The sequence below is a fragment of the Helianthus annuus genome, chromosome 12, assembly GCF_002127325.2.
Source record: "Helianthus annuus cultivar XRQ/B chromosome 12, HanXRQr2.0-SUNRISE, whole genome shotgun sequence".
NCBI lineage: Eukaryota > Viridiplantae > Streptophyta > Magnoliopsida > Asterales > Asteraceae > Helianthus > Helianthus annuus.
The window spans coordinates 102286292-102358380 of record NC_035444.2 but is presented as its reverse complement, the minus strand read 5'-3'; the positions used below and the strand labels follow the sequence as shown (position 1 = coordinate 102358380).

The window sequence follows — 72089 nt, the reverse complement described above, 5'->3', positions numbered from 1 at the left end:
GGAATTGAGTGTATGGCCAAAAGGAGGTAGCAGACCTCGAAAAGGTTGTTTTGTTATTAATATGTTTTGTTTTTTTTTTTTTTTTTACATAACCAACTAAAATAAATTATATATTACTTATTTGTTCGAACACGATACGATGTAATAACTAGAACGTTCAAGAAGCGTAAATAAAGTAACCGAAGAGAATGAATGGTTATTACCTTAAAGTTCGGGTTGTCACATCATCCCCAACTTGAAAGAAATTTCGTCCCGAAATTTAACAAGCGCCAAGTGTGAGAGAAACGAAGTGAGAAATCAGGATTGTTGCGGGTTCTGCTCAGTTGTGGCATCATCCCCAACTTGAAGAGGAATCTCGCCCCGAAATTTAGCAAACAGTCACTGAGGAAGCTAGTTTTGTTAAGCGTTTTCGCGGGGTGTCACATCATCCCCAACTTGAAAGAAATTTTCGTCCCGAAAATTGATCTAAAACAATGGTTTGAAGTGAGTTCCGACGAACTCGATCTATAGATACTTTACAACGCCTGGGGGGGCTAATCTTGTGATCAGTGGAAATCATGGTATGGTGGTTAGCGTGTTGTTATATCAGTTGCCGATCAAAGAAACAGGGGATTAATGAGGTTCGTACAAAGAATCGAGCGAAACAGGGGTCCATTAAACATCCGAAGGATTTGGCCAGTAAATTTGTTGTCTAGAAGTAATTTCCAGTAGTGGTGCATGGCGGCATGGCACAACAGGGAGGTTCGTCACATTGCGGTCGCGCGAGTGTATCATTTGTCCAAAACAGAGTTTGGTGGGTAAAGGTTAGTGTTGCAAAACGACATATGCATGTAACTGTGACTGCTTCACTTTTAGCGGCGATGACAAGTGAAAGTGATAAGGTTCGTCTACAGGGATGCGTGGGTATAGTTCTCCTAATCCCGTGTTCGTTCGGAAGTTCCATTCTAGCGATGCCTTCACATGGTTAGCTCTATTGAAACAAGGGTGCACTGAAGGCCCTTGTGATCGGTCTAATTGGTGCCTTCGGTACCGTCCAAGTAATGCCTCCCACTTAAATCCAATGACCACGGTTTCCACCGGAGGTTGTAGGTTGTGCAGTTCCTCTCCGTAACACCATCACGGTATATCGCTGGATCATCGGTACCCTCGGATAGAAGCGATGCTCCGCGTATTGTAGGGTTGGGTTTCAAAAGCTGAAAAGACGTCTCCCTGATTTTATTTCTCAGGAATTCACAGCTCCCCGCTATGCTAAGGAGGTTGAAGTTGCGAAACCTTCGAAAATCCTATGATTAAGCTGTGATAGTATCCAGCGAACCTAAGGGATTTCTGTTTCCCATAAGGAAATCAGGATTTGCATAAGTTCAATCTGGAATTCCACCTAACGATGTGGAAGTAAACCAGGTAACTCTTCAGAAGTTATGTCAGAAAATTCACAAATAACTGGAAGATACTCGATCTTCCTTTCTTAAAGTGGCGAATCGGTGACAAGAGCTAGTATAACAGAGTAGCCCTTCCGTAGACACTTCTGGGCTTTCACGACTGAGACGATGCCAACAATGGCACCACAACGATGATCTTGAACTGATAAGGATTCCCCACTGGGGAGAGGGAACGCACGATTTTTCTTTACAGAGAATTTCCGCTTGATGCATAGATACCCAAATTCGTGTCAACGACCACGTCAAAACTTACAAGAGTATCGGGTGGTAGGTCATTGTCGAACACTTGACCCATGATATCAACTTTACAACCAAAAAGAACATGAGAAGCTTCTACCGATTTACTAGCAGCTAACTCTACTACATGCTTATTTTACAAGAGAGGTGGGAGTCAGTCCTAACTGACGACTGAACCCTAAGGCACATAACTCCAATCGAAACAAGAGTCAAATAAAACAGAAGCGGAAAAAGATCATTCAAAGAGGTGGAGCAGGTGGACTGTTTTGATTCGCGGGTTGACCTAAAACGTAAAAGCGTGCAACGCACAGGTAAGTTTCGAGTACACGACACAAGGATAGAAAGTAATTGGCACATATCGTACCAGCCTGGTAAGCCGCTAGGGCTTCAGCTACACGAGTGTTGATCAAGTCGGTTAATTCGGCCTGGGTCATAGCAATGTGACCACGTCCACCACCTCGGCCTCCTCCACGTCCACCCATGGTTCTAAATAAGAGAAGGGAACTATCTTAAGGGTCGAAACGAGGTAAAAGTCAAGTTTCACGTTGAAATCTACAAACTACCAAGTTTACACGCAATAGGGCAGAACCCTTCCCACGCTCGATAAGCCTCACTGGGACTTGCATGCACCCCGCGTTATTATTAAGTGTGCACCCATAATAATAAGGCAATTTGCATGCTTATCTCAGTGCCTCTTAGCTTGCGCTCGAAGTTTCCCCCGTTCAAACAACACAACAGATGATATCACAGTTCTATGGTTTACATGAGTCGAAGAGTAGTGTCACACTATCAAGTCACTTATGGTGTTAAACGTTTCAGTTCATGTATGCTGTGAGTGTGTGACTACTAAGCAAGCAATGCATAAAGTGAGAGAGAGACGAACCTTGCAATCTGGAGCTGAGTGTCATGATCGATTTTCGAAGTTGTTCGGTTATAGTCTGGTTTTACAAAACGTTTTAAAACCTAGTTCACTATAACCAGTGGCTCTGATACCAACTGTAACACCCCCAAAATTCCACCTGCGGAAACCTCGCGAGGCGTGTTACGCATCAGAGTTCGAGCCACCAATCACATTGAACCAATGATAGATATTAAATAAGTCATGACTTTAACTACTATTATAAAATGTCAACATGTTATCAATTCTCAAAAGTTGTGTAGCGGAAGCATGTATTAATTCGTTTAGTAATAGTTTCATGATAACATTCAAAATCAATGTAACGTTTATAAATCACCCAAGAGTCTCGATCCATGACCACTCCAGCACTCCCAGATAGCAAGTCCATGTTCCAAACGATAATGACCTACAAGCATGCAAACAAGTGTGTCAGACTACGCTGGTGAGTTCAAAGTGTTGCTTACGTGTTGTGTTACCAGTTATATGTTAATGCGATTCAATGATGCGTTACGATGTTGCTCAAGTTAGTTACCCTAGGGACTACGCCCTTACGTAACCGAGGAGTGTGCCTCTTAGCAACCCACTATGTTGTCCAGTTAGTTACCCTAGGGGAACCGCCCTTACGTAACCGAGGAGTGTGCCTCTAAACAACCATAGTGAAACCCAGATAATTAGTACCTAATAGCGCTATCAACTAATCACCCCCATTGCCCTCCAGGCAATAACCAAAACCGATTAAGTTGTTTACCCAATGTTTTCCCTTCCAAATGTTTACCAGTTGTCCCAAACCACCGGGACGCATGCTTGAGAAAAGTGCAGTGAACTCACCTTAGGTTTGCTCGGTTAGACAAGTTACTCGTTAAATAAGTTCAATACTCACAACCTAGAAGAGTGTTTGGTAATGATCAGTTTTACATGCATATGTAACACACCTTTCACGTACAGCTAATTCACGTATTTGAGGTTCATATCAAGTATAAGCATTGCTCATGCAACACACATATGCACTACAACTCATGACAGCCTATCCGTCCATTTAAAGTATCGAACACTGCTTAACATGTTATCACGCAAACACACCATTTACATTCCTACAAAGTCGACTAGCATGTGTATGACCCAAAGTTAAAACATATGACCCATTTACTACAGATTTTCGCATCTTCAGTGTTTGTTTGTAAATAATTCGTTAAACATATCAAGCGGTGTCGAAAAATTATGATTCCAGTGCCATATGATTCGTATTTCAAAATAGCACGTTATAGACTCAAGAAACTCCAATTTCTGTTATATTATGACCCAGTTCCCGAAGTTGGCTGTAAACGCTTGACAGCTTACCGTTTTCGTTTCCCGGAACCCGTAAACACACTATCAGCAAACCCGTTCAGTTACAACATTAATCACAGCAGGTTTTAGGCTATTTATGTCTAGTTTATAACTATAATTGCTAATATTATCAAGAATACCAACCTTAAACTATCATGCAGCAACCATAACCATAATCAAGTTACAACACATAACGTCTCTTGTTACCCTTGCCCCAATACCCAATCATAACACAGCCAATACTCATAATAAAACGTACACAATCATTAAACATATCATCATAAATCAGTAAGTTTCCATACGCAACAACCCTAGTTAATATTCACCAAACACATATGGTCTAAGTGCCATTAAAGCATAGTTTCTAGCACAACCCTAACTCTCATGCATTCATTTAAACATCAAAGATCATACTCAGGATAAAACGCAGCCATGGAATCAAAGAAACTAACAGCCAAGACAATGAAAAAAAAAATACTAACCGTAAGAAGAGAGCAATTCGAGAGAGAGAGAGAGAGTCGCGAGAGAGGGAGTTGCGACCGGGTGGGGGTTTTTCCTTGTTGTCGTCGACATTCAAGTGAGGCAGTAGGGTTTGAGATTTTTTTTTTTTTTTTGAAAGCGATAAACATGTTTCATACGTAATATGAACACAAGATGGACTTGGGCGGTCATGAGGTTGGGTCACATGGGCCGATAGTTCAAAGAATGTGGGCTGCCTATAATTCTATAGCATGCAATTAGTGAATACAAAATTAAATAGGGGTGTTGGGCGGTTGTATAGTGGCTGAACAAGATTACATAAAATGATTTGAAATCATGCAATTCATATTCATAATAATATGAATAACAAAACTAAATGTCAAACTAATTGGAATTGAGTGTATGGCCAAAAGGAGGTAGCAGACCTCGAAAAGGTTGTTTTGTTATTAATATGTTTTGTTTTTTTTTTACATAACCAACTAAAATAAATTATATATTACTTATTTGTTCGAACACGATACGATGTAATAACTAGAACGTTCAAGAAGCGTAAATAAAGTAACCGAAGAGAATGAATGGTTATTACCTTATAGTTCGGGTTGTCACACAACTTGTGTCTAACACATCTCACACCAATGTCCTAATGCTTACAACCTCTCTTATGGTTGGGTAAGCTTAAAAACATGGTTGGGACACTTAAAATCAGAGGATTAAACCTCATAAACTTGGTGTTTTTATTAGGGTTTTAACCCACAAGTCATGTCAAACTTAGACTTTGATACATGAGTGATTATGGAACAACTTGGGTTGTCCAAACATATAATCTTCACATGATTTGATGATTTCTATTAGTTAGCTTATCTTACATACTCGCATAAACCTTAGTTCGTGACCCTCCTTGGTTGTCTTTACATCAAGAGAAGTGGTGAACTTCAAAGGGGTGCCTAAATGGAAGCTTAGTCTTCCTACCCCATACATGACATCCTTGTAACTAAGAGGTGCCTAAATGGAGATTTAATCTTCTACCTCCTACTTGAAATATTGGACCTAAATAATATGTAATATTTAGCCTAAGTATAAGCATATACTCATTCGAACCTTTGATGTTAAACTTGTGTTTACATGTTAAAGAAGTAGAATATCATCCAAGACCTAAACCTTAATATGATTCTAATGGGTTCACTACCCATGAAAAACATTAAATAACCATATTGGTTACCTAGTGTCATATGATGGTTATAAAGTCTAAAAGATGATTATTTTTACATACACATATACTTTCGTTATACTAAGTTATTTCCGTATTCTTAATCTTCCGTAAACGCCAAACTCACACACCTACGTCTCCTCGTGTAGAAGGACTAGGTGCTCCAAGCTAAATCATCCACCAAACTTACTCTCGGATCTTCCAAGTCAAGACTTGTAAACCGTCAGTATACTCGAACCCATTTTTACTTTTAAACACTTTGGGTGCAACATGTATTCTATATTAAACGCACGTGACACTTGAAACTTATTTGAAACATACTCTATCTATTTAAACATGAAACTTGTGATACTTGAGACTATTTTGTGCTATGTGAACGTTTAATCTTTGTGTGTAGTTCCGCCTTAACAATGGTAGCGCTATAGGGGTAATGCACCTCCCCGTTAGTCTTTGGGGTATTGTTAGGAGGAGACATATTAACCTCCCGTGAAACTTTGGGTTAGGTACTTTAACGCATTGGAAACTTGGGCTATCACTTGGACTACGTAAACTAGCATGGTTGAAACTATTTTAATATGTTCATGTTGGATACGAGTTTTTTATTCTATATGCTATGTAAACAAACTTGTATACTCGCTCTTTGCTTTTGCATTGAAACTCTATTTTAATACATGTTGCAGGTTGATTATTGAAGTATGGATGATTGATGAAACAAGTTTAGGGTGGACTAGATACACACCTAAATTTATCTATCTTTGGTTGTTATGTTATTTGTTGAAACAATGTTGTTATTTCCTTTTGAATATTCTATGACATTTAGTTTTGAAATGAAATTTGAATTTAATTAAATATTGTCACATAGTGTTATGACGTCTCTAGCAATCTTTACACACTTCGTCTCATCCCGATGTTTCCGCCATCGGTTGGGGTGTGACAGATTGGTATCAGAGCCATAACTATAGGGAATTAGGAAAAAGTGCCATGCTTTTGCCCTAATCTATAGTTCTAGGAATTTTGCCTCTTATTTGTTGTTTAAAACTTTTGTGCTCTACCATGCATGCTTCCTAGCTATACTTTCTATTAAAATTATGTGCCCTTCCTAAGGCTAACACTAATACACTTATGCTATTTTTATGCTCTTGTAACACCAACGAGAAGAATTTACCAAAATAGGCGTGAAACCCACAATTTGGTAAACGACTCTCATTCTACCTTTAATCTATTTTGCACGAAATTTCACCATTAAGCTAGGAGTGACATCCACAACTTAATGGTAATTTCCATTTCAACTCTAGTGGACCCTCGTCAAAGTGTCAAAATTTTATTTTGATCGACAAGTACCAACCAAATTTAGGGTACGAAATCGTCAAGTTAGTGGTGAAACCCGCATCTTGTCGATTAAGTCCCATTCCTTGATTTTTATTCTCGCCAAAGTCCCGAATGTTTCAATCACTTAGAGATATGTAGTAACCGGAAGGGTAAGATACCGTTAATCGCTTCTCGACGAGAGTATCTTACTTATAGGCCAAAGCACAATATCTCTAATTCGAAAGAACTTTCGACCCACTTTGGAATAGTCGACGTTTCTCTACCCGAAACAATCCAATGTTTTATTGAGCCTCTCTTTTATGTATCTCAATTTATATGTGATTCTTATACTTGAACGTTCATTCATTTCCAAATGTCGTTTTAATCATTTCGCACGTTATCGCAATCACAAACAATAATAATCCCTCGTGAACAAACTAAATTTACAATGCTTTCGTTTATTCATGTTATGCTATGTGGAATTCATGACTATGCTATATAAGACGTTTAAACTTTTATGCTATGCAAATCAACTTGAATCTTTATGCTATGTGACCCTTTATGCTATGTGATCAATTTCATCTTCTTAAGCAAACATTATGATCAAGTCTCACCTATTCCCTCTTTTCGAATTCGAATTATTTTTAAAATTTCACTTTTACACATATATCGTACAAATACTTTATCATACATTTATACATTATTCACATACATGATTTCACATAATTTTATTTATACCCCTTGTAACAATAAATGGAGACATATCATCAAGGTGGGAATGATTTCCTTACCTTGATGACTAACTCTGTTTCTTTTCTCATCTTACAACGACCTCGCCAACGAATTAGGGGTGATTCCCTTACCTAGGTGATCGTTACCAATATTTTCCTTAATAGACTATATTACGTAAACTTGATCACGTTTATACCTAAATCGTTTATCATTAGACAAATCCCTATTTATTTCAACATGCATTGTTTATATGAACGAATTCCTTACTCTACAACCTATTTTTTTATATAGCTCACACACACAAAATTCTTAACCTATACCATAAACGCTCATTCCTCGATTTTCAAAATTTACGAAATGCTACTTATCAACCTAGTTGGTTTAATAAATCCATTGCCCACGAAATTTTGTATTCAACGTAACTATTGAAAAAGGCTCATCTTATGTCCTTAAACTAGAGATTTCTATTTTCAATAAGGAACCAAACCAAAATTTTTTCACGCACACCTATGAAATACTACCAATTTTGTTCGATCATTTACTAAAATCTCTTTCAAAATCAGTAAAATGTTTTATTAAAAACGCTTTTTCAACAATCACTAAGATCGTATACTAAAAAAAAAAAATCCTTTTTCATAAGAATCAACGTTGTCACAAAAAAAAATCTCTAAACTTCGAATTTCTTCTTTAATGCAAGATCATTTTAAAACGATGCAAACTTATTTACTTCTATGACCTTTTCAACCATTATTCAATACGTCAATTTAATTTAAAATGTGTGGGCACGGAAACTTCATAAGAACCAACCATCTTCAACGTATGTAAGTTTTTTAAAAAAAAAAAAGAGTAGCATTCCTTTCTTTCACAAAGTATAACACCCATAACCAATAGATATTTTATACTCTCTTTACATTTATGAACTAGATTCTATATTTCATGTCAACTCAATCTATTTTGATTTTAAATAAACGTCACGCTTTACTCAAACAACTATAATTGTATATCATTTTACGTGCTTTAGTTTATATCTCACGACAATTTCACCTATACACTCATTTTACCTTCATACTCAAAAAACTTCTTGGCTTTTTTTTTCACATGTTTAAATTCATATATTACGGTTCATACCATAAAAAAAATCATTACGTATTACACTCATATCCATATTCGTATTTCTACATCTTATGTCTACACTTATATTTATATTTACACATTTATGTTAATTTTCATAATCATATCCATATTCATACGTTTTATATTATACTCATGTTCCCAAATTATACATTTACGCTACACTTATATCCAAGTTTATACTCATAATAATACGATTATACTTACACTCACAATTACGTTTACGCTAATATTCATATTCGTGTTTATACTCATATATCCTACTTGTACTTATATTCACATCCATATATTTTCCTCATACCAATACAATTACGTTTACCTATACAACTATGTTTGAACTTATATTCACATCCATATATTTTCCTCATACCAATACAATTATGTTTATACTTAAATTCATAGTTATATTCGCATTTATACAATTTACGTTAGACTCGTACTTATATATATACTCTCATTTATACGATTTACGTTTATGCTCACGCTCATTCGTTTATGCTCAAATTTGTACTCACATATATGCTCATTTTTTTTCATACACGCCATATACTTTACTCATACTCTCGTCATACGTTTTGGTGTTTATGCTCACGTCCGTACTCATATTTAAACTTATATTATGCTCGTGATTTATTCATACTTAAAATTTATACTTTCGCACCTATACGTGAGCGAAACCAAATGGATTCGCTTACGTTGGTCTTATACTATTTGGAACACAAACATACTTATATGCTATATTTTTATACACTCGCAATCTTATTTTCAAAATTTATGCATACCTTGATTCATACGCAACTAGTACAAGATATTCGGATCATGCGACGGTTGGTATAATCGCGGGTGCACACGGGATTATAGTAATGGCCGTATGAGAACCATAGAGTGTACTACTGTGTATGGTAAGGCACAGAACGTAACATTGCACGAAATATGAAACAGATGCAACGTGGTCAAAACATGGTGGATACGCCGCCGGTACTTCCTATAAATAAGTGTTTTCGTCATGTTACCAAAATTTCATAGAACGTGCTATGAGAAATTCAGTGTTTTACAGACCATTTAGACCTGTTATAACCTTAGACAACTCACAAACGCATTATATTCGATTATCCTTGACGAGACTTCATCTTTAACACGCTACTTTCATTTATCTAATACTTATATCATTCTTATACATGCATTCGTTTATTAAGAATCAATCGTCCACTTCTATACTTCTAGTATTCTTCATTATTTTTTTTGTCCTTTATATGAACCTCGTTGGCAATCAAGTCTGTTAAACCGCTGTCCTATTCTTATTTCTTATATAGACGTACTTAGTAGACCATTATCACTTTATTCAAAGTACTAGGCCTTGTCGTTCTCCAAAAAAATTCCTACTTTTCAAAACGATTCAAATTTTCAAGGTCTCATTTCTTAATAATCATCTTATTGCCAAAACTTTTTCAAACCTTCCGTCTTCCAAAATTTCGGGACGAAATTTCCTAAAGGAGGGGAGACTGTAATGCCCTGCTCTTTGTTACTTTCCATTTATAGAAAGTTTTGTTCGTATTTCTATTTTTGGTAACTTTGTGTTCTTGTAATCGTTCCTTTCTTTGTAATCATTGTCAAACCGAGACTTGGATCATTAATGAAGCTTGTATTTTGTTACGTTCATGTTATATGCATTCTATGTATGCTCGTATGTTCGATTTGGTGAATCAATCGATGTTTAATCGTTATTCTTGGAAACTATGTGCGAAACTTGTAATTAATCTAAACTTATGCATTGAACGTGTTTTGAACGAGAACGATACTTGGTTATGACATTTATACGCTTAAATATACTTTGGTTATGATCATCATGCTTAACTACACCTTATACTATGCTTTTATATCAAAACAAGTCCCTAAACTATCAAAAATGCACCTAAAAGAATCAAAAATAAACTTCAGGGGCCAAAATGCAACAAAACCAAACTTGTTGGAACTAGGGCGCCGCGTGACGCCTAGCCCCCCTCGCGTCACGCTACGCCCCTGTTTCGGCAGAATGTGTGTTTCTTGAGCTGGTTGCACGAAATCCAATTCTCCAAACTCACCCAATCACCTTTAATCCACCTCTAATCACCTCCAATCACCTTCAAACTCTCCATTATAAATAGCCACCTTCTCCAACCCACTTGACACTTTCACAACTCCTAAATCTTCACTAAACTACTCTCTAATCAGCTGAGAATCTGAGTTTTGGACAGATTCTTGAAGACTTACAAAAGTGAGTGTAACTTGCTCATTTCTCAACCAAATCACTTGGTTCTTCTTCCTATTGCTTTGTTATGTCCTTGGGTTTGAATCCTTGGTTTTTCCTTGGAAGAATCATGCTTGGATTTGCCCTAAAATGGACTAAAACCTTCTGTTTTATTTATTATTATTCAACAATTGTTATTTCTTATCCAACTTGTATCTAACACATCTCACACCAATGTCCTAATGCTTACAACCTCTCTTATGGTTGGGTAAGCTTAAAAACATGGTTGAGACACTTAAAATCAGAGGATTAAACCTCATAAACTTGGTGTTTTGATTAGGGTTTTAACCCACAAGTCATGTCAAACTTAGACTTTGATACATGAGTGATTATGGAACAACTTGGGTTGTCCAAACATACAATCCTCACATGATTTGATGATTTCTATTAGTTAGCTTATCTTACATACTCATATAAACCTTAGTTCGTGACCCTCCTTGGTTGTCTTTACATCAAGAGAAGTGGTGAACTTCAAAGGGGTGCCTAAATGGAAGCTTAGTCTTCCTACCCCATACATGACATCCTTGTAACTAAGAGGTGCCTAAATGGAGATTTAATCTTCTACCTCCTACTTGAAATATTGGACCTAAATAATATGTAATATTTAGCCTAAGTATAAGCATATACTCATTCGAACCTTTGATGTTAAACTTGTGTTTACATGTTAAAGAAGTAGAATATCATCCAAGACCCAAACCTTAATATGATTCTAATAGGTTCACTACCCATGAAAAACATTAAATAACCATATTGGTTACCTAGTGTCATATGATGGTTATAAAGTCTAAAAGATGATTATTTTTACATACACATATACTTTCGTTATACTAAGTTATTTCCATATTCTTAATATTCCATAAACGCCAAACTCACACACCTACGTCTCCTCGTGTAGAAGGACTAGGTGCTCCAAGCTAAATCATCCACCAAACTTACTCTCGGATCTTCCAAGTCAAGACTTGTAAACCGTGAGTATACTCGAACCCATTTTTACTTTTAAACACTTTGGGTGCAACATGTATTCTATATTAAACGCACGTGACACTTGAAACTTATTTGAAACATACTCTATCTATTTAAACATGAAACATGAAACTTGTGATACTTGAGACTATTTTGTGCTATGTGAACGTTTAATCTTTGTGTGTAGTTCCGCCTTAACAATGGTAGCGCTATAGGGGTAATGCACCTCCCCGTTAGTCTTTGGGGTATTGTTAGGAGGAGACATATTAACCTCCCGTGAAACTTTGGGTTAGGTACTTTAACGCATTGGAAACTTGGGCTATCACTTGGACTACGTAAACTAGCATGGTTGAAACTATTTTAATATGTTCATGTTGGATACGAGTTTTTTATTCTATATGCTATGTAAACAAACTTGTATACTCGCTCTTTGCTTTTGCATTGAAACTCTATTTTAATACATGTTGCAGGTTGATTATTGAAGTATGGATGATTGATGAAACAAGTTTAGGGTGGACTAGATACACACCTAAATTTATCTATCTTTGGTTGTTATGTTATTTGTTGAAACAATGTTGTTATTTCCTTTTGAATATTCTATGACATTTAGTTTTGAAATGAAATTTGAATTTAATTAAATATTGTCACATAGTGTTATGACGTCTCTAGCAATCTTTACACACTTCGTCTCATCCCGATGTTTCCGCCATCGGTTGGGGTGTGACAAAATGCCTGTGAGATACATTGGTTTTGTGAAAACGGAATTCATGACTTATGTTTGAGAAAATGTTTAGTCATGAACCTTGTAATTTGCTTTGTCTAGTAAATCATTTGAAAAACGATAAGATCAGATGATATGTATAAATAAGAGAACACTGTATGGTTAAACGGATAACCATGTAAAATGAGTTTGTATAAGATAAGTCGTTTGTAAAACAATGTCTCGTGAAAAGTGTGTTATTTGTATAAAATGTCATATGTCTCAAATTGAAATGATTCAAATAACGCTACGATATGTAATACCATACAAACACTTATATATAGGAAGTACCAGCGGCGTATCCACCATGCTTGTATCATATTACACACGCCTCGTTACTTAATCACTTACTCAAACCAAACCATCAAGATGAAATGTTTAACAATTGTGGAAGTGTTTATGTATAGTCAAATGTCTATTGTCAAATGTAAATCATGTCAACAGATACAACTGGTTTACACGGTTCAATGGTTACAAACGGTTCATACAATCAAAGGGTTAAGACGGTTCACATAGTCAAATGGTTACAACGGTTCAAAATGTAGCATAATGTGTTCATATGCTGGATGAGCATATGCAACAGAAATGCAATGTAAAACCATGTACTAAGTACGCACACAATGGGCATACATAGCATGTAATGTAAAGCAATGTACTAAGTACGCACACAATGGGCATACATAGCATGAGATGTAATGTAAAGCAATGTACTAAGTACGCACACAATGGGCATACATAGCATGAACACAATGAAATCATGTACTATATATGTACTATCGAACATAGCAAGTATATGATGTGAAAACCGGAAAGCATGAAAGTAACAAGTAGGCACATGCGTTTCACCCCAAAACAGTTTGGAAAACAGTAAAAGAGGGGTTCAATGTACTCACCTGAGATTGCTTTGAAGTTCTTGTATAATAACCAAACAATGCTAGAGATCACGGAATATCAAACGGCACCTAATAGGTAGCTATGTTAATATACCGGACCTAAATCGGAAGGATCGGATAGTATGCGGGTTCGTAAACCAAACGAGTATGGAGACTCGTGTAATATGGTTTAACAAAGCCTACATACTAAAATGAAACCTAACCTAAGTGCTTGCGACCCATTACGACCCGTTTAGGTAGCTTATGCTACCCTAACGCGTCGTTCGCGTAGAACGCGTTCGGAACGCCTAACATCGCGACCACAAGGTATAACCTCGGAAGGTTATAGCTATGGTCACCTAATGTGTTTGGTCGGATCCTAATGATCGACCAAATGGGTCGGGTTCGAAAGTATAAGCGATGGTTTAGATCGCTTACCTTTCGACCCTATATAAGCACTAAACTAAAAGTGACGAGCTAAGCATGTTAGAACATGCTTAACTAAGTATAGAAAACAGGTTTGGCATCAAAACAAACGGCTTTGATGCTCACGAGTAGTTTGGTTACAAAATACGCAAGAATGCGCATTTTGGCCGAAACTACGACTCGTCACTGAGCCTAGATAACGTGGAAATCAGTAGGTATAGTCACTACGGACTATAACCATCGTGATCACGCTCACGTTATGAAGTTCCACGAACTTCTTGTTGACCATAGGCTGGTCAATGCAGAAAGTCAACAAAACGTTGACTTTCGGACTCGAAAAGCGAATAAAAGAACGAAAGAATACTTACGGAGGGTCCCCGAATGCTAATCTAGATCAAAGAGCTCAGGTGTGAAGCAATGGCATCAACTTAGAGCATTTTGATCAGATTTGTGTGGGTTTTACACCAAGGGGGGGGGTATTTATAGGAAAAGTAGAACCGTTAGGATCGTTTCTTGAATATCGTGCCACGACCCTAAGCGTCCACTTGTCAAAATGTTGTGGTTACTGAATAATGGCCCTTGGCTCTTGATTGGGTGAAAGGGCATTTCCCCTTGAACGAACGAAAGGCCAACTGCAAGTGGATTCAACATTGAATCTGGTCTGATAGTCACACGCGCCCCGCGTAAGGATTTGGGCAATCCTTACGCGCCCCGCCTGAGGGTCACAGTTCAGAATTTTCAGTTTTAGTCCCTGCATTTCAGAAACATGCAATTTGGCCCATTTTTGGCACGTTTAAGCCCCGTTAACCTCATTTCAAGGCTCTAAGATGAAGTTAAAGTGTAGGGGACTTGAAATATGCTCAAAAATATCCCAGATGACGGTTCGTTTGGCTGTACGAATGCGATGTTCGGTTAATTACGACGGAATGCGCATAAGTGCGAAAAACGATCCAAAATGCGTGACGAATGGATTTTTCTCATGCCAAACACTAAGGCATAATATAAGGATGCTTTCATAAATTTTTGGATGTCCGGATGTATTCAGAACGTAAGTTATGCGCGAAAGTGCAAACTTGTGCACTTTTTGACACTTTTAGTCCCTGAATGATCCAAAAGTTTGTTTTAGCATACCAAACCCCTCAAAGCCTATTTCTAAGCTATGTAAAGGATATTTATGGTATATTTAACTTATGGACATGTTCCGGAATGTTCGTTACAGTTCAAATTGGCATACTTTCGCAGTTTGTCAAGTTTAGTCCCTGTAAGCGAATTAACTTGTTTTTGCCATACCAAAGCCTTCAAATCTTATTTCTAAGTCATGTAAAGGTTTTTTAAGGTATGTTGAGTATATGTTGATGTTCCGGAGTATTTGTCGCATTGAACTGAGTACGTTTATGCACTAGGTTGCGTATAATTCTCCAGAAAGCGTTGTAGAGTTTGAAATTGAACAAGAATTGATATGTGCGAAAGATACACATATTTATACAAGATCCCAAGTATGAAATATAATATTTCATCGGCTTGGTATTTGTTTGATGGTCGCGGTGACACAGGTGTCACAAATAAGTAACTGCTTTGAGGAAATAAGTGTGAGTAAGAGTGAGAGTAGTGAGAATGGAATGTTTAACCTGTGCATGGAGGTCTCTATTTATAGCCAGAGAGGTGTAAGAGGAGATGGGCTGATGGGCCTTGGCCCGGAAGGCGTCAACAAGGAATATCCTCCTTGTCTTACTGGTATCGACCGTTAGTGGTTTCCAGAAGATATTCGGTGCTGGCGCACCTTGATTGGAGCCACGTGTCCTAGTTGTCGACCTTGTTATCACTCTGCCATCAGCAGGTGAGTGGAGATCATGGGGCAGTTGTCGCCGCCCCCTGATTGGTGCCACGTAGGCGTCCTTGTGTACTCTCTGTCTCCTGCACGTCAGTCGATCGTGGAGCATGATAGAGCACAGCCTGGTGGACGCTGATTGGCTCGTTCTTCTGCCATTCGTACCTTTGGTACTTTCTGAAGTGGCCTTGCGCCGTAACTCCTGCGCGACCCTTGTTGTGTACGTAACTAGCCGGCACAGGGTTGTAGGAGATGAAGGCTCTTATTCAGAACACTAAGTGTGAAACTGATGTTATCTCTTGCTTGGACCTCGCGCGAGGACTCAGCTTTGCTTAGGCAGCCCGCGCGGGGTATGAAAATTGATCAGCTTACTGAGTAAGGAGTATGGTCACGCACGCGACCTAAATGGTCTGCGCGTCTTTTTGGGACCATACCCCTTCAGGTAGATAAGCAATTCTTGAAATATAAAGAAAATTATCATCTTTTGCAATCAAGAAATCAAGTAATGGGGCGTGGAGGTAGATAAGCAATTCTTGAAATATGGAATTGAGGTGAAGTTGAATCTGAGATGGAGGACAAGGTATTATTTTGGTTGGATAGATGGACAAGTGAAGGTTTACTATGTAATAGGTCTCCTCTGTTGTATCAGTTGGAAAGGAATAAAAAAGTAATAGCGTGTGTATGTTACAAAAAGACCAATGGTGGTATTTGTGGACAAAAACACCATGCTCGAATGAGGAAAAGGCTGAAATGGAGGATCTAAATGGCGTCTTAATGCAGCAGACAATGGTGGAAAAAAAGACGTATGGGAGTGGAAAGATGAAATAGAAGAGGGGTATGCAATAAATAAATATTAGGCAGACCTTGTCTAATGGGTTAGATCTAAACAGTGCAGCAAACGAGTTCTTCTTGAATAGGATGGTAATACCAGAAGTGAGTATGTTTTTGTGGAGAGCAGTGGATGGAAGAATAGCAATGACGACAGGCTTGTTGGCGAAAAGAACTCAGGTGCAAAATGCAACGTGTGTTCTTTGCAATGAGGAGACGGAAACTAACTGTAGATCACTTGTTGTTCTTTGCGGAAGGAGTATGGCCGCAGATAAGAGGGTGGTTGAAATTACCTCCAGGCCTGTATTGTGACACGGTGGGAGAGATGATGAGGAGTGTAAATGATCTAGGCGTAACAGTAGCTCGAAATAAAACAGTGCATGCAGTACACATGTTAACGATGTGGAGGATCTGGAATTCAAGAAATCAGAAAATATTCAAAGGCGAAAACACAAATCAGCACAAGCTCGTTAAAGAAATAAAGGAGACTTCATACGATTGGGTCATACATAGATCGAAATTTAAAGAGATTGATTGGCGTGAACAGATAACTTTCAATGTACAAGTATAGTCGGTAGTTTTGTTTTGTATTTTATGTATGTGTAATTGGGTTTATAGCATCTTGCTAAATCTTTTTAAGTGAAGCAATAAAAGTTTCCGTTTCCTTTCAAAAAAAGTTATTACATTAAAAAAAACACACGTACTTCAAAAACACCAATATAAGAAACCTAAAACCATTATCACATCATCACCATCTTCTGCATTTAATTTTATTAACCTAACAACATAACGTTAATAAGTTACTTGTTTTTAATTTGTGTGTAAATTTAGTGGATGAGAAATGCTTCCTTTAAGAAGAAATGTTTTTTTTTTCCTTACATTTTGAAATTTGTAACCATTACCGTTGCCCTGGACCCCAAATAATTTGACCCCCAGTTAAGAACCTTTTGGACTATATGAATATGAACTTGAACATAACGGATGTTTATTATAATTGTAAATTAATTAATTAATAATTTAAATTTTGTTTAAATTAAGTGGATGAGAAATGCTTCTTTTTCTCACATTTTGACATTTGTAACCACTATTGTTTCCCTGGACCCCTAAATAAATTGACCCTCAGTTAAGAACCTTCTGGATTATATGAACACGAACCTAGTGGATGTTTAATGTGAACTAATTAATAATTTAATTTATGTGTAGGGGGCTCGTTGTCCATTTACCTGTAATTTTTCTATCATTTATGGAATATATAAACTGATTTCCCTCGTTATATTATTGTTGCCCTGTATAATACAAATGTAACATAAGAGGTAGAAGAAAGAATTTGGCAACTAAAAATACAATAATAAATGAATAACTAAACATCAGAAGTTCTGACAATTTGAGAGAAAAGATCTATAGAACTTGATCGATAACTTTTAACCAACCAACCAGAACAGCTAAGTAGTTAATGCGATAAAATATCGGATATCGGTCAAGGACCAATATTTGAGATATCGGTTATCGCGGTGGGATATCGGTAATTTTAATATCATGCTAAATTTATATATATAGAAATTTAACACTAACAATTGTAACAAGTAAGAACTGATTAACATTTAAAACACTAACATTTAACGGTAACAACTAACAATTAAGACTTAAAACACTAATAGCAGCAATAAGAAGAAAAATGTACGGTAGAAATAAGAAGAATAGTACTGATATCAGGAAAATCGGTGATTTATCGATCAAATATCGATCCTATATCGGTCAAATATTGGACAATATCGCTGATATTATCGGTACTGATATTCTGACCAATATTTTGTACCGCTATCTTGGCAGAGGACCGATAACCGATATCTCACTGATATATCGGTTGATATATCGGGATATTAACTACGTAGCAGAACAGAACTACTAAGGTAGATTGTATAATATTAAGGTTCTTTTAACCGCCGACTAGAGCTACGAAGGTAGATTGTATATTGAGGTCTTTATTCGAAATAATGGTTTATTTGATGTTTACTGAAAACATCTTAAATAATTTGGATTTTTTATTTTGTCGTAATTGAGCTTGCTTGAAAGTAAGTATTTTTATATGCATGATTCTACTGGTAAATCGGCGTTCTTCGGAATAAAACGATGAATGCGATACTTAAAAGGCTTTATGTCTGTTTTGCAGGTTGAAATACGCAAAAATGGCATGGATAACTAAATACGTAGTGGTTACCCAAAGCTCGTTAGAAATAAACGTACACAGTTATGTAAATAGTCATGTTACACTTCAAAAGAATTATACTGATAATTTACTAACTAAAGCTTTGTATTAAAATGCAAGTTTCATATCCATGCTGAGGACAACATTTAAGAATTAAGCTTCAAAAACACCAATCCAAGAGACATAAAAACATTCCACAGTATCACTACATTTAAGTTCAATAACCAACAATTTAATTTTAATAAACTATTTGTTTTTAATTTGTGTGTAAAATAGGTGGACAAGAAATGCTTCTTTTTGCTCACTTTTTGAAATTTGTAACCATTACTGTTGATCTGGACCCCAAATATTTTGACCCTCAGTTAAGAACCTTTTGGACTATATGAACATGAACCTAGTGGATGTTAATTATAAATTAATTAATTAATAATTTCATTTAATTTATGTGTAAAATAAGTGGATGAGAAATGCTTTTTTCGCTCACAGTTTGAAATTTGCTACCATTAGGCATTAGTTGAACCCCCCAAATAATTTGACCCCCCAAATAATTTGACCCCCCAAATAATTTGACCCCCCCAGTTAAGACCTTTTGGACTCTATATAAACGAACCAGTCCAAATACAAATGAACCAGTTCCTCAATAAAAAAAAAACATCTCTAGCTTTCAAAAATGCAGTCTTATATAGAAAACGCAATAAAAAGATTTGATTTTGGAGAACAATCGGGCGTCGTTTTGTTTTGGAAATACACAGCATTAGGCCATGGGTGGTGGACTCTCACTGTGAAAGATCAACCTTTTTGGTCATCTAAAAAAGGTTCAACTAAAGACCATAAAGCTCTTGAGCGTTACAGGAAGAGGAATCTCAGATACGACTATCCCATTAGACCAGGTAATAAGGTTGATCAAGAATGGTTGGCTGGCCTAGCAGCCCGAATAGGAGTGTCGGATCAAAGGACATTTCAAGCTAAAAATCAGTTTCTGGGGCAGTTAGTCGTGCCTGTATCGCTTAATGAGGGTGCTCACCAGATTTTACTAGGGGTCATCCAGCTTGTCACAGCTGAACCGAAGGAAAATTATGTTGAAGAATTCATTCAGATTCGCAACTTATTGAATGTGAGTAAAATCTCTTGGCTGTTTGCTTTTTATCAGTTTTCTAAAATATAATAATGGACTAGATCCTTTTGATTAAAAAGTGTTTTGTTACACAAGTAATTTTGATAAGAGCTTTTATCATAACTCTTCTTGTGTTGGTAGGAGAAAAACTTAGCAACCGGACCCCTTGCGAAGATGATAAAGGCTTCTTATCTTGGGGAAACCGTAAAGTTTCAACTACCCATTTCGTCAGGTATCCCATACTTACGGGAGAGAGTGACAGAGAGATTCAAGATACTGAGGCAGAAAGCTTTTCGAATAATATATAACGACGGAAAAAGTAGCTTTCTTGTGATTTCAAATGAGGGTGACCTCCACCGTTGCATAGCTAGTTCGGGCTCACCAACAATCGGAATGCTAATCGAATGAGAAAAATATTATCTGTTTTGTTACTTATTGCACTATTTTTATTTGTACTGTTTTAAATCAAAAGTTTACTTCTGCTTGTATTTTTATTTTTATCTGTACAACGTTGTTTGCAATGGGAAGCATGTATTGGCGGTTGTATATTAGTGGATCTTATTCTATCTAAACTAAGCGTGCAATTGTAAAAGTATGTGTGCATATGTCACAAGGGCACATAATTAAAACGCCTATACATTTTATAAATCGTGTCATGATTATCTGTGAGTAAATTACAAAAATCGTCCTTTATGTTAACACTAGATTGCTAAGTGTGTCATTTGTTTTCAAAAAGTACAAAAAATATACTCAATCTTTGCAAATCCCTTCACATTATGTCATTTATCACTAACTTAGTTATTTTTCATTGTTAATTCAGGGTAGATTGGTAATTTTACTCATTTATTTAAAATTTATTAATAAATAAAACAAAAAAATGATTTATAATATATTAAAAATACATAAACAAACAAATAAATCATCCTTCACCTCTCTCAACTCTCTCTCTAGTTCTTGTTCTCACCACTACCACCCACCCTACCACCACCACCACTACCACCCACCTGCCACCACCACCACCTAACCCCAACGGCCATCACCACCTTCCCCCACAGCCATCAACACCTCCCCCTACTACCCCCCCCCCCCCACATGGAGACTGGAGGACAACGGAGTCGGAGTAGTAGGCATCAGACGACGAACATCCGAAACGCTAGGCGGCGCGTGAGTGCGTGAGTTCACAGGTTCATTGTCGTTGGTGGTTTTTGGAAGATAAAGACACGTGTTTAGCCTTAGAGTGAGCTTCATCTTCCTCCATTTGCTTTCACCTCCCATTTACAGACATGAAAGAATTCGGAAGAAAAAAAGGGATTTGATTGAAAGATTTTAGAACAATAAGCAACATTCTTCCAGAAGAAATATGATGATTCAAGATTTATGTTCGATGAATAGAGAATATACAGTGAATTGAATTGGGTTTTGAGTATCTCCAAATTGGTTGAATTGAAAAAGAAATTGAACGGTTGTATCGTGTGTCGAAATTAAGGTTAGCTGAAGGTGGAATTGGAGTTATAGTGGACAGAGGGTGATGGGTAAAGCTGGAAACAACTTTATTGGGGGAAAATGAAATTGAAATGGTTGCATTTTTTTTAATTTATTAATAGATTTTAAATAAATGAGTAAAATTACCAATCTATCATGTATTAACAGTGAAAAATAACTAAGTTAGTGATAAAGGACATAACGTGAAGAGATTTGCAAACATCGAGTACGTTTTTTGTACTTTTTGAAGACAAAGGACACACTTTGCAATTTAGTGTTAACATAAAGGACGATTTTTGTAATTTACTCTATTTATAATAACATATAGTAATGTAACTGTATTTATTATATGACTTTAAAAATTTTCACGCACAGATGTTCTTAGTTCTTTTAGTATTATAGTACTTAGGTGTTTAATTGGTGTTGTTTGGTTGATCAAAATGTTTTCCTAAAAACAACTTACCTGTTCGTTCGTTCGATTGGTTCTGAGGCATGAAACATTTCATACCCGCCAACCCTAATTCATTTGATGATTCTCGACCGTATTCTTCTGCTAATGTACCAGGGAAGGAGGGTTTCTTTTGGGCAAAACTACGATACTCCTACCTGCTTGTTAACCAATTTGGGCTATTCATTCTCTAGTGACTGGGCATAACCCTCCATTTTGGGCCCAGGCCCAACTCCTAGCTCTTCACCTGCTACTCGGTAAACCCTTCACCTAGTCTAGTGCAAACCAAAGGAGCATATAGGAACCAGGGCGGATCTATGTGGGCGGCAGGGGGTGCACGGGATACCTTTGAACTTTTTTTGTGAAATGTAATTCTTTTTCTTTTTCTCGATCTTTATCTGGATACCATGCCCTTGAGTATATCCCTGAATATCATATCTGTTAGACCAAGTATTTCATATTTTGTATACTAGAGGGTACTTTAGTGTGACACTTGCAATTTTCAAGCATTGTACGATTTCGATCATTTTCATGTTTAATAAAATGTTATATTTATTTACGAAATGCGTGATCGAATGATCGAGCGAAACTATATTCGTAACATTTCCGGAACAAAATCCGAGTTACACATGCCTTAACACCTTTATATAACCTAAATATTAGGTTGAAGGAATTAAAAATGGCAAACAAGTGGGAATACAAGTCTAGGGGCCAAAACTGTCAAAAACAAAAACTTTTGTACTGCACAAGGCTTACGGACCGTAAGCCAGGACCCTATACGGTCCGTAAGCAGTGCCCAGTTCATTAGAACTTGAAGCTGGCAATTCAGCTGCATTTCATGGCCCCCAAGTCGTGAATTCTGCCATTTTTTTCTCCTTTGGACACATGGGAAGAAACTAAGCATTGTCTTAACACCTGGAGGGGCACTTATCATGATTTGGTGGCCTCTTGATCACTATAAATACGTGATCAAGTTGATCATTTCAACTTGCACCTTTCAAAATTTCTTTCTCTCTATCTTGGAGCTTGTTTCCAGCTGATTGGAAGCCTTCTAACTGAGTTCTGTGTTTTTCAACATAAGTAAGTACTTTCTCGAGTTCTTTCATTATTTTCGCTATTTATGAGCCAAAAGTCAAACACTTTGACTTTCTGTTTGACTTTCGATTCTGACCATTTTGGTCAAATCAAAGTTCAAATTGAACTTTGCATCGTGATCCTAATCACGAAGGTATTAATCCCTTACGATTGTACCTTCTAATTACCACGTTTAGTAGGCGAAACGACGAGTCTAACTTTTACGAATTAAAAGTCTTTTTTTGGGTAAAGGGAATTACCCCAGTGATTCTATATATTAACAACCAACCAAAACAAGTAGCATGGAGAGTCCACACTAGTTCAATCATGAGACATGCCCCATGAGTAAACAAGACAAAAACAAAAAACGCAAAAGCGAATCAGTACAAAACCAACTAGGCTAATATCTAGACACAAACATCACAAGAAGACTAATCAGCCGCCATCGTCCATGATGTCCTTGTCCCGAATCTCCCATTCACCTAGAAGCCTGCGCACATTATCCGTCTTCTTCAGCTTCACTCCCATGAGCTTGTACCGAACCGTATTAAAGATGATCGCACAGATAGTCTCTGGAGGTCTCAGTTGGTTTTTGAAAAGACGAGCATTCCGTTCCTGCCAGATGAAATAAGCAGTCGCCGCCACTAGAATTCTGCTAACATAATTAGCGGCCGATTTGGATTTCGCATGCACCAGCAAACAGCTCACAATATTCTCCCAATTATGATTAACATTATCCATTCCCACCTTTTGTCTAATGATACTCCAAACTTGAGAAGAGAACTTGCACTCGAAGAATAGATGACTGTGAGAATCATTATCCGCGTAGCATAATAAGCAGCACATCATATTCATATTCTTCCTTCTCGTGAAACCCCAATGAAGAATAACATCTTGTGTCAGCGATTTCTTCCTCATAATCAACCACATCAAGAACGCATGCCTTGGGATACATTGAGAAAACCATACTACTTTGTTCCACTGAATCTCCGGCTCACTATATCTAACCGAGTGCCAGATGGCCGAGGCCGAGACCTCATTAAGATCATCTCCAACCCTCCATCGAACACTGTCCCTGTTATTCGCCTGAATCTGAATTTGATCTAACTGGATTAGAACTGGAAACAGATCCCTCCAAGCCGCAGGCCAAAATATGATATATTCTTGTAATAATTGTAAAATTCATATTTTCATTTCCTTGGTGTCCAAAATATTATTTACCAAAATATACTTTGTGAATAAATTTTCCGGAATATTTTGTAAGTCTTATTCCATAGTTCGGTTTCACCAATATTTTGTGTAAAATGTGTATATTTATTCCTTGGAATTTTGGTAATATTTTGGATTGTAATTTTTGGTATTTTGATGTGTTATATTATTTCATGTCCTAAAATAATATAACTAATACACAAAATATACAAATAATCACACACATGGTGTCATCTAAATACATATTTCCTAAATACATATTTAGTCACTTTTATTTATAAAAACCAACCTCCAATAATTATAATTTTTGTAACAAAAATTATGTCAAAGCTTTTGTAACAATTTATGGTTTAAAATACACTTGTAAATATTTGTTTAGAAATGTTTTTCTAAGTGTTTAATTTTTAGAAAAATTTTGCCATAGTTTCCCCTAAAAATGGAGGTTTCCATGCTTTCAAGCATATCATTTTCTTTTGTAAAATCAACACAATCAATCCACAATCAACAATAAACAACCTTTACTTACCAATTTTGCAAAAAAAACAAGTAATATCTACTACTTCATGAACTTGAATATTTGTAAAAATTTATAGTAACTTACTAGTGTTATTAGTAAGCCTTGTTATCCTTTAAAGTGTGATTGATTCTTTAAAAACTTCATTTTTGAAGAAGATAGATCTTTACAACTTCAAATTATATTTTTCAAGAATGTTTCTTCTTAAACTTTTCTTGTTACATAAGTGTTTCTACACTTATTTAACCTTTAAAAATGAGGTTCATTTATATAAGAATCAAGATTTAGTAAAACTTATATTTTTAACTTGGTTTCTTTAGAAATCATCCATTAAAGTTTTAGATCTACATGATTAATAACTTACTTTGATCATTTCTTAACAAGAAACAACTTTATTATTTCAAGTTCATGATCTTTGTGTGGATGATCCATTAATCTCTAACATGTTCATCCTCTAATCTTGCTAGATTATGTTTTTAATCATGATCTAGCAAGATCATATGATGATCAACATGATTTTCACAAACAATCAACAATCATCAAGCATAACAACTCATATTCATCAAGATTTCTTCATATTTTAAGCTTATGTTCAAGTTTACTTCTTGTGATTCTTAGTGTTCTTCAAGCTTATGATTATGATTGTTCTTTTAACAACTTAAAATGGAAGTAAAATAGCAAGATCAAGGTTCTTACCACTAGCAATATGAGTAATCTCCTTTTTGTAAATTGTTTTTCAAAACCTCACTTAATTAATTATATAGTAAGCAGTTATTGAGTATTTGTAAAGATACAATTATCGTCGGTATGTTGGGGTTTTGTATACAAATTTTGTTACTGCCTTGTGAGGAGTAACATTTCCACAAGTCGGGTTGACAGTACCGTGGGTGATAATTGATATGACTTCCAAACAAATGTAATTGCGAGACTGCCCTCAATACTGTACAATGGTTTTTATTAAAACTTGATTAAACTGGGATTCACTCACTAGTATTTCCCACTGACAAAATGTTTTTAACGCGTTTCAAATAACAAAATGTGAAAGCTAAATAGAAGCCAGCTGGACAGCACTGAAGGCTTGGAAAAATGGCAATAAAGTTACCTAAAAAAATAAATAGATGTTTTTATTAAATAAAATAGGGTTTATCCCTATGAAAATGTGTGTACTTGAAACTTGGGATTTTTCCCATGTGTTTAATATATTAAAAAGCGTGGTATTTTACTCTGATAAAATATTCCTAACTACGGTCCTGATGTAAATTCCGCTGCCAAAATTGATAAAACAACAGATACCACCGAAACTGGTCGCGGCCGCCCGTTCCCGGGTTGTTAGGGGACGGTGGTTGCGACAGAAGGTGGTATCAGAGCTAAGCCACTGATTCAGCCACAGAAGTATTCTGCTGATACCAAAATTCAATCTGTTAGGAAATAAATTATGGAAATACGTGCATAATTGTATTTTATTTGACTATTTGTTAGTTTACAGTATGAGCGACCAAGGACCATCTGACGCGTACCGTCAATTGTCTAGTTCGCCTAGAAGCGAAGGCGCCTCTTCTCAGCCTGCCCACTCGGGGTACTCCGCTGATAATGAAGAAGGAATATTCGTGTTTAAGGCTCAGTCAGAAGAGCCATTCCCTCAGAAAAAGAGAGGATGGTTCAGTAGGGGAGCACATGAGCGTAGGAAACGTATGAAAAACTTACAAGACCAGAGAGCACAGCAGCCAAAAGAGAAACAGATGCCCATACCCAAGACATGCTCAATAGGGGTATAGCCAACATCCATATCTTAGCAACCACAACAACCGACCCTAACCTGGAACAACTGTTAACACCCCAACCATTACAGCCCATGGAAATAGAAAATGACCCTGAAAATCAAGTAGAAATGCATGATTTTAACCCGGAGGAGATACCTAGGGTACCCGCACCAAATCCCTTAGACCCAAATTATGACCCATGGTGGGATGACAATAGGGACTATGTGCAACGTTACCTGATACACGAAGACATGCCCATGGCGAACCTAGGAGCCTACCCAGGTTTGGACCCTCTAGATCCCTATTACGATAACGATGTATACATTAGGGAGATTTTAGAGAATCCTTACCCACTCCAGGCACCTACACCCCCATACCAGGAACCCGCACCCCAGATTCCAAACCCAGTCCTAGAACCTGCACCCCCAATGAGTGTAGAAAATGTACAAGAACTCAGGACATTTGGTGAGGAAATCTTAGAGAGTAGTGAAAGGATGAGACAGGTGGGAGAGCGACTCGTCTGAAAGTACGACGAGCGCAATATGGATTTCTGGATGAATCCATATCCATGAATGTGATGGTGGAGATAGTGATAATAATAGTAATAATAATAATAATAATAAAATATGTGTGTATGTGTATGGAAAAAAAAACTACGGATGCCTACTACTAGTAGTGTAACTTTAAATTTCAGTCGGTATTGTAATTTTAATTTCCAGTATCGGTTTGTAGTAGATGCATATTATAAAAAAAAAGAGTAAAGTCGCAATGATTGACGCTTTTGACCAAAGTGTTTTGTCATGTGATTGGCTATATTAAATATTATTTTTTGATATTAATACGTGGTAAATGTTTAAAATTCAGATGGACAACAAAGTGAACCAGGAAAACCTGAACAATGAAAACCTGAATGACAACAACCCGAATAATGATAATCTGAATAATGAGAATCCGAACAACAATAACAGTGGAAACCAAGTGGATAATAGTGCCATCCAACACATAGTGGCACAAGGAATTATAGATGCAATGCCATTTATTATTCAAACTGTTAACCAAACGGATAATAAAAGTAAACATAGTAGTAAGCGACCAACTGAACCGGAACACAGCATAAACAATGGGCCCGTACTTCAAGTGCCCATTCCCAAAAGAAGAAGAACCATGCCTTATGGTTGTTCTTATAAAGAATTCTGGTCCTGCAAACCAATAGAATTCCCGGGCAATGAAGGACCCATTGCAGCTCTACGCTGGATAGAAAAGACTGAGGCTGTCTTAAAAATAAGCAAGTGTGCAGAAGAGGACATGGTAATGTTTGCTTCCAATATGTTTAAGAATTCAGCCTTAGAATGGTGGAACACTATCCTCCAGACTAGGGGAAGTGACCGGGTTTACAATATAGAATGAGAGGAATTTAAAAATATGGTAGAAAGGAAATTATGCCCTCCCAATGAAAAGGAACAGATAGCCAATAAATTCCTAAACCTTAGGATGACTGGAGTAGATAGTAAGGGTTATACTACTACATTCTTTGAATATGCCAGAATAGTGTCAACCCTTGCATCACCTGAACCTGTATTAATCTCCCGTTACATCTGGGGATTAATTGGAGATATTAGGCATGTAGTCAAGGCAGCTAGACCCCAAACTATAGAAGAAGCTGTAGAACTAGCCAATACCTTGACAGGTGAATTAATCCGTATAAGAGAAGAAGACCCGAGGAGAAACCTAGCTCAAAGGCTTACCCAAGATTTCCGTTCTAGAAATTACAACCGTAGGAATGTAGCTTCTACCTCTGCGCCCTACTGTAAGGCTTGCAAGAAGAAGCATTCGGGAAAATGCTCCACTCATTGCAATTTCTGTAAGTTACCAGGACACAAGGAAGAAGATTGCAGGAGGAAATCTAGTAATGGATTGTGCTTCAACTGTGGAGAAAAAGGCCACATCAAGCCAAATTGTCCGAAGCTAGTTCCAGCCATGGGTAACAAGAACACTAAAAATGCTAGAGCATTTGTTCTGACGACAGATGAAGCTAAGATGATTCCAGACGTGATAGCCGGTACGTTTTTAGTTAATGATGTTTTTGCTAAAGTATTATTTGACTCTGGTGCGAACCAAAGTTTTATTAATACTTCGTTTTGCAAACTTCTTAATCAATCATTAACTAAACTCCCACAAGGGGTGAAAAGATCACAATTAAAGGAGATAAACCATCTAGGTCCACAAAATTCATTTCTGTGATGAAAATAGCAAGTTATATAAGAAAAGCATCTTTAGTGTATTTGATTTCTATAATCACTAAAACTAAAGGAAAAGAACTAAAAGACATTCCAGTAGTGTCTCAGTTTTCAGACGTGTTTCCAGAAGAATTACCAGGACTACCGCCAGACAGGGAAGTTGAATTCAGAATCCACCTACTACCAGGGACAGCACCAATTGCTAAAGCACCTTACCGTTTGGCACCCGCAGGAACTAAAGAAACAATTAGACGAATTGTTGGAGAAAGGATTCATACAACCAAGTTCACCGCCGTGGGGAGCGCCGATTTTATTCGTTAAAAAGAAAGATGGATCGATGCGTATGTGCATCGACTACCGTGAATTGAACAAGGTCACGATTAAGAATCGGTACCCATTACCAAGAATCGATGATCTGTTTGATCAATTGCAAGGTGCTCGATTTTTCTCCAAAATCGATTTAAGGTCAGGATATCATCAATTAAAGGTACAGGAAGAGGACATTCCTAAGACCGCATTTAGAACAAGGTATGGCCATTATGAATTTACTGTCATGCCATTTGGTTTAACCAATGCCCCAGCCAAATTTATGGACATGATGAACCGAATATGTAAGCCATATTTGGATAAATTCATAATTGTCTTTATAGATGATATTCTTATTTACTCTAAGAGTAAAGCAGAACATGCACAGCATTTGCACGCACTTCTAAGTTTATTAAGGAAAGAAAAGCTTTATGCTAAGTTTTCAAAGTGCGAGTTTTGGTTAGAACATGTATAGTTTCTTGGACACATAGTCAATCATGAAGGAATTCATGTGGATCCCACAAAGATCGAGGCGATTACCAAATGGAAAACCCCTGAGTCACCAACCGAGGTTAGAAGTTTATTAGGATTGGCCAGTTATTATAGAATATTTATGCGTGATTTTTCTAGAATAGCTATTCCCTTAACAAAGTTAACCTGTAAATCCATTAAGTTTGAATGGGGACCAAAACGGGAAGAAGCATTAAGAATTCTTAAGCAAAGACTAACCCACGCACCCATACTAGCGTTACCAGAAGGAACTGAAGATTTTATAGTATATTGTGACGCTTCTAAGTTAGGTTATGGATGTGTATTGATGCAACGCCAAAAGGTTATAGCTTATGCATCTACGCAACTTAAGAATCATGAAGAAAACTATTCAACCCAGGATTTGGAATTAGGAGCTATAATTTTTGCTCTTAAGATTTGGAGACATTACCTTTATGGTAGTAAGTTTACTATTTTCACTGATCATAAGAGTTTAAGGTATGTTTTTAGGCAAAAAGAGTTGAATACGAGACAAAGACGCTGGATGGAGATACTTAGTGATTATGATTGTAATATCCAGTATCATGCAGGAAAAGCCAATGTAGTGGCTGATGCTTTAAGCCAAAAGTATCATGAAAAGCCAAAAAGGGTACGTTCTCTTAAATTAAATATACAAATAGATTTAAATGAACAGATTAGAAAAGCACAAGAATCAGTAATCAAGGAAGATACTGAAAAGTTAAAAGGAATGATCAAGGAATTAGAACAAGGAACAGATGGAATTTGGAGATTCCATAAAAAGAGAATGTAGATACCTAAATTAGGGAACCTACGCCACCATATATTAGAAGAAGCCCATAAATCTAAGTATACGATGCATCCTGGAAGCGATAAGATGTATCAGGATTTAAGAAGGAATTTTTGGTGGATAGGATTGAAAAAGGACATAGCAGCCTATGTTTCTACATGTTTAACTTGTTCACAAGTTAAAGCTTAACATCAGAAACCCTCAGGCTTGTTGCAGCAGTTAGAAATGCCAGTGTGGAAATGGGAATTGATAACAATGGATTTTGTTACTAAATTACCCAAAACAAGGAAAGGTAATGATACAATCTGGGTGATTGTAGATAGGTTAACCAAGTCAGTTCATTTCCTACCAATGAAGGAAACTTCCAGTATGGAACAATTAGCTAAGCTTTATGTAAATGAAATAGTTTCATTACATGTAATTCCTTTATCAATTGTGTCTGACAGAGATAGTCATTTTACCTCTCATTTTTGGACAAGTTTCCAAAAAGCCATGGGAACCAAGTTGAATCTAAGCACAACTTATCATCCTCAAATGGACGGACAAAGCGAAAGGACAATTCAGACGATGGAAGACATGCTTAGAGCTTGTGTAATTGTTTTCGGAGGTAATTGGGACGATCACTTACCATTAATAGAATTTTCTTATAATAACAGTTATCACACAAATATCAATGTTGCACCATTTGAAGCACTTTATGGACGAAAGTGTCGAACCCAGTCTGTTGGGCAGAAATTGGGGAAAAGCAACTATCTGGACCTGAGATAATGCAAGAAACAACCGACAAAGATCATTCAAGTCAAGGAACGACTGAAAGCAGCACGTGATCGACAAAAGAGCTATGCAGATAACAGGCAAAAACCGTTGGAATTTCAGGTAGGAGACAAAGTGTTATTGAAAGTCTCTCCTTGGAAAGGAGTGGTAAGATTCATCAAAAGGGGAAGCTAAGTCCCAGGTGTGTTGGACCTTTTGAGATTATTAGAAGAATAGGACCTGTAGCCTATCAGCTACAACTGCCAGAGGAAATGGCAGGAATACATGATGTATTTCATGTATCTAATCTCAAGAAATGCTTAGCTGATGAATCACTTGTAGTGCCTCTAAAGGACATAGAGGTAAATGAACAACTTAAATTTTTAGAGAGGCCTCTACAGATTGAAGACAGGAAAGTCAAAAACCTCAAGCACAAGAGATTAGTTCTGGTCAAAGTAAAGTGAGACTCCAAAAGAGGACCAGAGTATACATGGGAGCTTGAATCTGAAATAAAAAGAAAAATATCCACACTTGTTTATCTCGAGGACGAGCTCTAAAACAAGGTGGGGAGGATATAACAACCCTCCTGAATTTTTCTAACACCCTAATATATATATTAAAATACCCTTATATGTCTTAAAATACACCCCGTATGTAAAAACCGAGCCCAAAATATGATATAGCATTAAAAATAAAATAAAAACAAAATTTTTGTATCGCTCGCGGGCCGCGTAAGACCACATAAGGGTCTACGCGGGGCGCGACAGCCCGTCAACGCGGCGAAACCCTGAGCCGACACGTATCATGATCGTGTCAAGGCTAGGGGTGGTGACCGTTCAAGGCTAAGGTCTACGCCCCTATGTCGCGGGCCGCGTAAGCCTTAACCTAAGCTTACGCGGGGCGCGAGAAACTCGAAGTGCAGCCCTATAAATTGGGAACCTCAGCTTTCACTTTCTGACGCTCACACACACTTCTCTCTCTCGAATTTCTTAATAGTAGAAGCAATTTTCGGGTATAATACCCCCTAATTAACAAAGTTCTGCTCCGTTGTAAGTATCATAACCCCTGGATACGTATTAGATACTCTGCCCGATTGATCTAGGGTTCCGTAACGGCTGTCGTGGTTCTGCCCGACGTAGTCATTGGAATGCCGTCTTGGGGAGGGTATTACTAATGTTAAAACGGGTTATTATACTAACACGTGTGCATTTGTGTAATTTATAGATTGTCACCAGGAAACCCTAAAGGATAATCTAAGACAGCAATATGAGTAATCTCCTTTTTGTAAATTGTTTTTACAAAACCTCACTTAATTAATTATATATTAAGCAGTTATTGAGTATTTGTAAGGATACAATTATCGTCGGTATGTTGGGGTTTTGTATACAAAATTTGTTACTGCCTTGCGAGGAGTAACATTTCCACAAGTCGGGTTGACAGTACTGTGGGTGGTAATTGATATGAGTTGGAAACAATTGTAATTGCGAGACCGCCCTGAATACTGTACAATGGTTTTTATTAAAACTTGATTAAACTGGGATTCACTCATAAGTATTTCCCATTGACAAAATGTTTTTAACGCGTTTCAGGTAACAAAATGTGAAAGCCAAATAGAAGCCAGCTGGACAACACTAAAGGCTTGGAAAAGTGGCAATAAGGTTACCTAAAAAAATAAATAGATGTTTTTATTAAATAAAATAGGGTTTATCCCTATGAAAATGTGTGTACTTGAAACTTGGGATTTTTCCCATGTGTTTAATATATTAAAAAGCGTGGTATTTTACTCTGATAAAATATTTGTAACTACGGTCCTGATGTAAATTCTGCTGCCAAAATTGATAAAACAACAGATACCACCGAAACTGGTCGCGGCCGCCGTTCCCGGGTTGTTAGGGGACGGGGGTTGCGACAAGAGAGGTCCTTGAACTTCCGAAAGCTCCTAGCTCCTTTATGTGATCTCTAACACCTTTGTATAAGCTTGGATTGTATGAGAATGGATGAATGATGGTGGATGTGTGGGTGTGGATGTTCGGCCGAGAACACCAAGGGGAGAAGGAGAAGTGGTGTGTGTTTTAGTGTGTGAGAAATGAAGTTATGAACTCATGGTGCATTCTTATAATCCAACTTCAAGTGTTAACCCTTGTATAACATGTTTAGGAAAGTAATAGCATATCTATTATAATATTGAAACAAATCAACAAAGTGGGTCCCTTGTTGGGGCCGTAAATAGGTGGGGGGGGGGATAGTAGGCTAGGCTTGTAACTAAGTTAGTTTTTTAGGTTAAAATCCAAGTATAAGTTAAGTGTTTTAGTTACTAGATATTTTTATGAGGTGTTATGATGTTCGGGGACCATAACTAGCTTGGTAATGTTAAAAAGTGCTTCAAGAAAAAAATTGGTGTTTCGGGTAGTGTCCGGTTGTTCGGTTGGTTACTGGTTTGTTAAGGTGCTAAACTATGCAGTTTTGTGTGCTTTATGTACCCTTTCATGACACTTTTGATTCCTGACACTTAGGAAAGCATTCAGGACCATTTAACCATATTTCTACATAATATTAGGTTGTTTAAATGCTGAAAATTGCTGATTTTTGCTGAATTCAGCACTTTATGTGAGTTTTAGGTACTTTCCGGCACTTAAACTATCTCTAGGAAGGCAGTTTTGTGATCCTTACTTTCCTACACACTATAATAGTGTCATACTTGGTTTCTTGCTCATTCTGTGTCTCAACACACTGTCTGTCTATATTCTGAGTTTTGTCAGCATATTCCTGATTTATCTGATAACTGTGCTAACTGTGTTTCGTGCATCAATTGAGTCAAATAAGCTTTTATGCAACAATGGTATAACATTAAGCAATATATAATACACATGTATGTATATGGAAATAATCAGTGAGCAGTTAATTATAATTCAGCACAATCATTAAGCACTAATCATGGTTTAATAATTGTACGGATACCTGAATTTTTGATAGTTGTCACAATCTGCTGGGCTTGAATGGTTTTGGCGGCCGGCGTAAAACTTGATCCCATGTTCCCCGACCCATGCCACTATAAAACGAAGTCAACAAGTCAATGGTGGTCTCCGCGGCATGCGACAGAACATGTCAACCTTGTCACGAAGCGTGACATGCTTCCCGATTTGATTTTTATTCATTTTCATCTTTTGATCATTCTTGTACGTCCCAGTCTTTGGATTTAGCTCATATTAGCTCATTTTGCACCTTGTTTTAGCTCTTATATTCATCCAAGACCTACAAAATATAAACAGATCAAATATATGACTATTATAAATAAAACGACACTTAAACTAACTAAAACTCGTACATGCTATGTCACACCCCGATATTTCCACGTATTACCAGTGGGCCTGGTGGGCCCGGTGGGGAGTATCATGACGTAATTGATATCATCATAATCAAGTAATCACAGTTCAATGTGTCGAGTCTCGGGTTCGATGCGGATTAGATCGTGCATATGTCATCATCTTTGATGATGACATCATATGATGACATCATATGATGACATCATCAATGTATCATCTCAAATAAGACAAAACATATTTGGTCCAATGAAAGCTAACCGTTTGAAGACATGAATCATATGAAGACAAAGGCAAGTTGGTCCAATTAGATCACTCCATTTGAAGGTCCAATGAAATGCCACCATTTGAAGATCCAATCATGATTGAAGTCAACCGTTTGAATATGTTTGTAATTGTTGACCGTTTGAGATGTTGTTCGTTTGAAATGATGTAACCGTTTGTAATGGCTTGGCCGTTTGAATGGTTTCAAACGATAGGTGGTGTACTATAAATAGATCTCAAACTGTCATCATTTGTAACGGTCAGGTCTGTTGATACCGAAGTGCTGCCGGTATTTCCTCTCGCTGTAAACTTTGTCAATTGAATATAAAAGAGGATTAAAGTGATTTTCTAGTTGTTTTTAAGTGCGTTTCTTAGTTTCCGCCTCTGAAACGTACGAGAGCTCTTCCGAACGACTCATTCAGGTCGAAACCGGTCCTACACAATGCACAGCGGAAGTCTAAAGTAAAATATATTACAAACCGAATTGAAAGTATCAAAGTATTACAAACGGAATGTAAAGGATCCACAGGCGGATCAAAATAAAGAAAATATTATTCAATAGATTTTTAAGTGACAAAGCTTGCAAGATTCTTATTTATTCACTCAGGAGTAGCCAGCCTATTCCGCCTAGTACCTGCAATTTAGCCTTTTGGAAAATACGTCAGTTTATACTGGTAAATACAATTAACTGACACTTTTGAAAATGTTTTACGAAAATTGATTTTGAATGCACAAGGCACAAATAATCTTTTATCACTTGGGATAATTATTCAGAAATAAACTTGTAAAAGAATTATATGTTCGTTATACGTTCAGTAGCCCGGGCTGAATACCGGGTTAAAGATTAATAGACACACCACATAATATATCCTGCGGCGAGTTATTCTCGATCAGGCGGGTATATTATTTTTACATACGCACCGGTAGGTGTATGCCTACACCCCGTGCTTAAGTCGTGGCCATTTCAATGAATGAGCCGAGGATATCCAGGACATGGTCATTAACCCCCCCCCCCCAAAGGCTTAAAACAAACAAAACTGATTAAACGGGCTATCTCAATGATTTAACCTTCATATGATTAAAAATTCAATACCCGACCAAGCGGTATTTTATATACCATACCCCAAGCCCGTATAAGGGAAAATAAGTTAAAAGAATTTACCTGAGCAAATTACACAAATTTATCCCAGCCGTATACAATTGGCAAATGCAGATATCTTTTACTGGGCTCCTAAATCTGGAACGAAGGTTTTAATAACCTATTAGATTCCTAACGGGTCTTATTTAAGTTTAAACTTAGACCAGTTAGTGATGCGTGTTGAGTGTGTATATGGAATTAAGTATATTTTAAGCCCTTTTTACACGTTAGTCAAGTTTTAAATTTATAAAACACTATATTTTACTAACACCAAACACACATATGGGCAAGTGCACCCATCGTGGGCGTAGTATAGTGCTGGCAAGATACCGAGGTCGTCCGAGGACATAAGAGCTTTTAGTACCGGTTTATTCTCAACGTCTAATCAAATCAAAAGTTTAGAAAAAGGTTTTAAACTAGAAAAATAAAAACTAACTAAAATGCTGAAAAATAAAATAAAAGTAAAAACAGATAGACAAGATGAATCACTTGGCTCCGACTCGTGTATAGTGTAACCTTTGATTATTTCCGCACTTTTGCACTTTTTAAGAGATTATCTTAGTTATTGTAGTAGACCCCTCTTTTGAAGGTGACGTTACCCTCAACCCAGTAGTTTGAGTCAGCAGGGATACAATCCAAAAGGGTCGGATTATTGAAAGATAATTAATTAAGTTATTAATGCATATTGTGGTAGGCCCCTCTTTTGAAGGTGACGTTACCCTCGGCTAAGTAGTCTGAGTCAGCAGGGATACGATCCTAAGTAGCCGGGTTAAAATATTAATAGTAGTTTAACTTATGAGGGGATCAAAGAGTTTGGACTCCCGCCATCCAATACCGGTGGGTATTGAAGGAGGTCCTACTAAATTTGACCCAGGTCCTTTGTAGGATCTATACACTGAACAATGGCAAGACTCTTACCAAACCGTTCCCTTAACCCCCGACCAGGTAGCCAACATACCTCCATATAGACCGTGGAGATATGAATGGTGAAAATCTTTTATTTTATATAGACAGTAAAATAATGCCAAGACACCACGGACAAACGATAAGGAAGAATCACCTTCAACATAAGAAACTAGTTATTAAAGTCATTAATACATAACCAAGTAAAAAGTGCGAAAAGATTAAAAATAAAAAGTATTACACTAGACACTTGTCTTCACCAAGTGATGTAAGAGACTTACGCAAACATGGCCTTTGATTGTCAAGAACTCTTACGATCAATCTTGGATCCCGAGACGACTCACACACTCTATGATGGACAATGGATGATGGTGGTGGATGATGGTGTTGTGATGGTGGTGGGTGGTGGGTGAAGTGTGAGTGAGGTGGTGTGCCAAGGGATGAGTTGCAAGTGATCCAAGCACTCCTATTTATAGGCTGAACAGAAGCTCGGGCACGGCCTCATGTCTGTTGGGCATGGCCCCGTGTCCATCCTTCTCTCTTTCTTCATTAATTGCAGTTTGTCTGCATTAGTTGACCACGCCCCCGTGTCCGCTGAGCACGACCCCGTGTGCAAAAGCATATCTGTACTATCAAGATTTGCCTGGATTCTGCGAATCTTATAGTTGACCACGGCCCCGTGTCTGCTGAGCACGGCCCCGTGGTGGGCGATGGAAGCTTCTACAACTTTGTCTTTTCTGCTGACACTTGGGCATGCCCCCGTGCTCGCTGAGCACGGGGCGTGTTCAGCCTTCTGTCTTCTTGATTTTGCTTGGGAAGATGTTGTCGGGGGGTCGGGCATGCCACGTTTGTTCCTTTTCTTGTATTTGTGTTAGATTTAGTTGCCTTTTGCTTCTTTTGTTCATTTGAGCTCATTTAATCCTGAAAATACAAAAGGAAGACAAAAACACACTTTTTCCAACATTAGTACTAAAAAGGGGTTAGTTTTATGCCACAATTGATGTAATTTATATGTTGCATTTTGTGCACATCAAATACCCCCACACTTGAATCTTTGCTTGTCCTCAAGCAAAACTCTTTATAATGTGGCTTTACACTCCCAAATGGAATGGGTAGAAGAGAAGGTTTTTGGGCTTGTCATAGAGTGTCGGGATTTCCAAGATTCTTTATTAAGTTTTATTTTTATTTATTTACAATCCTATTCGTCATGATTTATTTAAAAACGTTTCATAAGATAAATTACTTATTGGGGCATAACATGCCTTTTTAAAATTCCATTTTTATACGAATTCACACACTACAAGAAAATGAAGCTAGGGTAACCCCTAAAAAATGTTGCATTAAGCCTTGAAAAAGTTGCATTAGGCCTAATGCAACTTTTTATTGGGGGCTACATTAGAAGCAGTTACATTAGATCTAATGCAACTTTTTTAGGTCCTAATGCAACTTTTTTCTTAAGTGTTGCTTTTAGTATACAAATGCAACTTTTTTTCTATGCAACTTTTATAACACTCAAATGCAACTTTTTTTTTTATATTTTAGATACAAAATGTAACTTTTTTTTCACTCAAATGCAACTTTTTATAGACGTAAATGCAACCTTTAATATGATTTAGTTACAAAAATGTAACCCTTTTTTAGAGCTAAAGCAACTATTATTTTCTTTTTATTAGAAAAATGCAACCTTTTTTGCACTAAATGCAACATTTTTTTATGAATTTTAGTTACAACAAATGCAACTTTTTATATCAAAATGCAACTTTGTACTATAAATTTTATTGCTATTATTCGATATACATTGAATCGCAATTACGCTATAACAAATAATGACAAATATCATTGATAGAGAAATAGTGTACTTTAACATACTTGTTCAAACTTAAATAACAATGTGGTCAACACAAAGTTTCAATACAATAATAAAAAGAAATGGAAACATTCTACTCATCTCGATCTCCAACAGGCAGTCGTTTCATAACTTGCTGCATCAAAGCTTCCAAGTTTTGTCGTTGGTTGTCAATGTCTTTTTGCATAGCTTCCAGCTCAGCCTTTTTTCTTTCATGATCCTCTTCAATCTCATTACGCATTTCCAGCAAGTGGTTGCTTTAAATGATTCCATCAGCCCTTCCGGAATCATGTATGATGATGTGCAAGCACCATCTACCTTTTTCACTAATGTATTTGTAACGCCTCTACCACTGATATCGTTTTTTTCTATATAATTTTCCTTATTTGCAATTGTCATATGTTCCATGTCTTCATACTCTGTCTTGATCAGCCTCATCTTGTAATTTGGAATGACATACAATTAATATATAGCATAACAAAAATATTAAAACAACAAACAAACATATACTTGAATCACTCAACAAAAGTACCTTGAGATCTCATAATATCCCCTTGATCTTCATCAGTTTCCAAACAATCTAGTTTCATATTTAAACCATTAACATGTTAAAGCATAAATAAGTTATTTACCTACTGAGTCTGAAATAACCATAATAGGTAAAACTTAAATTGCTACCGCAGCCACCGCCGCCGCAGCCAGACATAACCAACCAGTATGTATTCACCGCCGCCACACCATACCTTATGTTGATCATCAAAAGCTGTGACTATTTGGAATGATGTTAACCTTAAAAAAAGACTTTAAAGATTGAAGCTGATGAAGAAAACCCTGGAAAGTTTATTGTTTCTTTCACTTTTGATGCCACTGTTGCTTGCAGCATAACCCTCTATTTCTTTGCTAAAGAAGGAGATAACTGTAACCTAACTTCCATTAAAGAAGACTCGATTTCGCCAGTAACCCTAAACTTCCAACAAGGTTTGGGCCAGAGGTTTCGACAAACACTAGGAACGGGAATCGATCTCTCGGCGTATGACTATGACGAATCAGAGCTATCAAAAAGGAATGACACGAGTGTATACCTACTAGCCATGAAAGCAGAAGCAACTCCAAGTTCACCAGAAGACGGGAAACAATATCCGAGTGTCACTAATTCCCAACCTCTTTTCTCTGCATGAGATAAAGACAGTTAGAAATAGATTGATTACATTTTCTATATAAGTAACCTACATATAGTTGTTATAGGTAAATGGATTACACACATCAACAAGAACTGATATAGATATAAAGTGAAAACAAGACAAAAGAGGAACAACTTACTTGGTAGAACCTCATCTCAGAACTCTGCAACCAGTATAAAACTCATAATACATTTGAACTAGATCTGAAAATAAAATAACATAGGAGTGTTAAGTTGTTGAAAATTTACTTGTTTAAACTTATAAAGAAATTTAGACCAGTTGTATTAACTACCTGAGCTTTTTTAAACCAAGACATAAATATGAAATAAACAAACGACCAATCCATTTAAATCTGCAAATACAAATCTCTTAAAAAAAATGGATGCTTATGTATATTGTTGTTTTGTTCGTAAATCACTAAATCATTGAGTTCCCACTTATAAAAACAAATTGATAGTCCTCTTTGAACCTTTTTTTGTTAAGCAAGAGTGCCAACCCTGCCAATTAGATTAAATGAGGAGCGCCAACGAATGATGTCCACAGTCTACAAATATGTATCATTACATTATGCCAGAAAAATAACAGACCATGATCTAGTAAGCACACATAGCCAAAAACAGATAGCACATGATCAGAGATGGTATTCAAAATAAATTAAACGAACTGTTGATCACCTCAAAATATTTAAACAAGATTAGGAATACCTTATGCTCAAAATAAATATGAATCAAATCTTATTCATTGAAATAGTAAATACTTGAAAAGTAAAAGAAAAAAAAAATTGTTTAATTGAAACATGAATAGATGAAAGGACTGTTTTGAAACATGAATAGATGAATAACTGTTTTGGCAATTGCAAATCAAAATTAAATTTGATTGGTCATGTTCATGTAACAGTGGATTTAGCCGATGTAAGTCACCTACAAATCAATTCGATTACTTCCCATGTAAATCATCATGTTGTCAAATTGTACATGTAATTTTAGCATAAGTTAAATGAGCAAACGAATTTTATCTTTGGACATAAACATACTGATGGAACTACCGAACAAAATTAAAATGCAAATTCAGTTCAAACTAAAAATAAATAAGCAACACATAGTTACATGGTTTCATATAAAAACATAGTGAGATATTTTTTTATCAATCGAACATAACAATTTTCTTTTTTACTGACCTAGGGTTGAAGGTGGACTGAAGCTCTGATCGAAACACTTGCAACGGGCGATTGACTGATAGAACCACTTTTCATCACCGGCTAATGAATCCTTCTAGTGATAATATCACACGCAATCACTGGCATATTAGGTAATTGATGGTAATGGTAGAATTGAGTTATGGCGGTTGGAGAGTGGAGAGGGAAACTAAATTTTTTAAAGTAATTTCCGTTGTTCTTACTGCTATGTGGGCTTGAGAGCAAGAGAGGGAAAGTAAAAAATTTTGCTTACGAAATTGCCGCTAATGGATTGATCAATCACTAAAAACCTAATTTCAAATCAAAGAGATTTGGGGAAAAGTGGGTAACCGAGGTAGGGATGGCAATGGATTGGGTTTGGGACGAGTTTAGATAATCCCAAACTCAAGCCCGGTTAGATATCCTTGTCTCAAACCCGTTCCAAAATCTGTCAAGTTTCTAACAGGTAAATATCCATCGGGTATACTAACGGGTTTCGGGTAAACCAACGGGATTTCGGGTAAACCAACGGGTTTCTCATTTTCTTATTTTTTTCAACATGAATTGATGGATTTGTGATCAAATTGATATGTCTAATTTCATTGCAGTAGGGAAAATTCTTTTCTTGATTGCCTACCATATTTCTAGTTTGTTCCGAACTATAACGACCCGAGTCAATCATTATCGGCTTCACTCTCCTGTTCTTGCAGAATCAACGCAAAAATTAAACAAATGAATCAGTCACCGCAAATTTCCATTTTCAGCCCACTTGTTAGGCGTTTACTAAATTATAGTAGGGTTGGGTTACAGTTCATCTAGGGCTTAAATAAAAGTTAAATGAAAGAGAATTAATACAAATCGGTGGATGAGTCAGATGAGTTGAAACCTAAAAGTGACCCAGGTGTATTTTTTAAAATGTTGATTAAAAAAACAAATAGATTATTAGTGTAAATAATAGTCTTTATAATCAGATTTAATGTATTAATCAGATTTAAAATACACACCAACACATTTTTGCAAAAATTTGCACCCTTTTAAAAAAAAGTTGCAACTCTCAGTAAAATTTTGCAACTTTTTAATAAAATGTTGTAAATTCAATATAATTTTGCAACTTTTTATGAAAAAAAGTTGCAAATGTATTATAATTTTGTAACTTTTTATGAAAAAGGTTGCATTATATCTTTTAATGCAACCTTTATATTCAACAGAGTTGCATTACAGTCAAATACAACTCATCCGAAAAAGGTTACTTTTAAAAAGTTGCATTAGGCTTGTTTTCTAGTAGTGACATACCTCACGGGGGATCACTCAACACTCGGCCAAAGGTGTATTTTTAGTGAATCACTCGAGAGCGGCATGGAACTTACTCCTACCATAAGCTTGCTAAGCAATCAATCCTCCTCCTTTTTAACTATATACCTTTGTAAATATCAAGAGGACTTTTTTTTGGGTGAAGGGTTAGGCTTGGGCTAAAGGTGAGTGGTTGGGTTAGTAGTTAGTAAAAGGGCGAAAAGCGTAAAAAGCGTCAGTTTTCGTAAGACTCGATATTTTTCAAAACTTTTTTTTTTTTCTATTTTGATGAAGTATCTCCTTCAAACAAAGTTATTTTTGACAAACTTGTTTGTTTATTTCTTTGATTTCATCATTTTCATTTTTTTTGAATCAAGTCATACTAAAAACCGAGCTTTGTTACTAAAATAAAGGGTTTAAAATAAAAAAGGGTTTAGGTGGATAAAGGGTGTTTGGTTTGGGTTATGAATTGAAAAGGTTTAGGCTCAAAGGGGTTAACTAGGGAGATTTTGGGTAGGTGGTAAAAAAAAGAAAAATAATGGTGTAGAAATAAAAAGGGTTAGTCCCAATGCCTCCATCATTTACTTACTCGGGTTTAAGTTGGTAAGGACCGGGAATGTATCGTCGTGGCAAGTTCTAGAGTCGTGAGAACCAAGCGGCTATTCACACAAGAAACGAAAAATGAGCATTTAGTTTAAAGATATGTATTTGTATGCTCAATAAAGGCTCAAAACTCAGTTTTGTGGGAATGGGTTTTTATGTGATCAAGTATATATAATCAAATTTTAACTAAGCTTGTCATGCCGTTTCATAATTTTCTTATGTTGGTTCTTTTTATCACGACGCTATCGGTTGTAAATTTGTAAAAACTATAACCTTTTTAGAATTTTGAAATTCCCAACTTAAACTTAGACAAGTAAAAAAATGAAAATTTTTGAAAAAATTTGGGGTGATTAGCGGTTCCAATAGAGTTTTGTGTAAGGCTTGTTAATTAGGACTTGCAAAATTCAAGGTTTTAGCATCCCCCCACACTTAAACTACACATTGTCCTCAATGTGTCCCAAAAATAAGTTTTTCGGTTGATTAAAATGTGTAAAAGTGGGTTAAAAACAAGATTTTATGTTACTGGGTAGCTGAATACGGGGTGGTGTGGGCTGAGCATGGCCCCGTGTCCAGACTGCTAGTACCAAAAGTAAACAGAAGGCTGGGCACGAGGGCGTGTTCAGTGAGCACGGCCCCGTGTCCAGTTACCTGAACTGGGCATTTTCTGTAGATTTTCGGGCACGGGGGCGTCTTGGGTTGAGCACAGCCCCGTGCTGAACTTGTTATACTGAAGAAAAATTGTCGAGAGGCTCTGTTTTTGTGCATGGGGTGTTGGTTCAAGCTTCCCTTAATATCCTTCACCATCCCGAGTGTGTTTTTATTCCTGAAAATTAAAACTAAACTAGAAAGCATAAAAAAATTATTCTAAACTAAACTAATGATAGTTCCGCGGAATGCCTCCGTGGTGCGCCACGTTTATAAAGGTCCTTGGCTAGACCCACCTTATCAGGTGGTTCTGGCTCATCTTCAATTAGGGGGTCGTCATTGCCGAATGGATATTTCATTGATCGCTCAAGATCGACACTTATTTTGAAGGCCCCTAATTGAATGGGTAGATTGTTATGCTTCCGATTTTCCAAAGCTTCGTGGGTTCGTAAAAGGTCGTCCCAACACTAGAGGAGCGTCATCAAGGATGACAAAGTCGGTTGGGATTACCATTTGATTTGTTTGAACCAAGACATCCTCAACTATACCGATTGATTTTATAACTTTCCGATTAGATAGAAAAATGGGTATTTGAAGTGGAGAAAAATCACTAATACTTAATTTTTCGAAAATATAGTTGGGCATTATATTAACACAAAGATTTTTAACAATCATAATATTACTAATAAAGGAATTTTGAAAAAAATGGAACCGGTGTAATGTTGATTTCAAAAGGGTCTTCTTTTATTAGCGAAGTTTGATCATTTGTTACGTTAATGCTTACCGTTTCGTCAATTTTAGTGTTAGTGTTTAACTCTTTTAAAAACTTAGCATGAGTGGGAATTAAACAATGATTTTCGAAAGAGGGTGACAAGAGATTAATTTCTTGAAAATTAGACTCTTCTTGTATTTTAACGTTGTCGGATTCACCTTTTTCGTTGTTTAACTCATGTGTCAGTTCTTCACTTATTTGTTCTTCCATTTTTACCTCTTCAACTATTTCTTCGTTATTATTACAAGTTAATTCTTCTCCTGCGTGGGAATCCTCTTCCCTTGCGCGAGACTCTTTTATGTAACGTTCAATAGTTTTAAGGTGTCCTAGTATCTTTTCGGTTACTTCGGTGATAGAGAGGATCGGGATTTTCAAAGCTTGAATCCTGTTGTTCGATCCTTGGTTCCTCATAGTACTCATATGAAGTAGATGGTTCATACCATTGTTCTTCATTGTAAGCATATGATGGATAAGGGTCTGTTGGTGCATATTCTGTGACAACAGCTTAGATTTGGTCTTTGGATATCTTGTAATTAGTTAATCGATAAACAGTTAGCGGGTTTAGCTTTGTAATAGTGAAATAATAGAGTTTGGGCTAAACAAAACCCAATTGGGTCTAGGGGACGAATTGGGCCTTGCCCATGTAGTAAACCCTAATCTAACTTGTAAACCTTGTGTTATATAAACAAGGTTAGGCATTAGGGTTTAGGTTAATCAGCCAAAACAGTTTGTGTGAGAATTTCGTGAGAGCTATTAGGGCTTGGACGAATTTGAAGGTTGTTAGGGTTTTGATTGATTGTAATTCGTGAGATTGATAATCAATAGAAAACCCGGTTTGAAAGTGATTTGTTGATCCTACACGATTTCTGCTTTATTCTGATCAATAGGATTCCGCACTCTTGATTGGATTGACAATTCTGTGAAGATCCATACACATCAAGGGGACCTACAATTGGTATCAGAGCCATTAGGCTCCTGAAGGCTTGGTTCAGATTTGTGATTGGCAGAAACAGGGAGTGATTTCGAAATTGTTTGAAACCTGACAATTAGGGTTTCAAAATTTTCTTGTTTGTTTGATAAAATTTTCGAAATTTTCGGCTGTTTTGATCTTCTGTTTTGTTTGTTTGGTGTTTTGCAGGATTTTTGGAAAGATTTTGTTGATTCTGGAAAAGTTGTTGGCTGAAAGACTTGAAGATTCGAAGACTGTTCTTCGTGTTCTTCGTGTTTTTCGATCAGTTCTTGATAATTTTCGAGATTATTTTGCTGATTAGGATTTCTGATTTTGCAGAATTGTGTGGGAGAGGAGATAGAATCTTCAGAATTACGAACATATTAAGTTTCCAAAGTTACTGGGTGATTTTAACAAATTCGCAGACTGATCAGCGAATTTTGTTAGTGCACGAATGTCTATCGCCTTCGTCAATCCAAGCAGTAGCGAGAAACCGAAGAAATCAAGGCTTACTGTAATGTTTCGTTAGAAATAGCAAGGTGGCGTTTTGGTAATTAATGAGAAGTCTCATTAATTCCAAGGCCTATAAATAGGAGAGTTTGGATTAAAGTTTAAAACTTTTGGAAGACTTTTAAGACTTTTAGAAGACTTGAGCTCTCATTTGTACTTTTGGTGATCCAAGTTTAGAGAGAGAAAGTCTAGAGAGAGAAAGTCTTTGTACACATGATTCTTGTACCGAAATTGTCATATCTTGCAATAGATTCACGTTTCTAGTACGTTATTGTGTGTTCGATCACGCACGTTCATGGATTCCGCATGTCGAACGTTCGTTACGCAATCGAATGGCGTCAAAACCGGTCCTACAAATTTGAGACTTGATATCTCGGTGACCGGCGAACTTAAAATCCAAAGGCGACTTTGGTAACCGTATAATTTTCCACAGTGAAATCATTACGGTTTTCGGCGACTTTACTGGTCGTCATAATAGCGAAATTGACCAGCGAATTTGGGCGAAATTGATCAGCGAACTTGGCAGCAAATTTATCAGCGAACTTGAACTTGACAGCGAAATAGACCAGTAAATTTAACTGACTGACCAGCGAAATTAACAGCAAATTTAAAACCAGCAAATTTAAAAGGGTGGAATTTCAGTTGGCAAGCGTCGATAAAATTTCAGTGTTTTGCAAATAGAAATTGATCCATAGCTCGTTTGACGAAACCGTGTGCACCGTTGAACTCGGTTGATTTTTAGGACAATCCCGAATTCGGTTTTTGACATTATATATCATTGGATTCGTCTTTTCGAGACGATTCTAATGGTGTAATTTGGTAACCACTGTTTTCGGAGATATTTTGTACGGTTTTACCAGTCTGTTGCGTTAAAATGTTGAACATAATGAATTTGAATGCACCTAAGATGATGAAGGTGGAGAGTTATCTTACATGGAAGGACAACTTCAAATCCTTCATTGAATCTTAGGATGCACGCATGTGGATCTGTATTGTAGATGGGTACACAAACCCGACACACGATTTTGAGGGCAGACCACGTAGAACAGACTATGTGAACATGAAAGAGGATGATAAGAGGATGTATGAGGCTGAAAAGAGAGCCTTGGCTACAATAAAGATGTCCTTACCTGATAGCATCAAGCATACCTTCAAAAAGTATACAAATTCAAAGGATATGTGGGATGCATTAGAAAAGAGGTATCAAGGAAATGAAGATGTCAAAAGGAATAAAGTTGCGATCTCTACAGCACTAGAAGGTTCAAATGATTGTAGTGTTCATCTAGAAGATAATGAGAGTGCCACTCAGGCATTCATGGCAGAGATAGTGCAAGTTGATGAGGCTGAAACTACTGTGAGTGATGCTGAAGCTCAAGTGGAGAATGCTGAAGCAAAAGTGGATGCTGAAGTAGAGAAAGAGAGTGAAGCTGAACAGGTTGTTGCTATTCAAACTACAGAAGTTCATGAGGAAGAGGTACAATCTAATTCTGTGTGTTTGAAATGTCGTGAACTACAGGGTGAGGTTGACAGATTGTCAACACAAAATCAAAGTCTGGTAAGCGAGATGTCGAGCATAAAAGAATCAAACTTTTTTGCTAAAAGAAACGAATCTATATACTTGAAGAAGATAAGAGGCTATGAAAGTGAAATTGAAGCTTTAACCTGCACACTAAATGAAAAACTTCAAGTCATAGACCTAGCTCATGACATGATGGCTGAGAAAACAAAAGAGATTTCTGAAAAATGCAAAGAGTTGTCAGATGCACAACTCAAAATTGTTGAACTTGAAAAGAAATTAGGTCAATTCAGGGACTCTACTTTTGTTATGAAACACATGATGGGTGCGTTAAAGAAGAGTAATGACAAGACTAGTTTGGGCTTCCAGGGCTTTAATGAAGTCCCACCTCCTCTTAGTCATGACTATTCTTTCCTACCAGATGAAGATGAGCTAGCAGACTTTATGGCAACTACACCAAGTAGTTTCGCATCAAGTCAAGTGAGGGGTCTGAGAGTGATAATGCTAAGAAGAACAATAACAGGGAACATTTGAAAAAGACAAATTCACCTCCTAAGAGCAAAAATCAAGCTTTTGTTAAAAATATCAATTTTGTTCAAGGTAGTGATATGAAAAATGAAACGACTGTTATTGAAAATGAATCAAATGTAGAGTTTGCTAAAGTTAAAAACAAAGAAATATCTGAATCCAAGCAAACTAAACAAAATTCTTCCAAGCATCATCACCATCTGATAAGGGATCTACCTCAGAGACTCCAGCTAAGAAGTCTTTGAAAAGGAGATTGTGCTTCAGGTGTCACATAAAGGGACATGTAGCTAGCTGCTGTCCTAACAAAAAGACTGAAGCACAAGTGAGTGAGAGAAAGAAAGAGAAGTCACCAGAGAAGAGTGGTGATAGTGAGGAGAAAGGTTCAAATTCTCCAAAGCAATCTGCTCCTAACCAACTAGAGAATGTTGTTGTTGGTGTAGATAAGGTTGAAAAAGGAACTCCACAAGTTCCTCGTTTTCAAAGAAATCAACCAGGATTTCAGCCTAGATCTCCACCAGGCAGATTTGAGAGACCTAGAATAGTTCACCAAGAATGAACAATCATAATTCTAATAATTTCAGAAGTCAAGGTCAATATCAAAATCGATACCAAAATAATGGTGGTCGAACTTTTTATAACAATGGCTTTAGAAATTACAACAATAATGCTTCTTGGAATCAAAATTCAAGGTATCAAAACTGTTGGTGCATCCGTCTGTCGTCTACGTCGTGTATCGAGTCTTGCGTCGAATAGGCTAGAACAGGGCACAGAATCCAAGAATATGTATTTGAAGGTGATTCCGCTCCAAATGACATCTTGTCATTTGGAGCGGAACCCCTTATCTTGATTCCGCCCGAAATAGCATAGGATCTAATTTCGCCTGTAATGCTTAGTCCTAATTTCGCTCATGATGTAAAAGTCTGATTCCGCTCCTAATGATCTTGTACGTTCGAGCGGAATTAGAACAACTATAAATAGGCTGTAGCTTGGAGCGAAATCACATAGTTGTTAGGTGCTTGTCTTCCGGCGAGCCACGAAGTGCTGCCGAAGTGTTGTGTCGATTGTAAATGTTATTCAGATCAATAGAATCAACAGTTTAAAGTGAACATTCGGTGAATTGAACCTGATTTGTCTGTTTCCGCCGTTCAAATCAGGAATAGTTCTTCTGATAGACTCAATTGGGTCCGAATTCGATCCTACTTGTGGTATCAGAGCTAAGGAGGAAGAGCTCTTGCCAATTCAACTGAGAATTCTGTTTTTCTTCACCTTCTACACTGTTCTTTTGCATATTGACCAGGAAAAAGTTGTCGAATTGATCTGATTTTTGCACAGTATGCTCGGAATTAGTATCTAACAAAGCCTTGAAAGTTTCAACAGCTAATTCGGATTAAAACTTGACATATTTGTGATTCCGCTTGAAACGAGTTTGAGAAATGATGACGTCACCTATGATTTCGCTTGGAGTTTGATCTTAATTCCGCTCCAAATAGACGTTTCGCTCCAAAGTTACTTCTTGATTCCGCTCCAAACATCTGATTTCGCTCGAACTACAGATTCCGCTCCAAAAGTTATTGAGTGATTCCGCTCCTGATTTCATTGTTGATTCCACTCCAGGACTCATAGTGATTCCGCTTCAGGATACATCGTAATTCCGCTCCAAAGTTAGTTTGTGATTCCGCTCCTGGTTACTTGTTGATTCCGCTCCAAACAGTGATCCACCCTAAATTGTTGATTTCGCTTGAACCAAGACTGTTTTTGTGAAATTTTTGAAATCTGAAAAATGGACGAAGAATTTTACAATGCATTCGCAACACCGGTTACCCCGATCACTATTGCACAGAACACAATGCTAGAAAACGAAACGGGAACAATGCAAAGACCGCCCAAGCTCATGAATATTGAAGAATATAAGGGTTGGGAAGGTCGTTTCGAAAACTGGGTACAAGCTAATTACCTAGACGCTTGGGAGTGTGTTGAGACGAAGTATGTGAGACCGTTAAATGACGATGAAGAGGAAGTTGCGATCAAGAATATGAGTGCAGATGACAAAAAGAAATACAAAAATGAGAAGATGATGTTAAGTCTGCTACAACAAGCTGTGAAAGAGGATATTATGGTCTTATTGCAGCATAACGGAAGTTCTTATTCTATCTGGAAAGCTCTTAGATCAAAGTTTGTTAGTAGTCAGGAAATGATCAAGAACAAGAAATCTCTGTTAAAGAAAGAATTTGACTTGTTTTGTGGATTGAAGAATGAGAGCACAAACCAAATCATCGAAAGATATTGCAATTTGTTGGTGAATATGAAGAGGGTAAGCATCAACAAAGACAATGAAGAACTAATAGAGAAGCTAGCAGATTCATTACCACACGAAACATGGGGCATATACTTGATGATGCTTAGAAACAAGAAAGGATTCAACACGCTCACATTGAGTAAATTCATTGAGAAGTTGGAAGCTCAAGAGATGGAGCAAAGAAAGATTGTTCGAATGAAAGATTTCGACGGTGAACATGATATCGGGTTGTACTACAAAGCAGGGGTGAATGAGAAATCTACAAATTTATCTCCAAAAGTGGAAACTGCTTACAACGCCAAGAATTCAACCGGAAGTTCAACAAAACGATCAAGCAGCAACACAAGTTTCTCATCATTTCCATCATTTGATCCAAACATTTCAGCGACAATGAATGGGAGAAAACTTCAGTGCAGTATTGTTTTAAATCTTGAGAATGATCAAGACTATTCAGATGAAGTTGCTAAAAATCAAATGTCTTTATTGGGAATGGTTTTAGAATCTTACAGTACTTCTGTTGCAGGTCGTATCGGGAATCCAATGCTAACAAAGGAGGATTACGACCAAATAGATGCTGAAAAGAAGGAGCTGATGGACATAAAATGGTGTTTGGCTAGTGTGTTAAGGAGAGCTGAGAAATTCAAGCAGATTACGGGGAGAGATGATCTTCGTGAGGCTAATGTTTCTACTTTGGGTTTTGACAAATCTAAAGTCACTTGTTTTCGTTGCAGGGAGAATGGTCACTTCAAGAGGGAGTCACCAACCGCGAAGCAAGTGGAGCTCAGAATCCTTTCAACAACAACAATGATTACTACCGAAAAGCCATCTACCATCAAGTTGCTCAACAACCATCTCAACAACATCAACATCAAGCTCAAACAACACATGGAAGAAATGTGATTGAAGATTCTGGAAAGAGAGCTTGTGTGGTTAATCAAAATGAAAAGAAACCATTTAACTGGGATAATTACATAACAGCTGATGGAAAAGCTTGTATGATTGATCAAGATGATGAAAAGCTACCCGAGGGGTTTAGCTGGGAGAATTTTACTTGGGATGATTATATTCCAGACAACGTTTGAGTTCACAAAGCTTTTGTTGCCAGAATAGAAGAAGAGAGTGATGATGATGGAACTGAGTATTATGTAAAAAGAATGGCAGAACATCTGAAGATGCTGGCTGAAAGCGATAGTGAAGATGAGAAAGCAAAGAAGAAAAAGAAAAAGGTAAACCCGGTGAGCAGTGATGATGAGACGGTACCGGTGATTAGAAGGAAAGTGAAAGAAGTTCCAAAGTTCGAGATTAATGAAGAAGCTGTTGCAAAGAAGTGTTCAGTAACTTGTGAAAATTGTGAACCAATGAAGAAACAAAATAGTTCTTTGATTCACAATATGAACAGATTGAAAGAATCCTACGATGTGTTGAACAAAGCGATGAATATGTACAACGACACAAGTGAAGAGCAAGCTACTGCATTGAAGACACTTCAAGGAGCGTTCATGATCAAGCAGAAAGTTGTAAAAAACTATATCGAGAAGTGTGCTACTTTGGAACAAAAGCTTGAGTTGCAAAGAATTGAAACATAAAGAGTTAATCGTTTATTGAAAAGTTACTCATGTATTTCTTATGTTATTGACAGGATTTATCCCACTGTTGAAGGTATGAAGGCATGGGAAGAAGATGAAGTAACTGAAGAAGAGAATGCTGGAGAGGTTGCTGAAGAAAAGATTTCAGTGAAAAAGATTGAAAAGAAGAGTGACACAAAGAAAAAGACTGACAAGAAAGATTCTGGTAAGAAACAAAGTGTCAGTTACAACAAGTGTCCACCCCCGCTGGAAAATGGATATCTGCCCAGAAACCTAAATGATGAAAGAGTCAAAAAGGCTATAAACTTACAGTGGGAGTCAGAGTCGTCAGTAAATTTGCCAGAAAACATTGATGTCGTTTTTACTTCATCTGACACTGATCAACAATCTCAAGTGATGAAGAAAGTCGTGGATCATGTGTTAGATAATGATGAGACAAAAGAGTCAAAGTCGGAGTCTAGTCCAGAGTCAAAGTCTGAGTCAAGCACTTCGGGTCAAACAGAAAAACAGCGCAAAATAGTTTATGACAAAGAATTCCTATTATCAAAATCTAATTTGGATGATGAACCGTTTAAAGTTGTTTACACTTTGAATGATTCTGACAAATTATATTCTGATGAGGAATTTCCAATAAGAGGTGTCAAAACTGAACTGATAAAAAAGGTTTTCAAACTTACAGAACTTAATACTTCTGAAATAAAAGACATATGTCTTAATGAAAAACTTAAAAAATACACCTCAAGAGTTCAACAGAGATTAAACAAGAAAAAAGGTTACAGTTCTGGTTCTGGTTTCCAAAAGAAATCAAACCATAACGGTAATTTCAAAAACAAAGGTCATGGTTTTACTCCAACAGAAAAACAGAAAAATGAAAAATATGTTCGTGATTTTAAATCCAGAATGACATTTGTTTTAGGTACGTCAGCAGATGAAGAAGAAAAGAAAGATTTTTGGAGACAGTCAAACAATGAGTTCCTTGCAATGAAGCAAGATGAAATGAAGAAGAAGGCTGAGCAGAAGAAAGATACGAGAACCTGTTTCCAATGCAACACTGTTGGACATATTGCCAGAGATTGTTCTAAGGCAATAGCACCAAAACAGGGAGTATCTCGTAAACTGAAGAACAAAGTTATTGAGTTTGAACCACCACTTGATAGAACCAAACTGTTCAAAAATTCAATTTTTGAAACTGGTGAATGTTCAAACAAATTTTACAAGAAAAGAGCTAAATGTGATAACCAAAAATGGGTTTTTAAGAAAGCTGTTGAAAGCTCTAGTGATGATTCTGATAGGTTAAAATCAGAGGAGCTATCTTCTGGCGATGAATCTGACTCTACAAAGTCAGATGACCCTCAGGTTGTTTCAAAAAGTGAAGCTATTTTGAAAGATGAAAAATCAGTTTCGATTGTGGATGATGATAATTTTCCACCACTTCGAGCTGAAAATTATAAGAAGAAAATTGGTAAAGTTGAGATTTCTAGCCAATTTTATAATGATAAGCAGGTTTTTGATGCAGAAAAGGCATTTAACCCCAAGGTAAAACATATCTTTGGTAAGATGATTGACCGAAAAGTCAAAGGGGTTAAAGAGTTCTATGAAACGAAGAGAGGAGGTAAGGAACCGAGTGATGGTGACTTGGTGACACCCAAGGCTGGTCAGGCTTGGGTGGATATTTTCTTCGACTAAAACCCTGACTTGCCAGAGCTCCCAGGTTGGTAAGAGCGGAGCAGGTATCGGCATCTTTCTTGAGAAATTTAATACGGTAATGTCATCGTACAAACGGTAAAAGGTTTGTTTGTGTTTTACTTACAAGTGGTAAGAATATTTGATTGTGCATTTCTGCAAATGGTAAATCAAGGACATTAATTTGTACTTGCATTTTCCTACAAGTGGTTGAAAGATAACATGATGAACCACATCCCCGAACCTATTAATGGTATACCTACAAGTGGTAAAATTAACCAAACTTATTTTCCGGAAAAACAATTTTGATTAAAACAAACTTAAGTGTTTTGAAATCTAAATAGGAAAATAGTTTGTTGATAGGGGGAGTTCTGATTGTTTATGCCAAGTGAATGGCGAAATGAGGCGATTTGATATCGGTTGTCATGGTTCTGTACAGTTTGTTTTCAATTTTTTATGTGTTTGCATTTTAGGGGGAGTAGAAAATTTCAGAAAATACAAAAACATTAGAAAATTTGAAAAAGACAAAAATATGATAAAATCAAAAATGAGTTTTGTTGTATAAAAGAGGAAATGATAGTACATCAGTGGACTGTCACAACTTGCTAAAGAAATGGAAAGTAAAAATGTGATAAACAATCTCACTGCGGATATGTCAGTAGGTTTTTACACATTTAGTAGATTGTGACGAGATATAAACCTAAAAATTCAAACTTGCTTATTTTGTGGGTAACAACTTCTTTGATATATGGGTAACCCCCGAAATCTTGTTTGAAAGGTCCTTCTTTCTGAGATACTAGGTCTTTATACTCAGTGATATCTTGGGTATTATCCCGAGACTTCTGCTGAATGGAAATTCTGACCTAGTCCCCGTATAATACTTTCCGTAAATGCTTGAAAAAGCGCAGCCCTCAGCAAATTGATGAAACAATAAAATTGATAGTCATTGCTGTTGAAACAAAAGATCCTCTAAAGGGGACACACCTAAAATCGAACCGTCATCTCTCTGCTGAACGGAAGTTCTGACCTGAGCTCTCACGGTTTCGCACCTAACCCCTTACAGATATCATCTAGGTATACTCACCTGTAAGACTGAATATTGGGATCTGGATACGGGAGTATATTCAAATAGTGGGACACACGAATAAGTTTAAGTTCTTAAAACATTAATATCGTATCTCGGATCAGTTGAACTTTGTGTGAAAATTTAAGTGGACCAGTGTACTGACAATCTAGGTGAATTGTTTAGAACTTAATATGAAATCAAGCTTAACGCTGTTAGTAATTTGTCTCATAAACTGCTATGATCCTCTTACACAAACTCACAAAAAGATTGTCTGTAAATATTTCTTTACTACATTTCAGCTTACACTTTAAAAATCCAAAAAGATTTTAGTGTGTTTGAGCATAAATTTTTGAAAAATTCAATAAGATTTTCGACAACTGATATTGAAAAGCTGATTTTCAAAATCCCAAGTGCTAAACATGATGACATTTGGTTTGGGATAGTGTGTTTTAAGAGTTTATATCATACAAGTGGACATCAAAAGTTTTTGGAAGCGATATATTTCTCCTGCAAGTGGTTCATCAGAATATAAATGATAGATAAAGTTGTGATAGGTTCTACATGTAACATTTGTGCTTGTAATCATTGTGAACAGTTCAGTTATCAATAAAACAATGTTATTTTATCCCAATGTTTGTTTGGTTGTGTTTTACATTTTTCATGTTTTGACTTTTGTTCAATTTCAAACTCTACATCGCTTTCTAGAGATTTATATGCTAACTGGTGCGTAAACGGACTCAGTTTAATGAGACAAATACTCCGGAACATCAACATATACTCAACATACCTTAAATAACCTTTACATAACTTAGAAATAAGTTTTGAAGGCTTTGGTATGGCAAAAACAAGTTAATTCGCTTACAGGGACTAAAATTGACAAACTGCGAAAGTATGCCAATTTAAACTGTAACGAACATTCCGGAACATGTCCATAAGTTAAACATACCATAAATATCCTTTACATAGCTTAGAAATAGGCTTTGAGGGGTTTGGTATGCTAAAACAAACTTTTGGATCATTCAGGGGCTAAAAGTGTCAAAAAGTGCACAAGTTTGCACTTTTGCGCATAACTTACGTTCTGAATACATCCGGAGATCCAAAAATTTATGTAAGCATCCTTATTTTATGCCTTAGTGTATGGCATGAGAAAAATCCATTCGTCGCGCAATTTGGATCGTCTTTCGCGCTTATGCGCATTCCGTCGTAATTAACCGAACATCGCGACCGTACGGCCAAACGAACCGACATCCGAGATATTTTTGAGCACATTTTAAGTTCCGTATACTTTAACTTCATTTTAGAGCTTTGAAATGGGGTTAACGGGGCTTAAACGTGTCAAAAATGCATCAAATACCAAGTTTTGGAGCTGCAGGGACCAAAACTGTAAATCTACCAAAGTGAGGGCTTACGGACCATAAGCCATAAGCCATACGATCCATAAGGAGTCCCCAGTACAGCAGATTCATTGAACCCAGCTGCTTGCCTCTTCAAATGGTGAAAGGTCCAATTGCCCTTGTCTCTTCCAGCCAATGAGGGGCAAGTTCTGACTTACCATAACATTGTGACAAGTGTACAGGCGAGATCGTGGCACGTTATTCAAGAAACGATCCTAACGGCTTTGCCTTTACTATAAATACCCCCCCCCCCCATTTTGCTAAAAACTCACACAATCTGATCTAAAGGCTCTAAGTTGGAACCATTGTTTCATACCTGAGCCATTTTGATCTAGATTAGCATTCGGGGACCCTCCGTAAGTATTCTGTCGTTCTTTTACTCGCTTTTCAAGTCCGAAAGTCGAACTATGTTTGACTTTCTGCATTGACCAGTTTATGGTCAATGCGAAGTTCATTAGAACTTCATAACGTGAGCGTGATCACGATGGTTATAGTCCGTAGTGACTATACCTACTGATTACCACGTTATCTAGGCTCAGTGACGAGTCATAGTTTCGGCCAAAATGCGCATTCTTGCGTATTTTGTAACCAAACTACTCGTGAGCATCAAAGCCGTTTGTTTTGATGCCAAGCCTGTTTTCTAAACTTAGTTAAGCATGTTCTAACATGCTTAGCTCGTCACTTTTAGTATAGTGCTTATATAGGGTCGTAAGGTAAGCGATCTAAACAATCGCTTATACTTTCGAACCCGACCCATTTGGTCGATCATTAGGATCCGACCAAACACATTAGCTGACCATAACTACAACCTTCCGAGGTTATGCCTTGTGGTCACGATGTTAGGCGTTCCAAACGCGTTCTACGCGAACAACGCGTGAGGGTAGCATAAGCTACCTAAACGGGTCGTGTTGGGTCGCAAGCACTTAGGATAGGTTTCATTTTAGTATGTAGGCTTTGTTAAACCATATTACACGAGTCTCCATACTCGTTTGGTTTACGAACCCGCATACTATCCGATCCTTCTGATTTCGTCCGGTATATTAACATAGCTACCTATTAGGTGCCGTTTGATATCCCGTGATCTTTAGCATTATTTGGTTATTATACAAGAACTACAAAGCAATCTCAGGTGAGTACATTGAACCCCTATTTTACTGTTTTCCAAACTGTTTTGGGGTGAAACACATGTGCCTATCTGTTACATTCATGCTTTCCATGTTTTCACATCATATGCCTGCTATGTTGTTAGTACATTATAGTACACGATTTCATTACATTTCATGCTATGTATGCCCATTGTGTGCGTACTTAGTACATTGATTTACATTACATTCCTATTGCATATGTTTACTCAGCATATGGACACATTGATTTACATGAACATTTCTGTTGCATATGTTTACTCAGCATATGGACACATTGATTTACATGAACATTTTTGTTGCATATGTTTACTCAGCATATGGACACATTGATTTACATGAACATTTCTTTTGCATATGTTTACTTAGCATATGGGCACATTGATTTACATGAACATTTCTGCTTCGTATGTTTACTTAGCATACTTAGTACAATTGTTCACATCACATGCCTTCATTTTTTTATGACATTTGGTTTGTTTAACATGGGACAATACATTCATTAACATTAGCTACGCCGTTCGTTAGTAGGTAGTGGTACCATAGGAATTGACAACTCCCGTTCCTGAAGTCCTGGGTTTGATAGGATTGTAAGGAATGACCGAATTCGATATACATAACTTAGATAAACCTTTAATTTGTTTAAGGGTTTATCGCCACAGTCTCAAGGCTTGGATGTATGCATATTTCACAATACCGCATAAATGTTAATATCAATAGAGCATGCATTTTTCCACAGAACATAACGTTGATTTAAACCACGTTTTACTTCAACGACTTGTTTTGTGCATTTTACATATGGTTTAAGTTGATACATTTCGTTTACCGTACATGATACATTTTGGGATACACATTACATGATTTACATTGAACATAAACACGTTGACATTGACATACACATTTGGTGGTTTACATTAAACATAGACATTTGACATGATTTACACAATAACACTTGACAATTGAGTTATACAAGAACAATCTTACATGGTGGATGGTTTGGGTAAATGGTTTGAGTAACGTGAAGTATGTAATATGATGCAAACATGGTGGATACGCCGCTGGTACTTCCTATATATAAATGTTTGCATAATATTACATATCTTAGCGTTATCTAAATCATTTCAGTTTGGACATATGACATTTTATACAAGTAACATGCTTTTCATATAACATTGTCATACAAAACAACTTATCTTATTCAACTCATTTTACTAGGTTATTCATTTAACCTTACGTTTATCTATACATATCATCTGATATTATCGTTTTTTTTCAAATGGTTTACAAAGCGAGACAAATTACAAGGTTCATGACTGACTGTTATTAAACATTTCTTTAAAAATCAAGTCATGAATCCCACTTTCACAAAACCTATGTATCTCACAGGCATTTTTATGCTGACGTACCTACTTTCACATGTGTTTTCAGGAGCTGTTCCATAAGATGTTAATCACGATACTAGGGCGGACCTGTGCCTTAGAGACTAAAAGTGAAGATAGAACTAGTATAACTATGTTTTGAATTCAGTACTTCCTTTTAAGACAATGTAACACCCACGATTGATAAATAAAATGTAACTTTAATTTCCATGGTTGTATAACAATTAATTCTGTCCACAACACTCCCCGACGTTTTCCGCCGCGGTTGCATGTTATACACGGTCGGGGTGTGACAGAAGAGTTGGTATCAGAGCCAGTGGTTATAGGGAATTAGGTTATTAGTAATGCTTTGACGTAGACTATAACTTTCTAGGACCCTAACACAAGTTATCTTGTGTTTAGAGTTTAAAACATGCACATCACCTATCCTTAGGTGATAACCACAACGAGAACTTCGGTTCCGATTCCGCTTTGAAAATTAATCATCTGTTCGAGGATGATTGATTACTAGGTTTTGAACCCTCTGTTATATGGTTTTGAACCTCTTTGGATTTCGAAAATCCCGTCAAAGTTTTGGGTTAATAGTGTGAACACGTGCGAAGTGGAAGAGTGAATGCCTGTACCCTGGGTTTTCTGTCTAAGGCTAGAGTGTTCGTACAAATCCACATAATCGGACCAGTCACTCTTCCTGGGAACTCTTGGGGTGAGTGTTCACTTATAGGCGAGCATGTCTTCGCGATACACTAATTCTGACCCATTTACTTTGACTAGACATTTCATGTCGCTTGTTTGCTTTGAGATGCATAACCGCCATCTTTGCTTTTGTTGATTTTGCTTCATCTATTTCTCTTCATCCAATCATCTCACTCGTTTCATTTCATGTTTTTCTCTTCTAGAATGCCTCCTCGACGCGACAACCAGATAGCTACTGCCGAGCTGGCAGAAATTATTGCGCAGCAGATGGCTGCTCAATTCCCAAATCTCTTTGCTCAATGGAACCAGGCCAACAACAACAACAATGGTACATGCAAATACAAGGATTTTAACTCGGCTAAGCCACTCAAGTTTAGTGGTTCTGAGGGAGCAACTGGGCTTCTTCAGTGGTTCGAGAGCATCGAGAACACTTTCCGGCATGTGCAGTGTCCTGACAATCGCAAGGTCGAGTTTTCTTCGAGTGTGTTTCAGAAGAGGGCTCTTACATGGTGGAACGGGGTTATGAGAGATCAAGGTGCATAAGTTGCTCTAGCTCAGACATGGGCTGAACTGAGAGCTCTTATGATGAGGGAGTTTTGTCCTCGTCATGAACAACGAGTGTTGGAGAAAGAATTTGATGTTTTGAAGCAAGATAGTGGCGAGCACAGGGCTTATACGGATAGGTTTGAGGAGTTGAGTCTGCTTTGCCCGACTATGGTTACCCCACTCGATAAGGCTATCGAAAGGAACATCGACGGCCTACCTGACTCGGTACAAGACATCCTTACTGGTAGCAACCCTACCACATTCCGTCAGGCGATCGAGTTATCAGCGACGTTGACTAAGTCGCAGATTCGAAAGAATAAATTACACAGGAAGGGTGACAAGGGCAAGAAACAGTCGGCTGACAAGGAAGATAGTAAGAAAGGTCAAAACAAGAACGGAAAGGAGTCTGGTTCATCGAAAAGGGCATAGAAGTGTAAGGCTTCCCAAAACTATGCTGTCACTGCCCAAGCTGACCAGGCAGCTCCCAACCAGCCTCCAGCAAAGAAGCCCTATTCAGGAAGTGCACCTTTGTGCAATCAATGCAACAGTCACCATCAGCTGCAACATCAGTGCCGTTTCTGTACAAACTGTGGGAAGTCAGGTCATCTTTCTAATGTTTGTCGGTTTGCTCAAAATCGCGCAGTTCAGAACCCTGCTCAACAATTTGCTCAGCCTCTTGCGCAGCAACAGGGTCAAGCTGCACGACCACAATACCCACCAGGTGCTTGTTATAACTGTGGGGATCTGACCCACTACAGAAATCGGTGTCCAAGACTAGCCAACCAGAACCAGAATGCAAACCAGAATCAGGCTCAGGCTTGAGGTCGAGTCTTCAACATGAATGCACAAGAAGCACAAGCAGACAACGAGGTGGTGAACGGTACGTTCTTTATTAATAATCAGCCAGCATCTGTTCTTTTTGATTCGGGTGCCGACAAGAGTTTTGTGTCATTGTCTTTTAAGACAATGCTTCACGTGTCTAGAAGGAAACTAGATAAACCTTTGACAGTAGAGGTTGCCAGTGGTGAACCCATTGTTCTTAATTCTGTTCTACGCAACTGCCAGTTGAACCTTAACGACCATATTTTTCCTATTGACCTCACGCCAATGCAACTTGGAAGCTTCGACATTATAGTGGGTATGGATTGGTTATCTAAGCATCACGCAGAGATAGTTTGTTTTGAGAAGATTGTTCGTGTGCCGCTGTCGACAGGCGAGATCCTACAGGTTCGTGGTGAGAAGCCTGCCGGTGGTCTCAAACTCATGTCTTGTTTTAAAGCTCGGAAATATCTGCGAAAGCACTATGTGGCTTTCTTAGCACATGTTACAGCAGATAAAGGCAAGGGTAAGTCTATTTCAGATATTCCTGTCGTTCGGGATTATTCTGAAGTTTTCCCTGAAGAGTTACCTGGTCTACCTCCAGCACGCCAAGTCGAGTTCCGTATTGATCTCGTACCTGGTGCAAATCCCATTGCCAGAGCTCCATATCGTCTTGCACCATCCGAGATGCAAGAGTTGTCTAAACAGCTTCAGGAGCTCTCCGACAAAGGTTTTATCCGTCCTAGCTTTTCACCTTGGGGTGCTCCGGTTCTTTTTGTAAAGAAGAAGGATGGATCTTTCAGGATGTGTATCGATTATCGTGAGCTTAACAAGCTCACCATCAAGAATCGATATCCCCTACCTCGCATTGATGATCTCTTTGATCAATTGCAAGGCGCTTCTTACTTTTCAAAGATTGATCTACAATCTGGATATCATCAGCTTCGTGTGCATGAAGAAGACATTCCCAAGACAGCGTTCCGTACTCGTTATGGACATTATGAGTTCACAGTCATGCCATTCGGTTTGACTAATGCTCCTGCTGTTTTCATGGACTTGATGAATAGGGTCTGCAAGCCTTATTTAGATAAGTTCATCATCGTTTTCATTGATGACATCTTAATTTATTCCAAGACGCGAGCTGATCATGAACAACATCTTCGTCTTACTTTGGAACTCCTAAAGAAAGAGCAACTTTTCGCCAAATTCTCCAAGTGTGAATTCTGGCTTAAAGAGGTTCAATTCTTAGGACATATTGTCAACGAACAAGGTATTCATGTAGATCCCTCCAAGATCAGTGCGATTAAGGATTGGGATACGCCTACTACCCATACTGAGGTTCGTTCTTTTCTTGGTCTAGCGGGTTACTATCGCCGCTTCATTGAGAACTTCTCAAAGATTGCAGTTCCTCTAACTGCTCTAACTCAGAAGAACAAGCCCTTTGATTGGGGATTCAAGCAAGAGGAAGCTTTTCAACACTTGAAGCAGAAACTTTGTGACGCGCCTATCCTAACTTTGCCCGAGGGTAATGATGATTTCGTCGTTTATTGCGATGCATCTAAATTAGGTCTTGGCTGCGTCCTGATGCAAAGAAACAAAGTCATAGCATACGCATCAAGGCAGTTGAAGATACATGAGAAGAACTACACCACTCATGATCTGGAGTTGGGTGCAGTTGTCTTCGCTCTTAAGATTTGGAGACACTACTTTTACGGTACAAAATGTGTGGTTTTCACAGACCACAAAAGTCTTCAGCATATCTTCAATCAGAAAGAACTCAACATGAGGCAAAGACGTTGGGTTGAACTTCTAAACGACTACGACTGCGAGATTCGCTACCATCCCGGTAAGGCGAATGTCGTAGCCGATGCTTTAAGTCGCAAGGAACGTACTAAGCTTCATTGTGTACGTGTCCAATCTGTTATTCAAACCGATATCCAAGCCCTTATATCTCAGGCTCAACAAGCTTGTGTTTCACAAGGTTTAATGGATAAGGAATTTCCTTATCACATAACACATGCTCTTGAACTGAAGGACAATGGATCGTATTACTTTATGGACCGTTTGTGGGTCCCGAGCCAAGATAATCTTCGTACCTTGCTTATGGATGAAGCCCATAAGTCTCGTTATTCTATTCATCCTGGCTCAGATAAGATGTATAAGGATCTTCGTATTCAGTATTGGTGGCCTGGTATGAAGAAAGACATTGCCTTATATGTATCAAAATGCCTTACTTGTCTTAAGGTTAAGGCTGAACATCAGCGTCCTTCCGGATTATTGGAGCAACCAGAGATCCCAGTTTGGAAATGGGAAAACATTACTATGGATCTCATTACTAAACTCCCACGCACAAAGAAAGGTCACGATGCCATCTGGGTAGTTGTTGATCGTCTTACCAAATCAGCGCATTTCTTGCCAATCCGTGAGGATTTTTCTGCTGACAAACTTGCTCAAATCTATGTAGATGAAATTGTAGCTCGACCTGGTGTTCCTTTAAACATCATTTCTGACAGAGATGCTCGTTTCACTTCTCATTTTTGGAGAACCATGCAATCTGCTATGGGGTCCCAACTTAATCTGAGCACAGCTTATCATCCGCAAACGGATGGTCAATCTGAAAGAACAATCCAGACACTGGAGGATATGCTTAGAGCGTGTGTGATCGATTTTGGTGGTAGTTGGGATTCACATCTTCCATTGATTGAATTCTCCTACAACAACAGTTATCACTCCAGCATCAACATGGCTCCTTTCGAGGCTCTCTATGGTCGAAAATGTCGTTCACCAGTCTGCTGGAATGAGATTGGCGAGGCTCAACTTACTGGACCTGCCCTCATTTTAGAGACAACAGATAAGGTAAAGAAAGTTCGTGATAACCTTCAGACAGCTAGAAGCCGTCAAAAGAGTTACGCGGACCTAAAACGCAAACCATTGGATTTTCAAGTCGGTGATCGTGTATTACTTAAGGTCTCACCTTGGAAAGGTGTGATCAGATTTGGAAAGAAAGGAAAACTTGCACCTAGATACGTTGGACCATTCAAGATCCTCGACAGAATCGGTAAGGTAGCCTACAGACTTGAGTTACCTCCTGAACTTGGAAATGTTCATCCAACCTTTCACGTGTCCAATCTCAAGAGGTGTTTAGCTGATGAAAACCTCCACATACCGCTTGACGAAATTCGTGTTGATAAAACACTGAAATTTGTTGAGAAACCGGTGGAAATCATGGAACGTGAAGTCAAGTGGCTAAAACGCAAGCGCATTCCTTTGGTCAAGGTTCGCTGGGAATCTAAACGTGGACCCGAGTTTACTTGGGAACGTGAAGATCAAATGAAGGCGAAATATCCGCATCTGTTTCCACGAGTTTCCTCTAAATAAATTTCGGGACGAAATTTCCACAAGTAGGGGAGACTGTAACATTTGTGCTTGTAATCATTGTGAATAGTTCAGTTATCAATAAAACAATGTTATTTTATCCCAATGTTTGTTTGGTTGTGTTTTACATTTTTCATGTTTTGACTTTTGTTCAATTTCAAACTCTACATCGCTTTCTGGAGAGTTATACGCTAACTGGTGCGTAAACAGACTCAGTTTAATGCGAAAAATACTCCGAAACATCAACATATACTCAACATACCTTAAATAACCTTTACATAACTTAGAAATAAGTTTTGAAGGCTTTGGTATGGCAAAAACAAGTTAATTCGCTTACAGGGACTAAAATTGACAAACTGCGAAAGTATACCAATTTAAACTGTAACGAACATTCTGAACATGTCCATAAGTTAAACATACCATAAATATCCTTAACATAGCTTAGAAATAGGCTTTGAGGGGTTTGGTATGCTAAAACAAACTTTTGGATCATTCAGGGGCTAAAAGTGTCAAAAAGTGCACAAGTTTGCACTTTTGCGCATAACTTACGTTCTGAATACATCCGGACATCCAAAAATTTATGTAAGCATCCTTATATTATGCCTTAGTGTATGGCATGAGAAAAATCCATTCGTCGCGCAATTTGGATCGTCTTTCGCGCTTATGCGCATTCCGTCGAAATTAACCGAACATCGCGACCGTACGGCCAAACGAACCGACATCCAAGATATTTTTGAGCATATTTTAAGTTCCCTATACTTTAACTTCATTTTAGAGCTTTGAAATGGGGTTAACGGGGCTTAAACGTGTCAAAAATGCATCAAATACCAAGTTTTGGAGCTGCAGGGACCAAAACTGTAAATCTGCCAAAGTGAGGGCTTACGGACCGTAAGCCATAAGCCATACGATCCGTAAGGAGTCCCCAGTACAGCAGATTCATTGAACCCAGCTGCTTGCCTCTTCAAATGGTGAAAGGTCCAATTGCCCTTGTCTCTTGCAGCCAATGAGGGGCAAGTTCTGACTTACCATAACATTGTGACAAGTGTACGGGCGAGATCGTGGCACGTTATTCAAGAAACGATCCTAACGGCTTTGCCTTTCCTATAAATACCCCCCCCCCATTTTGCTAAAAACTCACACAATCTGATCTAAAGGCTCTAAGTTGGAACCATTGTTTCATACCTGAGCCATTTTGATCTAGATTAGCATTCGGGGACCCTCCGTAAGTATTCTTTCGTTCTTTTACTCGCTTTTCAAGTCCGAAAGTCGAACTATGTTTGACTTTCTGCATTGACCAGTTTATGGTCAATGCGAAGTTCGTTAGAACTTCATAACGTGAGCGTGATCACGATGGTTATAGTCCGTAGTGACTATACCTACTGATTACCACGTTATCTAGGCTCAGTGACGAGTCGTAGTTTCGGCCAAAATGCGCATTCTTGCGTATTTTGTAACCAAACTACTCGTGAGCATCAAAGCCGTTTGTTTTGATGCCAAACCCGTTTTCTAAACTTAGTTAAGCATGTTCTAACATGCTTAGCTCGTCACTTTTAGTATAGTGCTTATATAGGGTCGTAAGGTAAGCGATCTAAACAATCGCTTATACTTTCGAACCCGACCCATTTGGTCGATCATTAGGATCCGACCAAACACATTAGGTGACCATAGCTATAACCTTCCGAGGTTATGCCTTGTGGTCACGATGTTAGGCGTTCCAAACGCGTTCTACGCGAACGACGCGTTAGGGTTGCATAAGCTACCTAAACGGGTCGTGATGAGTCGCAAGCACTTAGGATAGGTTTCATTTTAGTATGTAGGCTTTGTTAAACCATATTACACGAGTCTCCATACTCGTTTGGTTTACCAACCCGCATACTATCCCATCCTTCCGATTTGGTCTGGTATATTAACATAGCTACCTATTAGGTGCCGTTTGATATCCCGTGATCTTTAGCATTATTTGGTTATTATACAAGAACTACAAAGCAATCTCAGGTGAGTACATTGAACCCCTCTTTTACTGTTTTCCAAACTGTTTTGGGGTGAAACACATGTGCCTATCTGTTACATTCATGCTTTCCATGTTTTCACATCATATGCCTGCTATGTTGTTAGTACATTATAGTACACGATTTCATTACATTTCATGCTATGTATGCCCATTGTGTGCGTACTTAGTACATTGATTTACATTACATTCCTGTTGCATATGTTTACTCAACATATGGACACATTGATTTACATGAACATTTCTGTTGCATATGTTTACTCAGCATATGGACACATTGATTTACATGAACATTTTTGTTGCATATGTTTACTCAGCATATGGACACATTGATTTACATGAACATTTCTGCTGCATATGTTTACTCAGCATATGGGCACATTGATTTACATGAACATTTCTGCTTCGTTTGTTTACTTAGCATACTTAGTACAATTGTTCACATCACATGCCTTCATTTTGTTATGACATTTGGTTTGTTTAACATGGGACAATACATTCATTAACATTAACTACGCCGTTCGTTAGTAGGTAGTGGTACCATAGGAATTGACAACTCCCGTTCCTAAAGTCCTGGGTTTGATGGATTGTAAGGAATGACCGAATTCGATATACATAACTTAGATAAACCTTTAATTTGTTTAAGGGTTTATCGCCACAGTCTCAAGGCTTGGATGTATGCATATTTCACAATACCGCATAAATGTTAATATCAATAGAGCATGCATTTTTCCATAGAACATAACGTTGATTTAAACCACGTTTTACTTCAACGACTTGTTTTGTGCATTTTACATATGGTTTAAGTTGATACATTTCGCTTACCGTGCATGATACATTTTGGGATACACATTACATGATTTACATTGAACATAAACACGTTGACATTGACATACACATTTGGTGGTTTACATTAAACATAGACATTTGACATGATTTACACAATAACACTTGACAATTGAGTTGTACAAGAACAATCTTACATGGTGGATGGTTTGGGTAAATGGTTTGAGTAACGTGAAGTATGTAATATGATGCAAACATGGTGGATACGCCGCTGGTACTTCCTATATATAAATGTTTGCATAATATTACATATCTTAGCGTTATCTAAATCATTTCAGTTTGGACATTGACATTTTGTACAAGTAACATGCTTTTCATAAAACATTGTCTTACAAAACAACTTATCTTATTCAACTCATTTTACTAGGTTATTCATTTAACCTTACGTTTATCTATACATATCATCTGATATTATCGTTTTTTCAAATGGTTTACAAAGCGAGACAAATTACAAGGTTCATGACTGACTGTTATTAAACATTTCTTTAAAACTCAAGTCATGAATCCCACTTTCACAAAACCTATGTATCTCACAGGCATTTTTATGCTGACGTACCTACTTTCACATGTGTTTTCAAGAGCTGTTCCATAAGATGTTGATCACGATACTAGGGCGGACCTGTGCCTTAGAGACTAAAAGTGAAGATAGAACTAGTATAACTATGTTTTGAATTCTGTACTTCCTTTTAAGACAATGTAACACCCGCGTTTGATAAATAAAATGTAACTTTAATTTCCATGGTTGTATAACAATTAATTCTGTCCACAACACTCCCCGACGTTTTCTGCCGCGGTTGCATGTTATACGCGGTCGGGGTGTGACACTACAGGTGATGTCTGAGTACTTAAATGTTCATCATAAAACTTATGTTTGTGGTAGAGTTTTGCAGGATAAGAGCTAGGAAAAGATCCTGATTTTATGATTTCTAGACTACGATCCCAACTGATTGATAGGGGGAGTCTGAGTTGCAAAGAGTTAGGTTCTGATTCTGAGATTGATTTTAGATGAAGATTGAAGAGATCAATATCCGAGGGAAGAAATTTGTTGGTGATGAAAAAGAAAGAGAAAACAGAGATTGAGGATGCTTACAACGTCAAATACGTCAAAGAGAAGCCCAGAGACTGATAAAGACTGAAGACGTGAAGACTCGACACTGAAGACTCCGTCAACATCCGAGGGGGAGTTTGTTGGTGCATCCGTCTGTCGTCTACGTCTTATATCGAGTCTTGCGTCGAATAGGCTAGAACAGGGCACAGAATCCAAGAATATGTATTTGAAGGTGATTCCGCTCCAAATGACATCTTGTCATTTGGAGCGGAACCCCTTATCTTGATTCCGCCCGAAATAGCATAGGATCTGATTTCGCCTGTAATGCTTAGTCCTGATTTCGCTCATGATGTAAAAGTCTGATTCCGCTCCTAATGATCTTGTACGTTCGAGCGGAATTAGTGTCACAACCCCCAAAATCCACCTGCGGAGTATCACCGCTTGGGAGCGTGACTGACCAGGATCAAGCCACCAATCATATCGAACATAGCATCTAATATTAAAAGTAGTTAATGTAATTCATCACGACATGATTGATGTTCAACAAAACATAAATTAAGTAGCGGAAGCATAATATGAAAACCCAAAGTAAAGTTATAAGTTCAATTGTTTATCATAACGTCTACGATCCGTATCCCACAACGACCTGCTCCTTCCTAGTGCAAGCTCCATAAGTACCTAAGGTCCTGCAAGGCATGCAGCAGAGAGTCAACAACTAGTTGAGCGAGTTCACAGTTAATAGTTCAGTAATAGCATAGTGTGAGTAGTAGTATGTTCGTTCGTTATGTCATGTATCGTATTGGTTTCCGTCGCGGCCTCACAGGCAGGTATGCGAAGATATTAGGGGATGTTTTTCCCAGGTATTATAGACTAGGTTTATTTGTATCGCGGCCTCCCAGGCAGGTGTGCGAAGATTAGTACATTTAGTTCGCGGCCTTCCTATGGCAGGTGTGCGAAGTCAGTCATAATATCGCGGCCAACCCTTGGCAGGTGTGCGAAGATCAGTTCAATAAGTGTTACTAGTCTAGCCGTATCTTATCGTTAGGTTCTACCATCTGAGTATATACAAATAGTCATCCAATCCCATTCCCACCCGGGAACCCCATGCCTTGGCTGTGTGAACTCACCTTGGTTTGCTCGGCAGATACACAGAAAGTTCGAGTAAGCTATAGGGTGATCAACCACGTCCTAGCATGGTTATCATACAAGTCAGGTTCGCGTTCGAATATAGCACATAGGTTCTACACGTATTGTGGCAAATATAATCATGGCATACACAAGTATTCATAGCAGTTGTAACACCTCGAAATTTTTGTGTCCAATGATGTGTTAACACGTGTCATTTGTTTACACGTGGCATTGATATTAAATAAAGGACTAATATTGACAAACCTTGAAAGTATATAAATTCGAGGGTTATAAATGTCAAACAAGGGTAAATATACTGTATAGTAACCCTAAGTGGTGCTTGTACCTTCAAACGAATAAATCATGGATCGTACGGAAGCGAAACGCGGAAGAAAGTGAGAGATTACAAGCTACAGGGGTTAACTGTGTCAACATGTTTAATTATACCTCTGAGTGACCCTTTAACGCTCCCGAGGCTTTGTAATAGTATTATACGCTCACTAGAATATACTGTATAAATTCCGCGAAGTTCCGTTTTAAAACGAGAAAGTTATGATCGAATTCGTATGAGAAGGGTTAAAAGCGTCAACAATGAAAGTTAAGGCTTTCAGAATAATTAATAAACTAACCGGGGACTTAACAATGCGGGTAAATAACACGAGGTCCCTAGTTGTAATTAACCGAGGGCCAAACCGCAAAGTTACCCCTTCAAACCCGAAAGGTCAGGTTAATAATTACAAAAGATTTCGTTATTAATTACCAGGATTTTGTCATAATTACAAAAGATTTAAAAACCCTGAAAATCTAACCTCTCGCGACCCGCGTTATGTTTTGGGTTAAGTTGAGGCGGGCCGCGAGCCACCTCTTATTCGCGTCTGATTTTTAAACATCAGGCGGCCCGCGTTAAAATGTGCCTAAACCTCCAGGCGGGCCGCGTGGGACGCCCAGATGAAGAAACTTTGGATTTTTATGCCTTTTGAACTTGTGAACGATCATTTGGACAATAAGTGCAGCATGGGTGCCCTCTACTTGCCTCCTAGCATCAGGGGCCACCTGCCCATCATCCATACTCACTCATAGGCTATTGTGTAATGATCTAAGAGCCATTTGAACACTATAAATAGACACATTGTGTGCATATGTTCACCACACCTCAAACACTCAACTACTGATCATTCTAAGAGCTCTCAAGTGTTCTTCCCTGTTCTCTAAGCAAGCCTAAGTTTCTGTAAGTCGTTTAGATCCTTTGTGGTTCAATTTTACTTAGTAAAGTAGCTAAAAACCAAACCGTCGTAACTACGGTTTGACTTCAAAATAAATCTGTAATGGCTCAGTCTTATGACGGATCAAAAGTAGTTATGAGTTGGTATTCATGTGGGTAATAAACCTCTAAAAGGGTTCCCTCTGATCACCACTCTAACTAGCTCAAATGTCGAGTCAAACGAATGCTTAAAAAGTCAACAGAAAGCTGTTTTTGCGATTCTTGCATAATCTGTAATATAAATGATATAAAACCTGTTTTGACACTTATAAAACATGATATTAAGTATATAAACTTGTCTAAGCTCGTTTGAATCGACCATTTGCTATATTGACCCGGTTCAGAGCCGAATGTCGCAAAAGTTTGACTTTTGCATTGACTTCAGTTCTGACCCGTTTTAATGAGGTATAGATATGCCTTAGGACTCTCTTAGGACCAGGTTACATGATGGTGTAACCCTCTGTGACCGGTTCATGGTTGTCCGAGTCTTTTACGCATTTCCGTTAATCGCCTAAAAGTTGACCGTAACGCCCTTTTTAAAAATAAAACGAGTATTTCGGACACGTGAATGGACCATAACCTTGCTTATTAAATTATAAGCATGTCCTTAAAGTTTCACGTTAATCCGAGGTCTAGAATGGGAGTTATGCTAAATAGCGCAACTAAAGTAAACTTTTGTAATAAACGGCGTAATTAGCATAACGCCTATCTAAACCAAGATTTCGTCACCAAAACTTTTACCCACTGTTGTAAAATAATATTTTTGGAATTTTAAAGATTTTTAATAATTTTTACCTTGCTCATAACCTGCGGTTATGGCTACGGTTCGGTAAATACCGAATATGCCCTTTTCGGCCAAAACTTGAGTTCTACAAGGTCTTTTGACCCGATTCCAGTTGCTACTGATTTTAAATAATAAATAAAGTATTTTAAACTTTATAAACTGATCGGGAAACTCAAATTTCCTGTAGAACTCGAAAAGCTCTTTAAAAGTCTTTAAAATGACCGAAAAACCCCTACGGGGCGATATATTAACTAAAACTCGTTATGGGCATCACGAAAGGTATCCTACTGATACCACAACCTCTTTAAGACATATTAACCTAGGAAACAAGCGTAGGACTCCTACGGTTACCCGTTGCGCCTATTGCGCGCACGATTCGGCTTATGAAACTAGTTTTCATAAATTAGCCGATATGGGTCAAACCATATTACTTTGACCCCGAAATCCAGAGTGTGAACTTTAAACCCATATAAAACAAGTCTCTGAACTTGTTGGGTCAGAATCACACTCCATTCTCGGTTTTCGCCTTTTCGCGCGATTAAACCGTATTTATATTTCGGAACCAACCGGTCTAGGCTACGGCCAATATGAAGACCCGTTAGGATTCTAATAGGTTAATTAAAACCTTCGTTCCAGAATAGGAGCCCCAGTAAAAGCTATCTGTGACGTAATCCATTAAGGAATATACTTGCAAAGGTAAATACTTTAACTTATTTTCCCTTATACGGGCTTGGGATACGGTATATTAATATCGCTTGATTGAGCATCATATCTTCCATCGCTTAGGTGGTTAATTAAATAATATGATCGGCTCATTTAAACAATCTTGTTACTTAAAAGCCTTTGGGGGGTTAATGACCGTTGTCCCGGATATCCTTGGCATCATTTTACGAAATGGCCACGACCTCGACATCCCGGTGTAGGCGTACACCCGGTATATTATGTCGACATTATTATTATTAAAAGACGTAGCCGTTGGTTTTTACACTACGGTTTTACGCAATGTGGTGTGTCTATTAATCTTTAACCCGGACAGGATCCGGGCTACTGAACGCATAAAAGGACATGTAATTCGTTCACAAGATTCTAATAATTTTCCCAAGTTATAAAAGAGTTTGTGCCTTGTGCATTCAAATCAATTTTAATAAACATTTTCAAATGTGTCAGTTGAACGTATTTACCAGTGTAAACTGACGTATTTTCCCCAAAAGATTAAGTGCAGGTACTACACGAAATTTGGTTGGTAATAGCTTCCTTGCATCACGAATAGTCTC

The 72089-nt window shown here is 37.6% G+C and overlaps 1 protein-coding gene and 1 long non-coding RNA gene across 2 annotated transcripts; both read right to left on the bottom strand.

The window, feature by feature from the left end:
• Positions 1-23481: 23481 nt before the first annotated feature.
• Positions 23482-23964, bottom strand: LOC110907684. The gene has a single exon (XM_022152649.1). It carries the CDS (start codon positions 23962-23964, stop codon positions 23482-23484), a length of 483 nt encoding a protein of 160 aa, XP_022008341.1.
• A 14600-nt stretch (positions 23965-38564) lies between these two features.
• LOC110868653 lies at positions 38565-41541 on the bottom strand. The gene is made up of 4 exons (XR_002552630.2): positions 40952-41541; positions 39914-39977; positions 39126-39763; positions 38565-39031 (listed from the first exon to the last, which is right to left on the bottom strand). It is a non-coding gene; the product is annotated as an uncharacterized LOC110868653 (long non-coding RNA).
• Between the last annotated feature and the right edge of the window lie 30548 nt (positions 41542-72089).

Excerpts from the sequence above, each read along its gene's own strand:
- LOC110907684 (XM_022152649.1), bottom strand. The coding sequence starts at position 23,964 with ATGAGGAAGAAATCGCTGACACAAGATGTTATTCTTCATTGGGGTTTC.